The sequence below is a fragment of the Oncorhynchus mykiss genome, chromosome 5 (assembly GCF_013265735.2).
Source record: "Oncorhynchus mykiss isolate Arlee chromosome 5, USDA_OmykA_1.1, whole genome shotgun sequence".
Taxonomy (NCBI): Eukaryota; Metazoa; Chordata; class Actinopteri; order Salmoniformes; family Salmonidae; genus Oncorhynchus; species Oncorhynchus mykiss.
In genome coordinates this window covers 44,896,618-44,968,458 of record NC_048569.1, presented here as the reverse complement: position 1 = coordinate 44,968,458, position 71,841 = coordinate 44,896,618, and the positions used below count along the sequence as shown (strand labels likewise).

General features: G+C 42.4%; 3 protein-coding genes and 1 long non-coding RNA gene across 9 annotated transcripts; 1 reads left to right on the top strand and 3 right to left on the bottom strand.

Annotated features, from left to right (window-relative positions):
* Nucleotides 1-26,400: 26,400 nt before the first annotated feature.
* LOC110522866 lies at nt 26,401-28,795 on the bottom strand. 2 transcript variants are annotated; one of them, XR_002473379.2, is made up of 5 exons: nt 28,279-28,795; nt 27,615-27,654; nt 27,232-27,348; nt 26,912-27,035; nt 26,401-26,764 (listed from the first exon to the last, which is right to left on the bottom strand). It is a non-coding gene; the product is annotated as an uncharacterized LOC110522866 (long non-coding RNA). The 2 variants fall into 2 exon arrangements; XR_002473380.2 differs by having other exon boundaries at nt 27,232-27,318; nt 28,279-28,791.
* Nucleotides 28,796-35,282: 6,487 nt separating this feature from the next.
* On the top strand, nt 35,283-53,275 carry LOC110523925 (PR domain zinc finger protein 8-like). 3 transcript variants are annotated; one of them, XM_036977640.1, is made up of 4 exons: nt 35,283-35,400; nt 50,718-50,915; nt 51,086-51,311; nt 51,517-53,275. In XM_036977640.1, the coding sequence occupies exons 1-4, from the start codon at nt 35,383-35,385 to the stop codon at nt 52,698-52,700; spliced, it is 1,626 nt and encodes a 541-aa protein (XP_036833535.1). In that variant the 5' UTR covers nt 35,283-35,382; the 3' UTR covers nt 52,701-53,275. The 3 variants fall into 3 exon arrangements, with proteins under 3 accessions (XP_036833535.1, XP_036833536.1, XP_021458752.2); XM_036977641.1 differs by lacking the exon at nt 35,283-35,400 and adding an exon at nt 49,699-49,825; XM_021603077.2 differs by lacking the exon at nt 35,283-35,400 and adding an exon at nt 50,451-50,594.
* Nucleotides 40,566-49,628, bottom strand: antxr2b (ANTXR cell adhesion molecule 2b). 2 transcript variants are annotated; one of them, XM_036977644.1, is made up of 18 exons: nt 49,288-49,628; nt 49,085-49,212; nt 48,763-48,834; nt 48,137-48,208; nt 47,830-47,911; nt 47,635-47,739; nt 47,462-47,530; nt 46,866-46,946; nt 46,715-46,775; nt 46,501-46,596; nt 45,976-46,045; nt 45,124-45,202; nt 44,845-44,940; nt 44,645-44,704; nt 44,448-44,543; nt 42,991-43,167; nt 42,805-42,885; nt 40,566-41,001 (listed from the first exon to the last, which is right to left on the bottom strand). In XM_036977644.1, the coding sequence occupies exons 2-18, from the start codon at nt 49,207-49,209 to the stop codon at nt 40,963-40,965; spliced, it is 1,461 nt and encodes a 486-aa protein (XP_036833539.1). In that variant the 5' UTR covers nt 49,210-49,212; nt 49,288-49,628; the 3' UTR covers nt 40,566-40,962. The 2 variants fall into 2 exon arrangements, with proteins under 2 accessions (XP_036833539.1, XP_036833538.1); XM_036977643.1 differs by having other exon boundaries at nt 49,085-49,628.
* rasgef1bb (RasGEF domain family, member 1Bb) lies at nt 53,090-63,108 on the bottom strand. Of its 2 annotated transcripts, none has more exons than XM_036977646.1 (12): nt 62,818-63,108; nt 60,627-60,836; nt 60,045-60,167; nt 59,638-59,775; nt 58,340-58,555; nt 58,044-58,118; nt 55,453-55,545; nt 55,173-55,275; nt 54,768-55,039; nt 54,401-54,524; nt 54,008-54,080; nt 53,090-53,851 (listed from the first exon to the last, which is right to left on the bottom strand). In XM_036977646.1, exons 2-12 carry the CDS (start codon nt 60,816-60,818, stop codon nt 53,821-53,823), a joined length of 1,440 nt encoding a protein of 479 aa, XP_036833541.1. In that variant the 5' UTR covers nt 60,819-60,836; nt 62,818-63,108; the 3' UTR covers nt 53,090-53,820. The 2 variants fall into 2 exon arrangements, with proteins under 2 accessions (XP_036833541.1, XP_036833540.1); XM_036977645.1 differs by having other exon boundaries at nt 60,627-60,824.
* Nucleotides 63,109-71,841: the final 8,733 nt, after the last annotated feature.

Below are 71,841 nucleotides of genomic sequence, written 5' to 3'. Positions count from 1 at the left end.
AAGTTTGCCACAAGCCACCTGGGAGACACACCAAACATGTGGAAGAAGGTGCTCTGGTCAGATGAAACCAAAATTGAACTTTTTGGCAACAATGCAAAACGTTATGTTTGGCGTAAAAGCAACACAGCTGAACACACCATCCCCACTGTCAAACATGGTGGTGGCAGCATCATGGTTTGGGCCTGCTTTTCTTCAGCAGGGACAGGGAAGATGGTTAAAATTGATGGGAAGATGGATGGAGCCAAATACAGGACCATTCTGGAAGAAAACCTGATGGAGTCTGCAAAAGACCTGAGACTGGGACGGAGATTTGTCTTCCAACAAGACAATGATCCAAAACATAAAGCAAAATCTACAATGGAATGGTTCAAAAATAAACATATCCAGGTGTTAGAATGGCCAAGTCAAAGTCCAGACCTGAATCCAATCGAGAATCTGTGGAAAGAACTGAAAACTGCTGTTCACAAACCCTCTCCATCCAACCTCACTGAGCTCGAGCTGTTTTGCAAGGAGGAATGGGAAAAAATGTCAGTCTCTCGATGTGCAAAACTGATAGAGACATACCCCAAGCGACTTACAGCTGTAATCGCAGCAAAAGGTGGCGCTACAAAGTATTAACTTAAGGGGGCTGAATAATTTTGCACGCCCAATTTTTCAGTTTTTGATTTGTTAAAAAAGTTTTAAATATCCAATAAATGTCGTTCCACTTAATGATTGTGTCCCACTTGTTGTTGATTCTTCACAAAAAAATACAGTTTTATATCTTTATGTTTGAAGCCTGAAATGTGGCAAAAGGTCGCAAAGTTCAAGGGGGCCGAATACTTTCGCAAGGCACTGTATCTAAATTGCTCAACTTTCCCTTTAACTCCTAACTCACTGATTTGTTCTGTCAGTTTGTCGAGGAGTAATCCTACAGCTACCACATGTAAACACAAGAAAGTGGGCACCCACCAGTATTTATGGACACCCTTTTAATCAAAACGCTGCTTTGTACATCAACTCTGTTATGTGTTTTCTTCTTTTCTTGCCTTTCATGTGAGTAGGATGTTAAATCTCCTTCGTTAGTTAGAGTGATAATCGTCTACATTCTCCATGTGTACTAAGCCAGAATGTATCGCACCACACCACTATGGTCTTTCATCCATTAGGTGTAGTAAATAATACGGTGGTTTGCTTGGCCCTACCCTGAGACACCACACACACACACACACACACACACACACACACACACACCCTGAGACCCTACACACACACACCCTGAGACAATACACACACATACACACACACACACACACACGCACACACACACACACACACACACCCTGAGACGCTACACACACACACCCTGAGACAATACACACACACACGCACGCACACACACACACACACGCGCACACACACACACACACACACACACACACACACACACACACACACACACACACACACACACCCTGAGACGCTACACGCACACACCCTGAGACAATACACACACACACACACACACACACACACACACACACACACACACACACACACACACACACACACACTGAGACGCTACACACACACACCCTGAGACAATACACACATACACACACACACACACACACGTACACACACACACACACACACACACACACACACACACACACACACACACACACACACACACACACACACACACACACACACCCTGAGACGTTAGTTTGGTGTTTAATGGGCAAAACAGACGAGGGTCATTGGATAAACAACGGTTTAGAGGAGGAGAGCCCAGACAGGAGGGAAATGGCATTGATTCTGGGTCCACATGTCAGCAATTTGGGGGCATTGTGTATCTTGGCCCAAAGCAGAGGCTCATGATCGATGGAGGAGTGAAAATCTCAAATCCCTGGCACCGAATGCAGCCCTGGAAATTGCTTTCAGCTGATAGCTTCATTTCAGTTGACGTTTATCAACTGAATTACTGGTCCTCCGGAACGGTGAGGAGAGGGGAAATGTTTTTTGTTTGTTTGTGCCTCTTGTCCAAATTAACACTCACTACTAGAATTGATAGTGTTAGACTAGTGTACCCCCCTTAGATAAACCAGCGGCTGGTTGAGAGGATAAAGTAAGAGGAGAGGTAATTGCAGTCAGTTCTTGTCGTCAGAGATATTGTATTTTACAGTTCCTCCCTGGTTATCTGAGCAAGAGTAAGGAAGTCTCTCTCTCTCTCTCTCCCAGGGGCCTCGTCTTCCTACTTTACTTTGCGTGCAGATTATGCATGATTTAATTATTCATTTCTGGCGTCTTGTGAGAGTCTTGTGACTGTGGTTTAACATTGATATGCCGGTTAGATTTGGTGAGAGTAAGAGAGTACTTCGTTGGAGCCTGGCTGAGGGGTTTTGCAGGCATGAAGCAGGCTATCATACCTCCCTGCCAGTACTGCTCTGATTACACACCCAACACCCAGCCCATGTTCAGAGCGGTGGTTAGGAGGTTTCGAGAGAGAGAGAGAGAGAGTGAGATGTAGAGAGCCGTGAAGCACTTCAGTGGCCTCAGAATTGGCAACCCGTACGCCCATCGCGTCTTCGCCATGTGAAGTGTGCGAGCCACCTGACGATCTCATCAAGAATCCAATCAGCGAGGATGTAGAAAATGCACTTCTGGTGTGATGGGAAAGACTTTCAGCCAGGTAGTTTGTGCCATAGGGGCATATTCGCTGCATATGTAAATCAGACTGGAAATTAACTCCGATTTGATGTTCAGAAAGCTGTTAGGAGGGAGGGGGCAAAATTGGAGGGTGGGCAGAGAGAGACCCTTGTCTCATGAGCTAGGCAGAGATAGAAAAGAATAGGCTCTGCACAGTTGCTGATCCATTATTCATATTTGGTGGCATTGTTTGAAATACAATTAAGTCGGTTCTCCGATAAGAACGACTGCCCTTGCGGGCCTACTTTGGTAGGCTACAATCTTGATGGCCTGCTGTGCATATGGTTCAGGACTAATGGAATATCATGTGAGGTCTACCTGAAGACAGGTATGTGTGACTTTGGGGTCATATGGTCAAATACGTGTGTAGGATGAATGATAAACATTAATGCAGAGGTTTTGAGCCTATAAGATGCTGTACTGTAAGCATGGGTCTAATGTAGGCCCTTAAAAGCCATTCTACCGTCTCAAGAATAGGTCTATTATAGTGGGGAAATTGTGGTTGCATATATGAAACACCATTAGCAGGAAGTGGAGGATCTTAATCCTCAGGTAACTAATACTGGGGAGAGAAATTGCTTCCTTCCTTCCCTCTTGTCTAACATCTGACTGAATTGACCTGGCCTGCGAGCCATTTCAGCGTCACGGGCGGAACGTGCACTCGTTTTGGGGGTGGGGTCATACCCCTGGGTGGGTCAGTGCACGCCTCGCCACGGGCCCGGCTGCCCGTGCGTGCGCCTGTCTCTCGAGTAGAGCGTTGCTTTAGTCTGAAGTGGTTAAAATGTCATTCCAAATCGCCTGGACGTCGTGATTACCGGCACGGGAGGAATTATATATTTAGCTTGATGTTCGCTGCGATTTCCTCCCCCCCCGTCTTGATCTTAAGTGACTGGTACCCTCGACGGTTCCTATCTCTGAGGAGTTGAACTCGTCCCCTGGGAACACTGTAATCAAGGGCCTCGGAGCGAAGCGGCAAAGAGGAGGGAGAGGAAATGAGATGGTGGTGGGGGCGGAGGGTGGGAGGGTGTGATGGGGCCCGGGTATCATAAATGACACAGTGTTCTGTGTTCCTCTTCTAATCTGCATATGACTCAGAACCCCCTACTACAGTGTAGACTGTAATACATTCATAAGTAGATGGCTATGCCTATATTTGAAAGTATGTGAAGGTGCTCATGCAAGTCCCCCAAACGTATATAGCCTACGAAGCTTATAGCGTACCCATGTTAAGCATCACAAAGCGATTGCCTGCATCCTCGTTGTTCACAAGGGCTCAAGCGTAATGACGTCGGACTGCTGCAAGAACCTATTGTTGTGTCGAGCGTCTCTACACTCCTCATCTTCTTCTTTTTCTTATTTTATACCCCTTTTTCGTGGTATCCAATTGTTTTTAGTAGCTACTATCTTGTCTCATCGCTACAACTCCCGTACGGACTCGGGAGAGACGAAGGTTGAAGGTCATGCGTCCTCCGATACACAACACAACCAAGCCGCACTGCTTCTTAACACAGCGCGCATCCAACCCGGAAGCCAGTCGCACCATTGTGTCGGAGGAAACACTGTGCACCTGGCAGCCTTGGTTAGCGCGCACTGCGCCCGGCCCACCACAGGAGTCGCTGGTGCGCGATGAGATAAGGACATCCCTACCGGCCAAGCCCTCCCTAACCCGGACGACGCTAGGCCAATTGTGCGTCGCCCCACGGATCTCCCGGTCGCGTCCGGTTACGACAGAGCGAACCCAGAGTCTCGGATGGCACAGCTGGCACTGCAGTGCAGCGCCCTTAACCACTGTGCCACCCGGGAGGCCCTACTCCTCATCTTCTCCAACCGTGTACATGGCCTTGAGAAAGACCTGTGTCCCTTACTGTATGAACTGATCGGACTTGCAAGGCATGTCATGGCTGTAGGTGCTCTCAACGTGTCACCATGATGGGTGATGTTGTGATTTGAGATTGTACTTGCCGTTTTTCCCGGACTTGTGTTGGCATTTTTTAACACCGACTTGCAAACAGGCGACACCTGTTAATTACAACAGTAACTTGTACTGATAGGTACTTTTGAACTAGAACAGTCTACTGGGAACGATGCTCATGCCAGTGTCTTTGTTTCTAACTTTTGTTTGTGACTCTGGAGGTCACAAGCATGAACAGACACCCCAAGCATCTTGACTACAAGATAGTTTTCTGCATCCCAAAAGCTCTTTGAAAAATGCCTTGGCACACACACACACACAGTCCGAAATGTGACTCCAATCTTTAGTTCCCTTAAACTCTAACCGGTCCTAAGATATCCTCTGAGATATCCTGAACTAGACTAATACATGATAATTCCCCTCATAAAAAAAGAGGTGATCATTTGCTTTCCAAATGCCACGGATTGGACAGGAAGTCTGTTAATCTGAAACCCGATCCGGGAGGAAGGAAGGACTCAAGAACCAGCGTTCAGAGCTTTCACCGATCATATTCATCACAGCCGCCAGGCCCGGCCAGGCCCAGACTCATTAGCCTCAGCACTGCACTTAACTAAACATCTTTCCCATAAAATAAATGCTTCCAGGTTACTCTGCCTAGCCCAGGTTGCCTCCTCGCCTCAATGGCCCATCTGATCTCAATTACCTCAGTCAGTTGGTTAGCGATCCTGGTGCTATAGTGGTGGTGTCCTGATCAGACCTGGGTTCAAATAGTCTTTGAAATCTTTCAAATACTTTGTCCGTTTGCTTTAACCTGCCTGGAGTGACAGGGTTTGGGGACTGTTGGGACTTTTCTTTTGGTTCCATTGCAACAGACAAGCTCAACCCAGCACACATAAAGTATTTGGAAGTATTTCGAATAGTATTTGAACCCAGGTCTGACTGGTGGTGGTGTAGTGATACCGGACCCCTAATCTGACTCTGAACCTGCAAGGCCACATCACAGCTCCATGGCAAGGGGTAAGAGCCCAAACTGAGGTGTACCCCAACCGACACAGGTCTGCCTACGCGCTGTCCCTCTCATTTAGAATACAACCCACGTATCCCAAATGGCACCCTTATTCCCAATATAACGCAACGGTGGGCTCTGGTCAAAAGTAGTGCAGTATATAGGGAATAGGGTACCATTTGGGAGACAACCAAGAAGGTAAGAGGAGGGGAAAGCGTTATTGAGTAATTGGTTCCTGATGCTTTCCCCCTTTCCTTTGGAATATTAATGACCAGATAGTCGGCGTCCCAAATGACATCCTATCCCCTATATAGTGCACTACTTTTGACCAGGGCCCATATACTCCCCATATGCAGGGAGAATGGTACCATTTGGGACACAGACATAGTCTTTTTGGTCTCTGGGTTGATATTGCAGGAGGAAGTGGGGCCTAACGCATAGGAGGAAGTCCTATGTGATGGTTTTAACTGTCCTTTTCGGGGGGGGGGGGGGGGGGATCAGACATTTGGTGTTCCAGTTTCAGAGGAAGTAGCATTTTTCTTCTTAAGACAGGCTCAGGCTGGTCTAAAAGTATTTATGGCACAGGTTTGCGAGAGAATGGTTTGGAGCATGTCATTTATTTCTCAGTTCACATGCGAAAAGTCAAACGCAAACAGGAAAGATCCGAAGCTGCAGAACATGTGTTCTGTTCCTGTTGATGTCAACCAGAGAAGATGTGTTTGTTGGTTTATTTTTAATCAAAAGGTCCTTTGCAGATGAAGAGTCAGACAAAAATGTCTCTATTTTATTATTTATCTTTGTCACTCTCCCTCCCCCTCCCTCTCCCTCTGTCTCTCTCTCTCCCTCTGTCTCTCTCTCTCTCTCTCTCTCCCTCTGTCGCTCTCTCTCTCTCACTCTCCCTCTGTCTCTCTCTCTCACTCTCCCTCTGTCTCTCCCTCTCCCTCCATCTCTCTCTCTCATACAGGTAGAATTTTCCCAGAAGGAGAAGCTTGCCATGGAATCTGCAAGCTGGATATAGGCTTCAAACTAAATCGTTGCATCAGAGCAGAGTATTAATTCATCTGATGCCCATAGTGAACACATATTTTTTCTAATCAATCTCTTTTACATTCACCCACTTAGTTTATTAAGGCATGGTTGGTTTCCATAGTAACTCTGAGTCCACACCCTCCCGACACCAGAGTGAATGTGTTTATGCGGAGAGGGCACCACCTTGTGGCAGTACATGAACTAACAATCTGATTTCCACACAGAGATGGGGATAGAATAATGTTTTTCCACGTATCTTGTTACAAAAAGCTATTATTTTTTGTAATCATTGCTGCTGAGTCCAGGAAGAGAGATGTAACTCCTGATGTGGTTATGCTATTGTTATTTAAGTTAAGGAATTAGTCTTATCTGATTGTCTGTGACTGATTAGGCCTGTATGGACGGACTGTAGGCCCATAATGGACTGTAAAGTCCTTATGCTACATGAACATCTGACAATCAATTAATCAAACCTTATTTATATAGTAAGAGAATGCATTTCAAGTACTAAGGGAGGGGAGAAAAAAAAACGCAATATGTTTTCTATAAAAATATACATTTAATATAGACAAGTAAAACAATAAGCGAGAAATTAAAATAGTAAAATAACAGTGGACATGAGAGACTAATGCAGAAATAAATAAAATAGGCGTAAATAATAGGATACATAGAATGGGATAGAATAAATAGAGTTGGGGAGCTTAGCTCAGTGCTCCTTCAGCCGTGTTGAGAGTTCTTTCTCTCTCTCTTTAATGGAACACTAAACCACAGTGTTCGTGAATAATCAGTGATGAAACTCTCTGTTCTCTTCTGACTCACAGTCACAGCAGACCGCTCCTTCAACCTCACACTCTCAAGAGCCAAGATCCAATCTCTCTCTACAAGTGTTCAAGATTAGAATATAGACAAATGGTGACTTCAAAAAATAGCTTGATAAAAAGCTCTTCCTGAGAGGAAAATTGCATTTTGAGTGTAGAAGTGGTGAAAACTGGGTTTTGAGAGGACAACTCTATATCATTTTCTATGGTTATACGTCGGGATAAATGCGGAAGACACATTTCAGTTGAAGGCATTCAGTTGTACAACTGACTAGGTATCCCCCTTTCCCTTTCCTTTACCCACAGTCCTCCTTACCCCAGAGAATATAATGTAACTTTCTTGCCCTCCATATTGTATGATCATCTGCTGTGTTCGCTAATGACCAATCTGAAGTTAAGATACTGAGTCTGTGTTCAGATCACACGCACAATCTTCAGCCTCAATACAGTCAGGGGGACTTAGACCTACAATTGTTATTCTTTATTTAGCCAACAGAGGGAGACAGAGACTAACAGTCCCTACCTTTTCTGCACTTTATTATTCCATAATATGATGTGGGTGACAGGTTGTACATAGTTTGTTTCTATATTTAGTCTGGGTTGAACAGATAAGTAGGGGTTCATTATGTACACATGAACATGAACCAATTGTGTGATGCAGCACTATTCATACTTATTCTGTCCTCCTCCTTTTGGTCACTAAGGTCTGCACACTGTCTGTCCATTTGTAAGGTCAGTAGGGCCTCTATCTCACCATATTCCTCTCTTTCTTTCTCTCTGTCACGAGAATTTTCAATCCCAATGATAATAACTAACAATCAATAGCTTTGACCAATCCCCGAGGTTTGTAAGACCATGGGTTTAATAATAATGAGCCAAAGACTCAGCTTATGCAAAAGGTTAGGACAGTTTATTCACGAGAATGTTCTGAAGTCCATTATACAAACACAGTCTTTATAACACACACAAACAAGTTCAAATCTTAAGCTACACCTTGCTCAGACAGTCTGTGTTTTTCCACTACACAGATACATGGTTTAATCTGCAACTTCTTTTATCACTCTCTCTCTCCCTCTCCACACCTATGGGTGTGTGAGTGTGATGGACCGTGGACGGTAAGCTGTTGACCTTCGTGCTGTTTGGGGTGGTGGTGTAGATTGTGGTGGCTGTTTACCTGTGTGTCTGTGTGGTGCTGCTGCACTCCCTGCGCTGTAAGAACCAGGAGGAGAAAACTGACATGGAGAGTTCAGAGGTCACACCAAAAGAGATTGTGGACAGAGGTTAAGTTCCTGGCTCAAGGGCACATTTAAGATACTCACTTCCCATCAGATTTGCCTGTCAGACCTGGGATTTGAACCGGCGATCCTCCAGTTTTCTGGCGGTGTTTGCTTTTGCCACAAGCAACCTTATCACTGGTAAATAAAAAACTTTGTGGATTTGTTTTCTCACATTTCTTACAATAACAAGTTAATGCCTTAGTTATTACCTCTTATTATAATTTCTTGCTGCTAGAGATGCCAAAGTGCAGACAGACTCAGGGGACTGATCATGTATACTCCCAGTGAGAGTTCAACTTATAATGATGATGATAATAATAATAAAAATAATGGTAATAAATATTTCTCCTGTTACACACTTGCAAGTGTGTAATGGAAATGCTTTTCTTGCATATCCCAACTCCCCCTGAGACACCCGCAGGGAGTGATGTCAGGGCCAGATAAGATAACTGTTTCCTGGCTCAACTCAACTGTTTATGTGTAAGTGATATGTGTGTTGTTGTGGTGTCTTTTGCTTCGTCCTCCCCAACGTTTAAATCTCCAAAGACTAAAAGGAGGTTTGCGGATGTTGGCCTGAAGTTGTACATTTAAATTGAAAGTGGATTTACTTGAACAAACCTGGGCATTGACTGTTTTGTCCAGATGAAAACTTATAACCGTTTCGAGTTGTTGTCGCTTGAAATGCTGACCGTGATGGTTTTACAAACCCTTGTCTTGTGGCCATTGCATTTATGTTTTTTTTTTCACTGATTAAGCAATTCTGTTTATTCCATGTATCTATAACTTAGCACTTCGGTTAGAGACCGCAATAACCACGTCGTCCCACTCCTTCCAATAGATATGATCTCACACAGTGATGAGCTATATGGTGCTCTGTTTACAGTACACTCCGAAGAGGAATAATATTCAGTTCATAGTTAAGTCTTGAGCACACCAGCTACAGTTCCCTCACAGTGTAAATACCACGTTGGAGTTATTAATAACCCTGTATCTGGCAGATTTCCTGAGAGGGAATGTCACTACATTGGTCAGGTCAATTCAAATAGGCCCTGTTTACATGTTGATATACAGTTAAGGACTTTCCAATATGGATTCATTCATATTTCAATGTCATTTCCAGTGGTGGTATGTCTGTAGTGACTAATCATCCAGTTGTGATCAGTTGCTCTTGTTGATGCAATGTATATGGTGATGATCAGACAGTGCAACAATGTATTCACGTTTCTAATGGTTTTGGAACACTTGTATCAGGAAAGACAATCAAATCAACATGCACCAAGACAATGAAATAACATGCATGTTCTTTTTCCGGAAATAATACCCTCAGTATGACTGTACCACAGGTGTCCACTGTAAAATGAAGAGGGGTTTGGGAATGTTCCCAAGAAGTGACCGCTGTGGGTATGGTAGTGAATGAGTTTCCCCCGGTTGCTGTGGGCGTTGCCTTCTGTACTCTAGTAAAAAGGTGTGTAGCGGAAAAACGTATGACTATTGAGTGCATGACACGCTATGGTGCAAGTTGCCCTTTAGTGAGGTACGTTGTTTAGTAGAGTTCTTTTACTATCTCCTCGACTGTATCAAGTCCGTTCCACATCAGCTCTTGCCAGATGTGATACAGAATGTTATTATGATCTCAAAAAAAGACTGGTTGCGTTTCAGACCGTTATTTCAGATTGATTTAGATTCTAATTATGTTTAAATGCCTAAGCAACACACCTACTGCTATTGGAATGTGTAGCCTGACGTTGCACTGTCAATTGAAATGACTATGTAACAATGTTACTAAATGCTTTAGATAATAAACGTTAAAAGTTGTGTAGTCACAGCTCTGTGTCACTTCCTAGCGTGCATTAGCTGACTACTGTGTTGGAGCGGAGCTACCTGGGAGGCCTCAGCCGGTTAGTAGGCTCCCATGTCTCAGCGGGTTGAATAGGCTCCCATGCCTAAGCTGGATGAATAGGTTTCCATGCCTCAGTCGAGGCAACCCGGGATGTCTCAGCCGGCTCATCTGGCTCTTACTCCTCAGCCGGTTCGTCAGGTTTCTGCGCCTCAGTGGAGGTGACCGGTCTGCTCCAGATCCCCGGGATCAAAACCCACAGTCGCAAAAAGTGCTCTTCACCGTTGCGGTTTTGTCACACCAGGGGCGATGGTCGGATTCGTGTTTATCGTTGAAGGAATGAGCGTTACACCGAGGCCTGTACTCTGGAGCAGGATCGATTTGGAGGTGGAGGGTAAGTCATGGTCTGTGGCTGTGTGTCACAGCATCATCGGACTGAGCTTCCTGTCATTGCAGGCAATCTCAATCCTGTGCGTTACAGGGAAGACATCCTCCTCCCTCATGTGGTACCCTTCCTGCAGGCTCATCATGACATGACCCTACAACATGACAATGCCACCAGCCATACTGCTCGTTTTGTGTGTGATTTCCTGCAAGACAGGAATGCCAGTGTTCTGCCATGGTCAGCGATGAGCCCGGATCTCAATCCCATTGAGGACGTCTGGGACCTGTTGGATTGGAGGGTGAGGGCTAGGGTCATTTCCCCCCGAGAAATGTCCGGGGACTTGCAGGTGCCTTGTTGGAAGAGTGGGTTAACATCTCACAGCAAGAACTGGCAACTCTGGTGCAGTCCATGAGGAGGAAATGCACTGCAGTACTTAATGCAGCTGGTGGCCACACCAGATACTGACTGTTACTTTTGATTTTGACCCCCCCCCCCCCAGTCAGATGTCTGTGGAACTTGTTCAGTTTGTCTCAGTTGTTGAATCTTGTTATGTTCATACAACTATTTACTCATGTTAAGTTTGCTGAAAATAAACACAGTTGACAGTGAGAGGACGTTTCTTTATTTGCTGAGTTTAACACTGAAAATCATCTGTGAAGGAGATGCTGATTAACTCCACCCCCTTCCTGAGTGATTTGCCAACCCCACCTCCAGTGGGAGGAGCTACCTACAGGATGCTCTCTGCTAAGCAATGCTGCTCACGTCACCTCCCAGTCCCACCTGCTGATGCCCCAAGCCTGCTCATGCCTCCAAATAGCTGCGTACCCACGCTACATCAGTGCAAGCCAATGCATGCTATTGCCTGAGAAGTACTACCTCTCTCTCTCTGGAATATGAGACATGCTGTTATGAGGTGCTGTGTTTCACTCCCATGCCATCAGAATGACTCTATTTCCCTTGCTGGGTTAATGGACCATTTCCCAGGCGTGAAACTCGGGTCTGGATCAGTAAGTCCTTTTAAATAGGATCTGTGACTATACATTATACTCAGTCAGTCATCATATAACCCTGCCCATGTGAAAATCTTCTTGATCCCTCAGTGGGAAGCTATGGAGAAGCTCTGCGGTGAGGACGACTGACACGAGTCCACTCCTGTCTACTCTGCAGGGAAGATCCTTTACATGTTAGCTTCTGTCTAGTAACTCACCCTGAGAATCATCGATATGTTTGTTTCAGTGTTCATAAAGTGTTACATTGGGAAGCATTTCGATCATGTAATGTGTTTGATCAGCAGACACACCAGGATTCTTTAGCCAGAGTCACTTATTGAGCTTTTTCTGATGTATTGATTGCCAACATTACTGAGGACTGAATGCATTTCATTAGGACAAACCTGCATTGGTGGTATTACCCAAATTATTAAAGGTACAAAGAGGGAAGGTATTTTATCTGTTTGAGAGTGAAGAGTCGTATTAAAACTAACAGTTGGTTGTAATGTGGTCTTTTATCCAGTAGGTGGGGAACGAAGCGTCATATAATCGGTAGAATACTAGCAAAGGCCGTTCAAGTAGCAGTGATTCAGTTAAAGGTCCAATGCAGCCATTTTTATCTCAATATCAAATCATTTCTGGGTAACCTTAAAGTGATGGTTTTCAATTAAAACAGTCAAAAGGGGGGAAAAATGGCTTATGAGCAATTTCTCAAGCAATAATTTTACTAGGACTGCCTGGGAGTGGTCTGCGTGGGGAGGGGAAAACTAGCTGTTATTGGCAGAGGTTTGAAAAGACTGCCTGAAATTTCAGCCTGTTTTGGTGGGATGGCGTTTGGCCTGCCTGGTGACATCAACAGGCGGTAAATGAGTTAATAGACCAATAAGGAAGAGTTTCAAACAGCTCTTACACTAAAAGGGTATTATCATAATCTTCACAATTTCACAGTTTTTTTCCACAAATTTCATGTCATAGTGTGGAAGTATACACTGAGTGTACAAAACATTAGGAACACCTTCCTAATATTGAATTGCACCCCCTTTTGCCCTCAGAACAGCCTCAATTTGTCAGGGCATGGACTACAAGGTGTTGAAAGCATTGCATAGTGATGCTGGCCAATGTTAACTCCAATTCTTCCCACAGTTGTGTCAAGTTGGCTGCTTGTCCTTTGGGTGGTGTCCCATTCTTGATACACACGGGAAACTGTTGAGCGTGAAGAAAAACACAGCAGCCTTGCAATTCTCGACACTCAAACTGGTGCGCCTGGCACCTACTGCTGTCCCCCTGTAAAAATGCACTTAAATATTTAGTTTTGACCATTAACCCTCTGAATGGCACACATACACAATCCATGTCTCAAGGCTTAAACATAATTGGGTAACCTAGCATCACCTGGTCAGTCTGTGTCATGGAAAGAGATGGTTTGTACACTCAGTGTATATAAAACACAGGAAATCACATTTTTGAATGCAATGGGCATTTAACTAATTTTATGTCCAGTTTTCCTGAAAAGAGGTTTTACAAAAATGCTTGCATTGAATTTACAAGCAATAACTTTCACATCTGATTCAGAACTGTCAGTTATCATGGAGTCTCTCTCGTAATACAAAGCCCTGATCTCACCCTATAATCCCCAGAACAGTGCAGACTCCTGAGTTGCCATGCAATGGGGTGATTAACCAGTGAAAGCTGTTTAGCCCAATTCTCTGATATAACGTGTGATTGGTGTTTTACATGGCAGGAATTTTTAATCTCTGTCTGCACCTGAAAATCAAGACAATGTGTCAAGTAAGACTAAGATTGAGGTCTCCAAAAGATCCTCTGATAAATCCTCCTAATGTGGTTCTGCAATGTTTTGGGAACAGACTGTTGTGAAGAGAGATGATCTCTGTCATTATCTCAGGCAAGACTGTGTAATCTTGAGATTTGTTGTCTGTGCTGGGACGATCTAACCATTTCCTTTCAAATTCTAATTAGTGTCTCTAAGAAAAGAACAATGGCTGTAGAGTATAATCCTTCAATTTGCACTGGCAGGTCAGAGATTACTACAGATTATAGAATGAGATTACAGAAAATGTCATCCTAATATGCCAAAACTATACCTTGGTATACGACATTTGATGGCATGGAGAAGACAAGCTGGTCTCTTGTTAACTTTGAGGAGGAAGGCATTTTCTAATAGCTACTGTTATCTTCAAGTGAAAGTAAATCTGAGCGTAATCTCTCGTGGACAGACTTTGAGCATCTGACCAAATTATGCAAAATTAATCATGACTAATGAAAAAAAAAATATCTTAACATTAATTGAACAATGATATTCCTTTAGGCATTCTTTGTTCATTTAAAATAATCAAAAGAGAGACATGCCTTAATACAGATACATTGAAATTATGTCCCTTTTAGTATATACAGTGCATTTAGTATATACAAGTTTTCTGACCCCTTGACTTTTTCCACATTTTGTAACGTTAAAGGTTCAGTTGTAGTCTGGTTTGCAGTGAGTGGCTACAGTAGAGTCTGTGGCAGCTCGGTTGTTGGCTGGGCCAGTCTGAGGCAGGGCTGGTGGTGCCTGAAGTTCATTAAATACACAGAAGTCTGGTGCCACAAGCAGAGCATAAACACCACCAGGACATGCCACACCTGGTGGCTGGCAACCAGGTAGTTCAGCTGACCTGTGTAGGTCAAAGAGCATCACAAGGTCACTTGACATTTTCAGCACGTTTGAAGGTATCAGTTTGAGCAAGACAAGTTGCAGAATGACACATGTAAGTGGTTATTTGCGATGAGATTTGTAGATTTTACCGATGTAAAAGAAGAACTCAGCTCCAGCTATCTAATACATCACCATCAAGAGGCAGGAACAACTGCAGACAGAGATAACAGATGGTAAGACATTCACGTTAACAGAATACTTGACCGACGCATAATTGTACTTTTTATGAATGTGTTATTAAGTCCTTATGTACCCTTCAAATAAAGTGTTACCTAATATTGTAATTCAGGTATCTGATGACTCATCTGGACGACAGCAGAGCTGAAGCTTCCATTGAGCCAGACCCAGTGGACGGCTGGGATGACCCCGTAGCCAGCCACTGAGTCGAGGATGGCAGTACGCTGGTGTCGCCACTCCTTAGAGTGGTAGTGAGGGTGGATCTGAGCCAAGAACACAGCCAATATCAATGTTTTAACAATCACTAGGTACACCTGTCTCCAGAACTTTAGAGCAGAGGGAGGGTAGAAGATCGGCTACGGGAAAAGATATGTCAGGAGGAGAAGAGATGTCATTTCAGAGCCAGTTTGCGTAGTTACATGTTTACAGTGTCGGAGTGCATGTGTTATAAAATGTTATCTTTACTGAAACAGAACGGTATGAGTGAAATGTACAACAAATGATGGAATGTGTTGTCTAAGACAGCGGCGCAGTGGGAGGCATACAAGACCCCTGGAACGCAACAGCTAAGGTTCCAACGTAGTCCTGTGGCAGCATTTCTTCTCTGAGAGGGGGCAGGAGAACAGGTGATACCCCACAGAACACAGCATACACACCTACAGGAACGACGGGTAGCTTCATACAACAACACTACTCCTGAACACAGTTACGCCTTACAGATAAGACCTGTAAACCATAACAAGCTGTAGGAGTTAAGGACAGACTTATTAATCCAAATGTATTGCTTTGGATTGGAGAGGTCCCTCCAATTCAAAGCCATTGAGGTTGTTGAGCTAACACCACATTTTACTAGCACTTTTAAGACGGTCCTCGTTTCTGCGAATACACAGACAATCAATGTAAAGTCTCTTGAAAACAGAACAACAAAAACAAGTGGTGCAACTTGGGGGGTGTCGGATTCTGTTGCAAAATGTTTTATCTGTTGCACATGGTAAAATACATCAAATCTAAGTCTGTTGCACAACGTTTTGCAACGAAAAGGAGAGTTTCTATTGGACAAATTCCGGTAGGTCCTCCCTGTTTTGTTTCTTCCGTTTGGTTCCTAGAATAAACAGTGAACGGTTTCCTTTTTTGCAACAGACAAAATGTTTTGTCAAGGAATACCACTAATGAATACACCCTGCTACTCTATCTTTTTATATCATCCTGAAACATTATGTTGAAGAGGTAATGTAAAGTCAGAATCTTTAATAAAGAAAAATATACTGCTTTCTTGTTAGCATTAGACAGGGAAAACCCCGTTTGGTGATTTCTAGTATATCATCAAAACAAATCGCAGCACATTTTGTCTTTCAGCAGTTTTAACCTGATTAAGTATGATGCCATTAGAAATTAATGTCGAAAGTTCAATTTATATTCCTAAAACGTAATGGCCCTGTGCAGTCAAACGTGATTTTCCAGTGTTTTACATACATTTCCAAACTATGAGGTTAGAATAATACCTTGAAAATTATGATAATACCCTTTTAGGGTAAGAGCTGTTCAGTGACATCAAGCAGGCCAATATACCTATTAATAGACCTATATGAAATAGAGTTTCAAACCTATCTGCCAATAACAGCTAGTTTTCAGCACCAAAAACCCTCCGGTGAAATGCAGGGCGCAAAATTCAAAAATAATAAATTCGTAATATTAAACATTCAGGAAGGTACAAGTGTCTTACATCATTTAAAAGCCTCATTTATTGTTAATCCAGCCGCTTTGTCGGATTTCAAAAAGGCTTTACGGTGAAAGCATACGATGCGATTATCTGAGGACAGCGCCCCGCATGGAAAATATTTTCTAACCAAGTAGATGCATCACGGGCCTCCCAGGTGGCGCAGTGGTTAAGGGCGCTGTACTGCAGCGCCAGCTGTGCCATCAGAGTCCCTGGGTTCGCGCCCAGGCTCTGTCGTAACCGGCCGCGACAGGGAGGTCCGTGGAGCGACTCACAATTGGCCTAGCGTCGTCCGGGTTAGGGAGGGCTTGGTCGGTAGGGAGGTCCTTGTCTCATCGCGCACCAGCGACTCCTGTGGCGGGCCGGGCGCAGTGCGCGCTAACCAAGGTTGCCAGGTGCACGGTGTAGCACATTGGTGCGGCTGGCTTCCGGGTTGGATGCGCGCTGTGTTAAGGGTTAAGGGTTGGTGCGGCTGGTTGGGTTGTGTATCGGAGGACGCATGACATTCAACCTTCGTCTCTCCCGAGCCCGTACGGGAGTTGTAGCGATGAGACAAGATAGTAGCTACTACAACAATTGGATACCACGAAATTGGGGAGAAAAAGGGGTAAAAAAAGTAGATGCATCACGAAAGTCAGAAAGTCCGAAATAGCGCTAAAATGAATTGTTTACCTTTGAAGATCTTCATCTTTTTGCAATCCCAAAGGTCTCAGTTACACAATGAATGGTCGTTTTATTCGATAAAGTCCTTCATATCCCAAAAATGTCAGTTTATTTGGCGCGTTTGATTTAGAAATACACCTGTTCCAACTCGCCCAACATGCCTACAAAGGATCTAATAAGCTACCTGTAAACTTGGTAAAAACATTTCAAACAACTTTTCTAATCCAACCTCAGGTACCCTAATATGTAAATAATCGATCAAATTTAAGACGGAATAAACTGTTTCCAATACCGGAGAAAAACGAGGAGCGCGCTCTCATTCACGCGCACCAAAAGACTAGAGTCCTCCTGGGTGACACTTAGAAAGAATATGAATACTTCTTAATTTTTCAACAACAACAAAAAATCGAACCATTTCTAAAGACTGACATCTAGTGGAAGCCATAGGAACTGCAATCTGGGTCCTAATAATTATGCTTTCCCATAGAAAAGCATTGGAAAATCCAGTGACCTCAACAACAACAAAAAATCCTGGATGGATTGTCCTCTGGGTTTCGCTTGTCAAATCAGTTCTGTTATACTCACAGACATTATTTTAACAGTTTTAGAAACTTTAGTGTTTTCTATCCAATACTACCATGCATATGCATATCCTAGCCTTTGGGCCTGAGTAACAGGCAGTTAACTTTGGGCACCTCAGTCATCCAAACTTCTGAATACTGCCCCCTAGCCTCAAGAAGTTTTAAATAACACAGCTCAAAAACCACACTGAATCTGGGAATAAGTTGTACAGGACAACTTGGTGTGTGGCCAGCGGCTTTTATAGAGAGACCAGCCCTAACTATTTGTGCCATTAGAGAAAGAAAATGAAAGCTGCGTTGTAAGTCGTGTGACCCCCAGCACGTATAACAAAATCAACAGTAAAAAAAAAAATAAAAGCAATTGTTCTTGACTCTTGACTATAAACTTTTATACTAACAACACCAATCTGAGGTAAAAGGTTGTGTAATAAAAGGTTGTGTAATTCCCCCTCCCCCTCCCCCCATAGAGGCCCAGAGTGGACATGTCATAATACCCATAAAAAATCTAGTGGCAAAACACAGAAATGTTTCCAATCATTTTTTCCCCTTACATTTTTCAGAACCACTTCAAACAAGGTCTGTGTTTCAGGTAGGCTTTCCCTGGTGTGATGTTTTGATAAACGTGTATATCGTTCTCTCTTGGACAAGGTGGATTTTATCAAGATATTAGTCTCTCTCAGATTCGAAAATGCTAATTAGCATCAAAGTAGACATCATGCAGGACTACAAATGCCTGCAAGCTCCTGCACGTCATCTTTGCTGTCAGCTAGATACATTTTCATTTATTGTACCATATTTTATTTATCTACCTGTAATACCAGTGGTCTTATGTATCCATTTGGTCTTGGTACAGAATACTATCCTTGTAGCAGTCAGATATTTACAATGTGCCATGAATACTAGGTCGTTTTTTGCAAAGAAGCTGGCTAGCTAGCTACCTACCTAGATGATTATTAGTAACATACCAGATCCTCTTCTCATTCAGCCAGTAGAGATCTATATCTAATCCCTTATAATTTCTGCCAATTATACACTACTTGACCAAAGGTATGTGGACTCTCATTCCAAAATCATGGGCATTAATATGGAGTGGGTCCCCCCGTTGCTGCTATAACAGCCTCCACTCTTCCGGGAATGCTTTCCACTAGATGTTGGAACATTGCTGTGGGTACTTGCTTCCATTCAGCCACAAGAGCGTTAGTGAGGTCGGGCATTGATGTTGGGCTCGCAGTCAATGTTCCAATTCATCCCAAAGGTGTTCGATGTGGTTGAGGACAGGCCTCTGTGCCGGCCAGTCAACTTCTTCCACACCGATCTCAACAAACCATTTCTGTATGTACCTTGCTTTGTGCACGGGGGCATTGTCATGCTGAAACAGGAAAGGGCCTTCCCCAAACTGTTGCCACAAAGTTGGAAGCACAGAATTGTCTACAATGCCATTGTATGCTGAAGCATCATTATTTCCCTTCACTGGAACTAATGGGCCTAGCCCGGACCCCATGAAAAAGCCCCATGAAAAACAGCCCCAGACCAGTATTCCTCCGCCACCAAACTTTACAGTTGGCACTATGCATATTCTCCTGGCATCCGCCAAACCCAGATTGTGAAGTGTGATTCATCACTCCAGAGAACGTGTTTCCACTGCTCCAGAGTCCAATGGCTTTACACCACACAAGCCAATGCTTGGCATTGCGCATGGTGATCATAGGCTTGTGTGCGGCTGCTCGGCCATGGAAAACCATTTCAAGAGGCTCCCGACAAACAGTTATTGTGCTGACATTGCTTCCAGAGGCAGTTTGGAACTTGGTAGTGAGTGATGCAACCAAGGCCAGACGATTTTTATGCGCTACACGCTTCAGCACTCGGCGGTCCCGTTCTGTGAGCTTGTGTAGCCTACCACTTTGCAGCTGAGCCGTTGTTGTTCCTAGACATTTCCACTTCACAATAACAACACATGCAGTTCTAGTAGGGCAGAAATTTGACGACTGACTTGTTGGAAAGCTGGAATCCTATGACTGTGCCATGTTGAAAGCCACTGAGTTCTTCAGTAAGGCCATTCCACTGCCAATGTTTATCTATGCATATTGCATGGCTGTGTGCTCGATTTATACACCTGTCAGCAACGGGTAGGGCTGAAATAGCCAAATCTAATAATTTGAAGTGGTGTCCACATACAGTGGGGCAAAAAGGTATTTAGTCAGCCACCAATTGTGCAAGTTCTCCCACGAGAAAAAAAAAATTCCAGAACATCACATTGTAGGATTTATTTTTTTATTTTTGAATTTTACCCCTTTTTCTCCCCAATTTCGTGGTATCCAATTGTTGTAGTAGCTACTGTCTCATTGCTACAACTCCCGTACAGGCTCGGGAGAGACGAAGGCTGAATGTCATGCGTCCTCCGATACACAACCCAACCAGCCGTACTGCTTCTTAACACAGCGCTCATCCAACCCGGAAGCCAGCCGCACCAATGTGTCGGAGGCTACACCGTGCACCTGGCAACCTTGGCTAGCGCGCACTGCGCGCACAGGAGTTGCTGGTGCGCGATGAGACAAGGAGATCCCTACCGACCAATCCCTCCCTAACCCGGACAACGCTAGGCCAATTGTGCGTCGCCCCACGGACCTCCCGGTCGCGGCCGGTTACGACAGAGCCTGGGCATGAACCCAGGGACTCTGATGGCACAGCTGGCGCTGCAGTACAGCGCCCTTAACCACTGCGCCACCCGGGAGGCCCACATTGTAGGATTTTTAATGAATTTATTTGCAAATTATGGTGGAAAATAAGTATTTGGTCAATAACAAAAGTTTATCTCAATACTTTGTTATATACCCTTTGTTGGCAATGACAGAGGTCAAACGTTTTCTGTAAGTCTTCACAAGGTTTTCACACACTGTTGCTGGTATTTTGGCCCATTCCTCCATGCAGATCTCCTCTAGAGCAGTGATGTTTTGGGGCTGTTGCTGGGCAACACAGACTTTCAACTCCCTCCAAAGATGTTCTATGGGGTTGAGATCTGGAGACTGGCTAGGCCACTCCAGGACCTTGAAATGCTTCTTACGAAGCCACCCCTTCGTTGCCCGGGCGGTGTGTTTGGGATCATTGTCATGCTGAAAGACCCAGCCACGTTTCATCTTCAATGCCCTTGCTGATGGAAGGAGGTTTTCACTCAAAATCTCACGATACATGGCCCCATTCATTCTTTCCTTTACACGGATCAGTCGTCCTTGTCCCTTTGCAGAAAAACAGCCCCAAAGCATGATGTTTCCACCCCCATGCTTCACAGTAGGTATGGTTTTCTTTGGATGCAACTCAGCATTCTTTGTCCTCCAAACACGACGAGTTGAGTTTTTACCAAAAAGTTATATTTTGGTTTCATCTGACCATATGACATTCTCTCAATCTTCTTCTGGATCATCCAAATGCACTCTAGCAAACTTCAGACAGGCCTGGACATGCACTGGCTTAAGCAGGGGGACACATCTGGCACTGCAGGATTTGAGTCCCTGGCGCCGTAGTGTGTTACTGATGGTAGGCTTTGTTACTTTGGTCCCAGCTCTCTGCAGGTCATTCACTAATCAAATCAAATCAAATTTATTTATATAGCCCTTCGTACATCAGCAGATATCTCAAAGTGCTGTACAGAAACCCAGCCTAAAACCCCAAACAGCAAGCAATGCAGGTGTAGAAGCACGGTGGCTAGGAAGAACTCCCTAGAAAGGCCAAAACCTAGGAAGAAACCTAGAGAGGAACCAGGCTATGTGGGGTGGCCAGTCCCCTTCTGGCTGTGCCGGGTGGAGATTATAACAGAACATGGCCAAGATGTTAAAATGTTCATAAATGACCAGCATGGTTGAATAATAATAAGGCAGAACAGTTGAAACTGGAGCAGCAGCACAGTCAGGTGGACTGGGGACAGCAAGGAGTCATCATGTCAGGTATTCCTGGGGCATGGTCCTAGGGCTCAGGTCCTCCGAGAGAGAGAAAGAAAGAGAGAATTAGAGAGAGCATATGTGGGATGGCCAGTCCTCTTCTGGCTGTGCCGGGTGGAGATTATAACAGAACATGGCCAAGATGTTCAAAAGTTCATAAATGACCAGCATGGTCGAATAATAATAAGGCAGAACAGTTGAAACTGGAGCAGCAGCACGGCCAGGTGGACTGGGGACAGCAAGGAATCATCATGTCAGGTAGTCCTGGGGCATGGTCCTAGGGCTCAGGTCCTCCGAGAGAGAGAGGAGAGAATTAGAGAACGCACACTTAGATTCACACAGGACACCGAATAGGACAGGAGATACTCCAGATATAACAAACTGACCCTAGCCCCCCGACACAAACTACTGCAGCATAAATACTGGAGGCTGAGACAGGAGGGGTCAGGAGACACTGGGACCCCCCGTGTGGTTCTGGGATTTTTGCTCACCGTTCTTGTGATCATTTTGACTCCACGGGGTGAGATCTTGCGTGGAGCCCCAGATCGAGGGAGATTATCAGTGGTCTTGTATGTCTTCCATTTCCTAAAAATTGCTCCCACAGTTGATTTCTTCAAACCAAGCTGCTTACCTATTGCAGATTCAGTCTTCCCAGCCTGGTGCAGGTCTACAATTTTGTTTCTGGTGTCCTTTGACAGCTCTTTGGTCTTGGCCATAGTGGAGTTTGGAGTGTGACTGTTTGAGGTTGTGGACAGGTGTCTTTTATACTAATAACAAGTTCAAACAGGTGCCATTAATACAGGTAATGAGTGGAGGGCAGAGGAGCCTCTTAAAGAAGAAGTTACAGGTCTGTGAGAGCCAGAAGTCTTGCTTGGTTGTAGGTGACCAAATACTTATTTTCCACCATAATTTGCAAATAAATTCATTAAAAATCCTACAATGTGATTTTCTGGATTTTTTTTCTCATTTTGTCTGTCATAGTTGAAGTGTACCTATTATGAAAATTACAGGCCTCTCTCATCTTTTTAAGTGGGAGAACTTGCACAATTGGTGGCTGACTAAATACTTTTTTGCCCCACTGTACTTTGTATATATAGTGTATGAACGCGGTGAGATCTATTTAAATTCATGGTGTCAGTATACGCCGCTGTATTAAAGCAATTCAGAACTAACTTATTGACATGTTCTGTTGCAGATTTCAAGACAGATTGCAGAAAAATGTATCCATAATCATGAACGTATAAGCAGATTTATTTGACAAGAATGCACCTAGTCACCCATCAATCACGTAAAACACCTGTAACTCCAACAATTACATTGTTTTAAATAAATCAAAATAGTAAACAACGCATAAATATGTATTTTATACATAACATAAACATCTTTGAAGTAAAGATTAATTTATTTATTCATCAGTGTCACAAACCTTTGACATCGAAGAGCTCCATATTAACTATTATACAACGGGTGGGTCAAATCCTGAATGCTGATTGGTTAAAGCCGCATTCCAGCCGGTTGCTATTCCACAAATTGCCATCCGCTAAATCTATGACATTAAAATGCCTATTTATTCTGTTCCATCTGACTGCGCAATTTACTGTCTCATCAGCCCAGCCAAGCAATTTCTAACCTTGATCTCCACTATAAAAAGCATTTAGACATTATCTCACATTTTTCTTTTAGACTAATATTTAGTTTTCAACAGCAGATATTTGTATAAACCTTGCAGTCTGTCTCTCCGACATTTGCAACATTGTTTCAATATTCAAATTTAATCACCAGCTGTCGGGTAGTAATGAATATCCCAAGAGTCGGGACGAGACAGACAGCAGGCAGCGTTTCTCAGCCTGTCGAAACCATGAATCAGCTGGTATAATTTGTATTGATATATATATATATATACACACACACACACACACACACACAAAGACATTTCAATTAAAACGTTTGCAGTCTTTTCCAGCTTCAGTTTGAAGTGATTGTGTTAGCTGTGTTGTTGGCTAGCTTCCTTGAACAACAGTGTCCTGACGAGAGGGCACATTTTCTATGCCAGGCGAAATCGTACCTCATTAGCTCATTGTCATGGATGTATCCAAATAAATGTGACTAGAAAACGTCTTGGGTAACAACCCTAGATTTATGTCGGGACTATGTCTTGTGGAAGGATGAAATGGTATGAATAAAGTCATCAAAATAACGTTAATGAAAATATATGTCAATTATTATTTTAATATGTTGATAACGTCGTATAAAAGTGATAATGCCCTAGAAGCTGTGTTTGGAAGATATGTTGGCACGATTTGCCCAAACAACACCCATGTTAATATATCCACCTAACACCGGCTTCTCTGGCATTATCACTGAGAGCCACAGATTCTTCTGCTTTTCCCTTTTAGGAATTAGACCAGCACCAATAACACAGAATGTAAAACAACAGTGATTTTTAGTGTGTGAGTTACAAATGGAGAAACAACTGGATGTGTAAGGTAGGTTTAATATAAAATACTAAACTCAGCAAAAAAAGAAATGTCCTCTCACTGTCAACTGTGTTTATTTTCAGCAAACTTAACATGTGTAAATATTTATATGAACATAAGATTCAACAACTGAGACATAAACTGAACAAGTTCCACAGACATGTGACTAACAGAAATGGAATGTGTCCCTGAACAAAAGGGGGGTCAAAAGTAACAGTATCTGGTGTGGACACCAGCTGCATTAAGTACTGCAGTGCATCTCCTCCTCATGGATTTGCTAGTTCTTGCTGTGAGATGTTAACCCACTCTTCCACCGAGGCACCTGCAAGTTCCCTGACATTTCTGGGGGGGGAAATGGCCCTAGCCCTCACCCTCTGATCTAACAGGTCCCAGACGTGTTCAATGGGATTGAGATTCGGGCTCGTCGCTGGCCATGGCAGAACACTGACATTCCTGTCTTGCAGGAAATCACGCACAGAACGAGCAGTATGGCTGGTGGCATTGTCATGCTGGAGGGTCATGTCAGGATGAGCCTGCAGGAAGGGTACCACATGAGGGAGGAGGATGTCTTCCCTGTAATGCACAGCGTTACGATTGCCTGCAATGACATCAAGCTTAGTCCGATGATACCGCCCCAGACCATGACGGACCCACCACCTCCAAAGCGTTCCCGCTGCAGTGTACAGGCCTCGTGTAACGCTCATTCCTTCGACGATAAACACAAATCCGACCATCACCCCTGGTGAGACAAAACCACGACTCGTCAGTGAATAGCACTTTTTGCCAGTCCTGTCTGGTCCAGCGACGTTGCGTTTGTGCCTATAGGCAACGTTGTTGTCGGTGAGGTCTGGTGAGGATATCCTTACAAGAGGTCTACAAGCCCTCAGTCCAGCCTCTCTCAGCCTATTTTTTTCTTTTTTTGAATTTTTACCCCTTTTTCTCCCAATTTCATGGTATCCAATTGTTGTAGTAGCTACTTTCTTGTCTCATTGCTACAACTCCCGTACGGGCTCGGGAGAGACGAAGGCTGAATGTCATGCGTCCTCCGATACACAACCCAACCAGCCGTACTGCTTCTTAACACAGCGCTCATCCAACCCGGAAGCCAGCCGCACCAATGTGTCGGAGGCTACACAGTGCACCTGGCAACCTTGGCTAGCGCGCACTGCGCCCGGCCCGCCACAGGAGTCGCTGGTGCGCGATGAGACAAGGAGATCACTACCGACCAATCCCTCTCTAACCCGGACGACGCTAGGCCAATTGTGCGTCGCCCCACGGACCTCCCGGTCGCGGCCGGTTACGACAGAGCCTGGGCGCGAACCCAGGGACTCTGATGGCACAGAAATGGAATGTGTCCCTGAACAAAAGGGGGGTCCCTTAACCACTGCGCCACCCGGGAGGCCCTCTCTCAGCCTATTGCGGACAGTCTGAGCACTGATGGAGGGATTGTGCATTCCTGGTGTAACTGGGGCAGTTGTTGTTGCCATCCTGTACCTGGTGTAATCCTGTGCAGTTGTTGTTACACGTGTTCTGTCACTGTGGGGACGATAAGCTGTCCGTCCTGTCTGCCTGTAGTGCTGTTTTATGCGTCTCACAGTACGGACATTGCAATATATTGCCCTGGCCACGTCTGCAGTCCTCATGCCTTCTTGCAGCATGCCTAAGGCACGTTCACGCAGATAAATAGGGACCCTGGGCATCTTTCTTTTGGTGTTTTTCAAAGTCAGTAGAAAGTCCTCTTTAGTGTCCTACGTTTTCATACCTGTGACCTTATTTGCCTACCGTCTGTAAGCTGTTAGTGTCTTAATGACCGTTCCACAAGTGCATGTTCATTAATTGTTAATGGTTCATTGAACAAGCATGGGAAACCGTGTTTAAACCCTTTACAATGAAGATCTGTGAAGTTATTTAGATTTTTCAAATTATCTTTGAAAGACAGGGTCCTGAAAAGGGGACGTTTCTTTTTTTTCTGAGTTTATGTAAGCAGAATGAGAATCACACTTAAGATTGAAAACAAGGAAGCCATGCCTAAACGCAGCTATATCAACACCCTTCTTGTCAATTTAACAGGTCCATGTTGCTGCTGTCAATTATGAGCAGCATATGTACCACTGCATTCAGTCTGAACCTTAAAATAACCAGGACAGTGTTACACATGTGGGGCGGGGAAAGGTAACAAAAACAGTACACCACAACAGTTTTAAACGTTCTTGAATCTCGATGTTATCAAAATCAGGAGGACAAGTGAAGGAAGCAGCATAGGGAAAACGGGTGAAGGTAGGGTGGATTTATAGAGATAAAAAAGATTCAAAGAGATTCAAAAAAGGTCGAAGTTGAGGGAGTAAGGGGCATTAAAGGCATAGTGTGGAATAAGCGGTAACTGAAGGGATGGTTGGCCATGGAATAAACATAACATGGCGTGCTGGTGTGCTTCTGAACGCCTTTCAGGTCGTTGTCACAAATATCCGGCTCATGTCCAGTCATACTCGGGTTCTCAGTGTGTGTCCTTCGACGTCATTCCGTCTCAGTAAGCAGCATTTAAATCATGGTAATTGTGTTTCTGTGAATCACAACATTAACTATGATGAGCGATCACAGCATTTCCACCAATTGAGACATACAACTTTAAGCATTGAGGACAGCATTTTGCTGACAACATGGTGGTTTACACTACGTCTACTGTGTGTAAGTGATGGAAGAATCTTACCTCAGCTGTAGGTCCATTTGAGTGTGTGTGGTCACTTAGGTCTGCACATCAACCAGTACTGGGACCATTGGAGTCTTGGGATGCTTGCTCTCAAAGTGCTGCTTGAATGTCTTCAGGTCTGCATCTATAAAGGTCAAGTACAAAATGGTGGAAGTTAAACAATCTGTGGCTTAGATTGAAGTTGATACAAATGATAAACTAAGCAATAAGATGCAACAAACTACTATACATATGAAAGACTGTACCACACAGGCCAGTACAATAGCCTGCACATGGAGAGGAACCTAAAGGCACATACAGTACCAACCAATACTGCTCACCTGACAGACAGGACAGGTGTGGGCCAGTGCTGCCTTGTCTGCAGTCTTCTGGTCCACAGCTGTTTCCTTCTTCTTAACAGCCAACGCCTTGGCATCAGTCAACAAGTTCAAGTTCAACTTGAGAGGAGCATATTGTACCCATAGTACAGAAATGACTTAAAAACAGTGGACATCTCCAGATCTGAATGACAAGAGCGTGTATAAGCTTTTGTTCCAGCCCAGCACAAAAAATCATAGCCTATCGCAGTGATTTGTTACGTTGAGTCAGTTGTTAGAGCTGGCCTGGGACAAAACCCGTCACACTCCTGTTCTTCAGGTGACTTCCAGCAATGACTTAAACAGACCAAAGCAGGAGAATAGTGTCCCAGGTTAAAACAGCTTACCTAGTTGAGAGGTGATAAGACTCAGGCACAACCATTGGTTCTGGAATAGAGAAGGCGCAAATAAGGTTAGCAATTTGGCATCAATAACGTGACAGTAATTCTCTCTCAAAAACATGTGAATACTAATTAATTTAAAACCCACCATAGCAGGCAGGACTAAATACGGTTCCATAATCTTGCCTACTAGCTATACTAATGACCTGCTGTTCAGAGGGTAACAGCAAACTTTTCAAATCAGTCCATCTCTGAAACCTCTCAAAAATCCAGACCAAAATAATACTGCTAGCTAGGGTAGCTAAGTCAAGTAGTTACTTGAAGTAAGCTACCTCACCCACAGACACAAATAAACATAATCAAGAACACCTAGCTTCACCATCTAACTTAACTAGCTAACTAGCAAGCTAGACTGTTGGTTTATAAAAGCCGAAGGCTAAACTCGTTTTTATGAATTTCTTATGCATTTAAATGTCTAGACAAATAGACGTTTAATGTAGCCAGACTAATGTTGTTAACTAGCTAACCATGAGTTAGCTTGCAAGATTACAGGTATTGTGTAAATGTTAAACTTGCCCAAGACAGATCACAGAATTGTCCATTTAAACAAAATGTTGCCAATTTATTCACTACTTTGCTAATATTAGATAGCTAATCCAGAGATTCTTACCTTTGCCTCGACTCGTTAGTCTCGTCCAAATCATCATGGCCCTGGTGAGTGACGGGAAGCTTGAGACATGCATTTGTACTTAAGTATGATATATGATAACACAACGTTTAGAAATGCATTTCCATTGAGGTCCTCTTGTTAACAAAATACATCATTCATCAATGAACAACACATTAAAGATACAAAACGAATGGAGCTGAGGCAGTTTGGAAAAGTCAGTATGGCTTGAGCGGAGGGTGCGGCCAGGGAGAAAGTCAGTCTGTCAGACAAGCCAGGAGCTCTTAAGGGCCCATCGCTTTGTCCAACGTTCGCAGTTACTCCATAGTAGCCTCTACTCCGTAGGTAGCTGATCCTCCATTGCAGACAGTGAAGCAGGCACCTGGTTGATGCTGCAGTAAAATGCCAGAAAGTCAGTGGTCAGGAACAGTCCTTCTACCACTCTGACATTTCAGACAACGCAGTCTTCACCTTCCAGGTGAAACATAAAAACCGGAGCTGCTGCAGCATTATTTAAATGCAAACATTAGTCATTCAGGTAGCTAGCTAGCCAAGGCACACAAAAAAATGATTTGATGTTGAAGTCCTGTAACTTTTACATTGAAGATCACAATATTTATGTGAACAAAACAGAGACTTGATAAAAGCCACCTTGTCAGAGAGAAATGTACATGGTTATCAAACATCACGCCAGGGTAAGCCTACACTGAAACAAAGCCCTTATTTTACGTTTTTCAAAAATCCCCTATGGGAAAAATAAATGGTGGAAAAATTATTGGAACTATTTCCCTGTTTGACTCCACTAAGGGGCTCTATGGACAACTTTAGCCTCCATCTGCCCAGAGTGGAATTTTAGGTGGTGCTGTAGATTTACAGGAACTTTACAGGATCTTGCAAATAAAAAAAAAGGTATCAAGCCCAATACATTCTTGTAGCCATCTTTTAGTATTTTCCACCTAGAAATTATTAGATAAACAATGTGATTTATATTATGGCATTTAGCAACATGAAAGAGATTATAGGCCTGCAGTTTTGGGAATAATAACCCATTGTAGTTTTAGTTAAACGTGAAACCCTTCATTAGTACAAGCTTTCCACATACAGATTTAAAAAATATATTTATTTACAACAGCAAATTTGAAAAAGAAGAGCTTGACTCAGACATGACACTTCATCTTTGATAAGAAGATACACAAAAAGAAAACAGTTATGCAATTTTGATCTTAAACATGAGTTACAATCTGACTTTGTACAGTATGCATATGTAACTTTGATAAAGGAGGTAAGAGATCTGAGGTATTGTGATTTATCACCATTTTTATTTACTTTCTTGTAGGTATGATATTCTCCCATAGGCATCTACTGTTCTACATTGGCCTAGATTCAATCCGGACTGAGGAATATCCGTGTTATAGCGAGATTGACATTTATAAATGTAATTTCCGATTGAGCAGACATATGCAGCGTTTACCGTGAATGTGGTCTCCAAGAATATGGGAATGTTGCCTTTACATCGTGATAGCGGACAAAATGTGATTGGATTGAGTCTGGCCCTTTATTTTAGGTGTGATATTGTCCCATAGGGTTTTCTCCAAAAGAACATCCGATTCAGGTTAGGTCCAAGACTTGCATATGGTAAATCTTTTTTCCAACAGACTGTCGTGGGAAAGAGATGTTTTCTGTCATTATCTCAGGCAAAGCTGTCTAATCTGGAGATTTACTGTCTGTGTTGGGAGTATCTGACAGCTCAAACCCATTCTTACCAACTTCTAATTAGTGGCTGTATGAAGAGAACAATGGCTGTAGATTATAATCCCTCGATTTACGCTGGCAGGTCAGATTATAGAAAGGGATTAGAGAAAATATCATCCTCCCATGCCAAAACTAGGTTATATTCTGGAAGGCATTTAATGGCATGGAGAAAACAAGAGGCTATGGTCAACTGTACTGTAGCTACAAGTTAAAGTAAATCATCATGTCAAGGCAAATGATTTCATCATATTCTCTTGACAAATTCAGTGCCGTTTTATGTTGAAGGAGGATTATTTTTTGTTCATGAGCATGGCCTTATTTCCATTACAGCATGTTGGATGACTGTCATTCCTATTCCATTCACCCAGTTCAATGTAACATCGATAGGTTTAGGCTACTACATGATACTCAAATTTTTCCCTGTACCCATCTTGAGGTTGCAACAACTTAGCCTATGAATGAAAGTTTACAACGTAGGTGCACACAGGTCAAGATGCATTTTTTTAGATGACAGACAGTGACACATGGACAGACAGAGACACATTCAATAACGCCTTGCACACTTATGCCTGCATCTAGCTTATCTAGAGTGTAATCATAAATCCAACAGTTGAAAACGAGAGTGTCGGGGCCTCCCGGGTGGCGCAGTGGTTAAGGGCGCTGTACTGCAGCGCCAGCTGTGCCACCAGAGACTCTGGGTTCGCGCAATTGCCCTAGGGTCGTCCGGGTTAGGGAGGGCTGGCACCAGCGACTCCTGTGGCGGGCCGGGCGCAGTGCACAGTGTTTCCTCCGACACATTGGTGCAGCTGGCTTCCGGGTTGGATGCGCGCTGTGTTAAGAAGCAGTGCGGCTTGGTTGGGTTGTGTATCGGAGGACGCATGACTTTCAACCTTCGTCTCTCCCGAGCCCGTACGGGAGTTGTAGCGATGAGACAAGATAATAGCTACTAAACAATTGGATACCACGAAATTGGGGAGAAGGGGTAAAATTCAAAAATGTAATAAAAAAAAATGAAAACGAGAGTTTCTATTGGACAAATTCAGGTATTTTCTATTAATGAACAACGCATCAGCTGTATGTGACCAGGCGAGAAAACCTTTCCAAGCCAAACCATGTCATAACTGCTACACACAGCCTAAGTAACATCCTAGTCAACATAGCTAACAGAACTAACACGTTAGTAAACCCACTACAATCATGCAGTAAGGTTAGTGTATAGTCAGTAAGCAGTTACACCGGCGGGCCCCGGTGGCAATAAATTAATTAAACCAAAAGCTTACCTTGACTTGGAAGAGTTCCAGTGTTATGTTGGATAGTCATAGCCAGCTAGCTAACATAGCAAAACCTGTCTGATCAGGATGAACAATATTTGGTAAAAAACTTTTTTTATTCTATGTGCTATGCATTTCACCAGGATTTTCACATCACAACATTGAAGTGTAAGAGGCCTCCAGTTTTTTTAAATGGACTGGATCTTTATACTTCACACCTGGGTCCTGTTAAGTAGTAATGAAATTAGACCTTGTTGACTACCTGAAAGTCTACCATTTTTATAGGAGTAATTAAAACATGCTAATAATGGATCTTTGAGTACATCAAAAAGGTCTGATATACCTCTACTGGTATACTGTCAAGCCCTGGTGTTTTTCCAGACTGAAAAGATTTAGCCTCAAAAGGTTCCTCTTCTGTAAGTTGGCCTTAAAACAGGTATTTTTGTAAATGTGTTAATTTTACATTATTATTATTATTAATAGGAAATAAATCCTTACATTTAACATCATTCAGTGGAAATGGAGGAGACTGAAAAGAAAACATGCTAAAAATATTTTGCTTCCTCTTTCAAAAAATTATTTTGTGAATCATGGATGACTTCATCATTTGTAACGAGTTCCTGTAAATTATTTGTGGTTACATTTCTATGTTGAAGATTCAAGAAAATAAAAAGCCCCTCCAATTTGCTTCATTTTTGTAATACATTACACTTGATCGTTCTTGAATAAGTACCTCCATTTCTTTTTGTTTTTCCTCTAACCTATTCTGTGCCTCTATAGTACAGTCTCCACTACCATCTACCTGCGCTATTACTTCCTCTATTTATGTAATAACGGGGCTGAGAGTCGGGAGGCAGGTGCAGGTGAAACTTTAATATAACAACAAAACCAGAAACGAGACAATTCCATGTGGCTATTCACCGGTACACAAGAATAATACCAACTGGTGAGAAATAAGAGACTGATATATAAAGGGGGAAAAATGATCAAGGTAATGAAGTCCAGTTGTGAATCATAATGATTAACAGGTGTGCGTAATGATGAATCCCAGGACCGGTGGTTAGTATTATGGTGACGTCGTACCCCGGAGGGGAGAAGCAGGAGAAGATGTGACAATTTCCTTTATTAGTCTAATCTTTTTTGATCCAAACTGCTTTTGTTTTAATGATTAGCTACAACATCCAGGCTACATAGAGTTTATTCTCTTGACTTCACATAACTTTTTTTTAAAGTCTGTTCCAACGTGTACAGGTGAATTCCCCTTGGCACCAGCACTGGCCAGTGCTGGTAACCAATGTTCCCTCTAAGTTTACTCCTGAGACTGCCGCGGGATTGCCGTGCAATCAGCCCACAGAGAGAAGTACGAGATTGAACTTCACTCAACTTCCGGTTGATCCCGATCCACTGGTCGATCTCCGGCAGGCCCAGAGAGCAAATCAAGTGCACGATTAGGCCTACTGCTGGCCAAGGGGATGGCTCAGATGACCCTGTCTGCAGTTACGTAGCAGGCATAAACAAAAGCTACAACAAAGTTGATACTGTGAGATTTCAAACCGTTTAAAATCATGACTAGAGAGAGAGAGAGAGTCTGTCAACGAATATAGCAGAGTTGCTGTTTTTTTATGAGTAAGTACATGTTTAATGGAGTTCCATTAATTAAGTTCTTACTCAGCACTGTCAATATTTTGTATTCAACACCTTTTTTTAAGCCATAAAATGTGCATTCTTCCTATTTCCACCCAGTGCTACAACAAGCGCAGCAGCAATAATGAATAAGTCGGAAAGTGAATCTATAGGCTTTCGTTGTTTTTATTAGCTGCCTGGTTCTTTTTTTAAATCGAGGAATATTTCACTTTCTCTGTTCATAGGAGTAACAACATGAATTTGTGCATGAGGCAGAAATAATGCAGTGTGACTCGAGTTTTGCCATCAACCGGAACACGGTGTCCCTTTTTGGTTAGTGTCAGTGGAGGAAAGGGAGAGCGGAGGAATGTTGAGAGGCGGAGTCTGTCTGCTTCGCATTCCCTCTGCTGAGACTGACCATCAGATGCAGGCAGCATCAGTCCAGTAAAATAAAAAGCAATTATTTAAATGTATGCTCACTCAGCTGTGCTTCACAATTAATACAACAACGATATTTTACCAGTGTGATAATATAGCCTACCTATAGCCTAAATTTTGAAATATATATTTTTAAATTGTCTGAACAACAATGCATTAGCATTGCAATGGTCTATTACCATTGCATTGTCTATTATGCAATAGACCATTGCATTGTCTATTGCATAATAGACAATGCAATGGTATATTATGCAAATAGACCATTGCCATATATGGATATGTGCCATTTATTTTGAACTGGACTGCGTTTACAGCATGAGAAGCCGTGAATAGATGTGCTTGTTCTGAGATCAAAGTGAGAGCTGCATGTAGCCACGTGCAGATTTTGTTCATATCCTTTGCTAGTTATTAGCCCAGTTATAGATCATTTGTAGTCAGCAATAGGGGAGTGATTGCTTCCTACAAGAGAAAAAAACGTATAATTTCTAGACATCTTTCAAAAGTAAGTCAAGTAAAGAGCTTTTTTGTCTTAAAGTGACAGTGTTGTATTTTGAGACAGGCTTGAATAAGCTAAGTACCCAATAGGCAGAGGGTAGCATAATTTGTCTGATTATCTGTAATAATAGTATGGGAATAATAATGCATTTCATTTTGTAAAGTGGTTTCTTGCATCAAACACAACATTTTCAGTCACCTCTTTGTCTAAAGGACAAGTGGATAAACAGATTAATGTCAAGCCATGCATGTTTTTGTCTAAAGTTTCATGGAATGTAGGCCTACATTGAACACCACACATTGGCTGTTACTGTAGGCTGAATGATAGAGCTATTTCCATGTTAAAAATGTTATGGGATGAATTTTCTCCATTGCTTTCGAAGCCACTCTGGTAGGCCTACATTTTGATCAAATAGCCACATTAGCCTATATGGTCACAATTAAAACTGAAACTTAAAATGGGTACAACCTCAGTGTTCACAAATGTTCACAACATTCAAGTTTGCACTCAGCAGACCTGAAACTTGCTCAGTGACTAATAAAATTAGAGGGAACATTGCTGGTAACTCCCCAGTTCAATGTAATGGGTACTCTTGTGTAACTTTAGGAGTTTATGAGGCATTTTGGAACATCAGACTTTTGGAACAGTTTTAAGGCTGAAAAGATGAAAGGGGCACACAACAGAGTAAAGGTATTTGTATTTATTATGGATCCCCATTAGCTGCTGCCGAGTAGCAGCAGCTACTCTTCCTGGGGTCCAGGTGTTGCATAGCAATAAGGTTTCACTACTATCTAACCAGTGTTGGGGAAGTTACTCTGAAAATATAGTTTACCAAGCTACCAGTAACTTCACACTGGGTCTTTCTACCTCAAAAAGCACAAGAAAGAAGATTGGCATCCACCATCTCTGATTGTTTGGAAATCGTTTCTGTAGTTGGTAACAGATACAATTAGCATTCCTGAAACATTATTTTGTTGAAATATAATTTGATCTAATTTGATCATTTGAAATTAAAGGTAATTGATTGTACACAAATTGTCCATTTTAATCTATAGGATTTAGATAACATTCAATGAATATAGTACCCAACATCCGATTTGGACCAAACTTCTTCCTACTGATGAGTACGACATGAGGAATCATAGCCCTCGGTCAGGACTCTCAGTTCCATTAAATTACACATAACAGTCATTGGATGAAGGTGTCTTCTATATGGGGGAGTTTTGTTAGGAGCCCCGTCTGAACATTAACACGCATCACTTGCGCTACGGTTTTGGAAGCATAAGGACCTTATCTTTCATATCAGCGAGAAATAATTTTCATAAAACAAAAAGGTTAAATTGATACACACCTTTATAGGGTTCGGGTTCCCACACGGCCATATCTCCATGTTACAGCAGGTGTTTACGGGAAACAGATGGACCGCCTGTGCTTGATAGCTATCTAGCATGCTCCAAACACGTGTGTAGCAGAAGAAGGTCGCTGGAAACGTGTTGTCACTGACAAATACTGTCCGCTGCAACTGTGATGAATCTGGTTAAAACAGTGAGTTGTGTACAGTAAGTTTGCGTATTTATTTTTATTTGATATGAAAGTAAAGGGCTTTATGTCTCTAGAACCGTATCGCAATGGAGAATCGATTCACGTTTAGGTAGATGGAGTATTTGGCTGTTTAGGCTGCCAGCCTACCTCTGAATAACATATAAGTTTCTTGGACCTTAAGGAGTAAGGTAGGCTCCTTAAGAGTACATCTTGGGGTAGAGAAATATCAAAAACATTGTAAAAAGCCATCCACGGACCCACCACACACCATGCCAATCCCACCCCAACAACCAGTATATTTTCTGTATGTTTGACAAGTAGTATGAAGCTGTGGCTTTGAGTATTGCATCTCCATACTATGTAATGTATTCCCTGTGAATCTGGTGTTTTTTTCCCCACCCTGTTCAGAGAAATTAGTCAAAGAAGTCATTTGCATTATCTACCATAATGTAGTTTGAAAGTACCATGTTCTGACCACTAGATGTCACTGTTCATGCTGTTCAACATGTTTTCACTTTGTCATTATGGGGTATTGTGTGTAGATGGGTGGGAGAGAAAATATATTATTTAATACATTTTGAAATCAGGCTGTAACACAACAAAATGTGTAATGAGTCAAGTGGTATACATACTTCCTCAAGGCACTGTAAGCTACACTAAAGCTAACCTTAAGAAAAATATGGTTTACTTAACTGAATTTAATTTGAAAAGTAGTTCACTACATCCAAACTACTTAGTGGAAAATTATCATATCTAAATCTGAAATGTCAGACTACAAATTCCAGAACAGATGACTGAGTCAGATATGAACAGAATGTGTAATTTAGTCTGTTAAAAAACTACTGAGAATTAGGCACACAAAAAGTGTTTCAAATTTGGTTGAAATACCACCAAGCTACTGCAAAATGTAATTTAATTACTAGTTGAACAACATGTTGTTCACTACTTCCCAACACTGAATCTAATGCTAGAATATAGGTTTTATTCTAGGTCATCAAGCTATTCCAGATAGCAATAATAGTGTGACACACACAAAATGTATTGTCACATTTGTGTTTATGTATTGTTTCTTTGTATTGGGAAAGAATGCTTTTACTGAAATGTCAGTCCTCCAAGGTTTTGCCATTGCGAGGCACTTATACTACAGTTGGCCAATAGGGGGCAGTGAGACATGTTTGCTTCGCACTGGGATTATATGCAATTCTGCACCTGTATGTTATAATTGAGAGAACCTTGGAAAGGGAAGTAACGTTCTTCTGTGTTACATGTCAGTGAAGTGCAAAAATACACTGAATACCACAATATTGTTTTGTGACTTGCCTGTTGAAGTGAATGTAATGGTTTTGAACAATATAGTAATTGTATAACTTGGTACTAGACAGAAAACGCATGTATAGTGTAAAAGGAAATGATGGCGGTGCATCCCTTTGTTCTAGAAAACAACGAACTCCTGAAAATTTTTTAAAAAGTCACTCCTGATAATATATTAAGGGTTTAGATCATTTAATGTTGTAACTGATGTTTAAGAACTTTGTAATTGTTGTACTTTAAATGTTAGAAAATCGGTTAGCATTTGGCTAGCTGCGGTTAGCGTTTGGCTAGCTGCGGTTAGCCGTTTACTAGCTCCGGTCAGTTGGTTGCAAGCTTCGGTTAGCGCTATGCTAGCTTGTTCAAACATTTTCCAATAATTAGCATTCATGTCAGTTGAAATAGTCTTGTCTTTCTATTAGCCCTTACACTGGGTGGATGTATTTTTTTTTAGCATGGGTATTAAGTAAACTTCTATTGAGTTATACCAATCTTTAAAGGCTTTCATGTTTTGGAGTCTCTTATGGGGCTCTAGTGGGGAACAGTCAACTAACGTAAACTCGTACATCGCCTTGGTCCATACAATTGCCCTTATTTTAGCGCCCCAAAAACGCAATACTTCCAGATCAACTGTAATGTCAATAGCATTGTAAAGCACAATTTATCCCCGTTCCAACCAAATCAATTACATGACCTAAACGCTGCCCGTTTCTGCATAATTCAAGCAGGCAATGAGCCCCGTCGGGTCTTTAAAAAAATGGCGGGTGGGGAAGCGAAACTAATGCGTGATAGTGAGAAGGAGAGATGTCGTGTGGGAAAATAGCTTTTTTTCACTCGATCTGTCCAACTTATCACCTTATCGCCTCTAAAATGTAAATAAAACACTATAAAGAGTTTATATAATGTGTCATTACATACCTATTTGAAGGTTTGTGCCGAATTTGAATCGGTTTTAGGGCGGTGCTAAAGTGATTTTAGAAGTAAACAGCGGCTTTGAGAATGATGATCGCATGCAATGATGACGAAAAAAATTACTAGGTGTCCCCCCTTACCCCCCTCAGTCCATTTCTTGTTTTTTTAAAGGATAATAGAAGTGCTACACCTGGTGGAGAGAGATTGTAAGACAGAAATAGTTGCTTTATGCGTGCTGTATGTTATGACATGACACGTCAAGATGTAACGGAGGGTCAGTTTTTTCAACTTTTCTCCAATACTATAGAGCCATAACCATGTCGATCAACGCTTGAATAGAAACTTAGTTCACACCCCCGATTTTGACGTCAACACAGTCGCTACAATCCCATTAGTTTTCTTTGTAGGTTCGTTTGAATGTTGCGGTTGCGCACATTTGTATGGAATGGGGTGAGTTTACGTTACATAATTATAACCTAAACAGGTGAATTAAAGTTGAGAGTAAATGTGTTTTGGGTATAAATGTAAAGAATTTGAGGATTTAGAATGTCATATTTTTTATGTGTAAATTGATGTATGTTTGATATGTGAATGAACTAATATGTCAGGGATTTATGAGACATTATTAAATACACTTTGAAGAAAACGATAAATACAGTTTTCACTTGAGAGACTGTTGAATAAAATACTTCAGAACCTTTGAAAGAGAAGCCATGTTCTCCTGTTTCATAATTTATCCTGTATTACATTAACTATTTTCTGCTGCACCAGTCCCAAAACTGGGAACTGTAACAATAGCAAAGACTAACAAGAGGATCTGAAACTATGACTAATACAATTAGCAAGTCAACATGCTTTGTGTAATAGCTAGTTTATTGGATAAAATCAGATCTAAGTGATTGATCAAAACATACGCATTCCCCTCATAACACGAAATCGAACTTGAAATTTAGCCCGGGCATGCTAGCTGCCGATAGCTTTCATGCTAGAATGCAGAATTAATCATGCAGAGATAAAAATGTCCTTTTGTTGCATGCTATCGATGGCTACGAGGTGTCATCGACAGTACATAGTCCTTACTTTAATTTACTACTAAATTAATGACACTACTACACTATGCTCAGCTGGCTAGGCCAGCAGCTCATGCTAGCTAGTCCATTAACAAAACAAAAAAAATGCTCTGCCTCTTCTTTAAATGTTTTATTGGCAGACTACATCCAAAAAGGTGTATTGCCGCCACCTACTGGGTAGGGTAAAACTGAGATACTTTAACAAAAAAAAGATATGTTAATAATTAAAATGAAACAAAAGTCAATGTACTCCTTCACTTGGTCAAATGTACTCAGATCCCTACACAGGCTCTGGGGCCTGAGAGGGAGAAGCATCTTCAGACAGTATTCTACAAAGTTTCTGCCGTGAAATCCAGGAGATCCCAGAACCTTTTAGCCGCTTTCACAATTTCCAATTTCTTAGATGTTTTGTTTGTTTGTCCTGTACAATTAATCACTTGCACAATAAACAAAACAAAATCAACCTTCGCAATTAGTATTTCAGGATCTCTCAACTGACTGACATCCACAAACTGTTGGACATCATCCACTGCCATAGCTTCATCATCTGCTCGCTGCTTTGACAATTTTCACGGCTTCTGCGTAGGACACCTCAACAGCCCTGGTCGTTCCTACTTTGACCTCCTCCACCCTAACAGGGCACTACAGGAACAATTGCAACACTGTGCATCCTCACTGATTCAACAATGATATTCCGTTTTCAAAAACATGGCCAAACGTTTTACATTTATGACATTGAAGTGGCTTTTGTACATAATCTCACACCACATATCTCATATAACCCAGCTTTATACAGGTCAGGAGAACTTCATTAAACATCAATAACACAAAAAGTCTTTCCTCCTTCTTTTCCATTCACAGTGCGGGTTAAGCGACATAAATCAACTATTCTTGACATGTTCATCTTAAACTACGAAGCCTCCATATCCATATGATACATATGATACCGGTACCCTTCTCCGAAAACCATAACATTCCACTTCCCAGCCAAAAAAACATCCTTTCTCATGAATCGCACTCTAACAAGGAACATCTAACATTCCGAGGCTTATCTTGATTTACAACTGTAGCCCTTTTACAATAGCCCAATTCTCATGTTCCAGTATTCCACTATCTTCGCTCGGGCCAACAGAATCAAGCATTACTTCTGCCATTGCTCTCCCACCTCCCTGGCAGATTTCCGTGCACTATCAAAAACGCTGTTCTGAAATTACCACCGAGCTATAGGAAATTACAATTAGCCCTGTGACACGTGCCCAAAGAACCCCTCTCTGCACTTCAGAAACTGCCTGAATAAACTAGGAGTTCATGAACAGCAGTTAAAAGACTGCTGGGTCCAAAGATCTGATGAAAAACTTTTTTTGTGGCCCATATGAAAATGTTAATTATGGAAATGACCCAGATAGGCAAATGAATCATAGCATAAAACTGTAATGATGGCAAAAATGTCGATACAAAGTAGCTGATGAAAATATCGATTCAGCCTATAAGAAAATGTAGGAGTACTGTTTAATTGTTTAATATTAAAATGTGCAAATGTAGCTACATCATGTAAAATCAATTATTTTGGTTTTGGCATAGGATTTTGTCCATAGTTGTCTTGAGATCATTTTATGATATTCAAATAAACAATGTATCAAATTATAATTGTCTTATTTAGTCTTTCCCCCTAGAAATCTCTAGAAAATACAATTCTGATATGACATTCTCTCTTGAAAAAAAATATTTTTTAATGTATAATAACCATTAGGTCAAGGGATTAGATAAACAATGTAATATAATCACATTGTTTAGCATAAATTACATTAGCCTGTAGTTTTGGAATAATATTAACCCATAGTAATTTTAGTTGAAAGTGAAACCCTCAAACTTTCCATAGAATTTTGAAAAAGTATTTATTTACAACACCACATTTGGAACAACAGAGCTTAAATAAAAAAAAGACAAGCAAAATACACTTCATTCTTGATAAGAAAAGACACAAGGTGGCACTCAATAACACAGTTATCCTCTTACCACATGTTCTTTGATCTATGGTTACACATCAATTATATTAAATGAAACCGTGACATGAGGATTGTATGGCAAGTAAGCAAGTTAACATTATTGAATGCTGCAGGACACGTTTGTTTTATCCAAAAGACAAACCTGGATAAATAAATCTGACATAAAAACAAACAATAAATCCAAAGAGAGGCACATTGATGATGTTTAGGCACGTGGTCCATAGCCCTGTTCTCTCCATAGCCTCATAGTCCAAAGATTACTGTTTGACCTAATGACTGGGAACTCGGGTGAAATTCATACAGCGCCCCTGAACAAAACAAAAAAGGCAGTTCCTGTATTATTTACTTATTCCATTTAAACCTTTTACTTTAAGAGGTAAGTTATTGAGAACCCATTCTCTTGTACAAACAGCGACCAGTTAGACTTAAATGTATCTACCTTATTCTAGATTTCTGAAAATATACAGGATAGACCTTCCCTAACATATACTGCATTTCATTACAATTGTAACACCTCCCCACCCCCACCTCCATATCAGCCTAATTCTCATGAACAATGGTACATGGTATTAAATTGTTCATGCCTCACAGCTTGCCTCTTCCGTAGACGGTGCAGACTGCTCAGACCTGCTCTCCACTGGTATGAAGATTAGAACAAGCAACCATGTCAAACCAGCTCTCCTCAATATTATACTGGTAGTGTATGTACCCATTAGTCTCCACCATATATGGATTTATGTATCTCAGATAAATGAGGTACATCAGATACAAAATGAGCTCAAAAATGGAGTCCCTATATACGTGACATAGCATGGAAATTGTTTTGACAACACTGCATAGAGTTGACATTTACAATAATTGATCATAATTGAACTCAATTGAGGCAGCCGGCTTTGACTGTAATGGGTAAGGAGGAGATGGCGAATGGGCCGGCGAGTTGTCACGACATCATTATTAGCCAATCAAACTAATCAAGCGTAAGAGCATTACTGGCTGAACAGACAGCCACTCCCATTCTGTCAAGAAGGGAGCCACCATCATGAGCCCAGTCAGATAAGAGCAGGTACCAGCCCCCCTAAAACCATCCACCAGAAATCACAGCTAATATATCATCAAATACGTTTTAGGGAGTGTTTGCTTAAAACAGCAGACAATTGTGTACCTATGCCTTGATTCATAGGCTATATTGACAATTTATCCAAGAAATAGAACATTTATCAAATTCAGTACAGCAATTTACAACAGTAAATTCACATTAACACCAATTACAGAGGGTACCCACCCCCACCTTTCTCAGTAAAAAGATAATGGCCTGCGTCCCCCACCTCTGTTAATGAGAGGGCAATGTACGCCCAGTCCAGCGTCTTAATGAACGTGTAGTGCAGTACACCAACACAGTGTGACAGAGTACACAAACACAGTGTGACAGACAGGGAGGTTAAGAGGACAGAGGTCATACGCTGTCCCTCGTTTGTTCCATCCCTCCGTCCCCCCCATCCTCGTTTACATCCAGCCCTGCTCTGCTCGTTATCTTGTAGTGAGCTGTGACATGCCAGAGGCCTCACAGAGAATAATGGTGCTAATAGGCATTAGGGGGTCAGAGTCTCACAAACATAGACATCCATCCCTACTCTCTTCATCACTCATCTATACGATCTCTCCATCCCCCATCCCATATGGGTATGGGGGGGGGACAGTTAATGGCTAAAGTACCATCACTCATCTATAAGATCCCTCCATCCCCCATCCCATATGGGTATGGGGGGGACAGTTAATGGCTAAAGCTGTCACCTCCTCTCAGTGGACAGAGTGGTAACTGACCTGTCATGTCCTGCCGCTCCCTTACTGCCCCTCATCCCCTCTCCGCTGATGAGCCTGTCTGCTCGGACCACTAATGAGCTAGACAAAGTTACTAACGTGTGAACTGGGCAACATTGACTAAGCAGAAGAGAGATAGTTAAGTATGTCTCTTTCTCCCTTTCTTTCTTTGTTCATGAGTTTGTTGCAATCGGGGTTAGGGTCAATTCCATTTTCAGTCAATTTAGGAAAACAATTCAGAAAGTAAACGGGAAGTAAACTGATTGAGTACATTTTACAAGGGGGTGCCTTACCCTGTCCTGTGCTGTTGGTCTCAGGACAGCAACTCGATCATACTGTCGCCTGAGTAACGCCACCAGCGCATCAAAACGCCCCTAACAACAAAACAAGTGATGATAAGAGTCAACCTGTTGGTTTAATATACAAAACCAGTTACTGACAGCCATTGTCAATGTGGCTCTGAAAGCATGGTGACTTACCTTGATGGGTGTGTACCATTTGGACTGTTCTGGGGTGTGATAAGTAGGGGGTGGTCTCTGAGGCATTGGTTTTCTAATGATAGGTTCTTCCACCTCCTCCACCATTGTGACCACCGCATTCTTGGCTTTCTCGAGCCGTGCACCTTCCTCTGTGGAACCTTTCTCACCCCAACGAACCTAAGACACAGTTTACAGCAGGTTATTTCACATTTTATACAGTTTATATTCGTTTAGCACAAAATAACCATTCAGAACTTTAGAGTAACTAACACCACTCAAAATAAAGTGACGCAGCTTGCTGTCAAGATATAGTACAGCCCAAATAGAAAAATTAATTATAGTTCAATGGGGAAATACTCATTCAGACATACATTGTATCACAATTCCAGTGGGTCAGAAGTTTACGTACACTAAGTTGACTGACTTTAAACAGCTTGGAAAAGTCCAGAAAATAATTTCATGGCTTTAGAAGCTTCTGATAGGCTAATTTAAATAATTTGAGTCAATTGGAGGTGTACCTGTGGCTGTATTTCAAGGCCTACCTTCAAACTCTGTGGCTCTTTGCTTGACATCATGGGAAAATCAAAAGAAATCAGCCAAGACCTTAGGAAAATAAATTTAGACCTCCACAAGTCTGGTTCATCCTTGGGAGCAATTTCCAAACACCTGAAGGTACCACGTTCATCTGTACAAACAATAGTACGCAAGTATAATCGTTGTTTGGAGGAAAAGGGGGGATGTTTGCAAGCCAAAGAACACCACCCCAACCGTGAAGCACGGGGATGGCAGCATCATGTTGTGGGGGTGCTTTGCTGCAGGAGGTACTGGTGCACTTCACAAAATAGATGGCATCATGAGGGCGGAAAATTATGTGAATATATTGAAGCAACATCTCAAGACATCAGTCAGGAAGTTAAAGCTTGGTCGCAAATGGGTCTTCCAAATAGACAATTACCCCAAGCATACTTCCAAAGTTGTGGCAAAATGGCTTAAGGACAACAAAGTCAAGGTATTGGAGTGGCCATCACAAAGCCCTGGCCTCAATCCTATAAAAAAATTGTGGGCAGAACTGAAAAAGCGTGTGAGCAAGGAGGCCAACAAAAATGACTAAGTTACAACAGCTCTGTCAGGAGGAATGGGCCAAAATTCACCCACATTTTTGTGGGAAGCTTGTTGAAGGCTACCCAAAACGTTTGACCCAAGTTAAACAATTTAAAGGCAATGCTACCAAATACTAATTGAGTGTATGTAAACTTCTGACCCACTGAGAATGTGATGAAAGAAATAAAAGTTGAAATAAATCATTCTCTCTACTATTATTCTGACATTTCACATTCTTAAAATAAAGTGGTGATCCTAACTGACCTAAGACTAGGATTAAATGTCAGGAATTGTGGAAAAACTGAGTTTAAATGTATGTTGTTATGGTGTATGTAAACTTCCAACTTCAACTGTACCTCCATGCGTTTCATTCCTCCGATACCTCTTCCCCCATAGTAAGATGCATCCACCATGGGCCACTTCCTCTTGGGTAGAGGGTCCACCTCTGGTTCCTGTAGTGGAGGAGGGAGTTCAGGGCATTAAAGTTACTCTACAATGGTGTGACGAACACTTGGCACTTCTAAGAACAGTTCCATAGAATCTAAGCACTCACAGGTACTGGAGGAGGCGGGAGGGGAGGAGGGGGGCGACGGGGAGGGGGGTCCTTGATCACCTGTAGCATGTACAGTAGAAAACAGTCAGCAGTTATACAACAATGAATTACTATGTACTGACATCTCAATCTACAACTGTATTATCATACTCTCTCCCTGCCTTACTACCGGAAAATACAGTCGGTCCTGGAGGACTCACAATAGTGCAGCAGAGTGGCCAGAACCACCACAGCAGAGCCAGAGCCAGCAGCAGGAGTAGAACTAAGATCAGGACCAGCACCACTGTCCCATCAGACTGTAACAGGAGACAATGTAAAACAAAGCAGCCCACGAAACAGACTTTATCAGATGATGTGCGACTTCATATCTAACGCTATATCACAGACTTCCTCAGACTAGACTTTGGTGGACTCTATGTAAGTAGAATGAGGTTTGTTTTGTTCTGAGTGTTGGTGTGACCTGTGACACCGATACTCACACAAGTTGTAGCGTAGATAGTGAACGGGCTTGAGATGTAGGACTGTCCGTTGTTCAAGCTGATCAGCACATCTATCGATCTATCGTGAGGGAAAAGAAAATCCAGCACAATTCTATATTATTGCTTCACGCATGAATGTGTGTGTGTGTGTGTGTGTGTGTGTGCGCGTGTGTGTGTGCGTGTGTGTGCGCGTGTGTGTGTGTGTGTGTGTGTGTGTGTGTGTGCGTGCGTGTGTGTGTGAGAGACAGAAAGAGGGAGGGCGAGAGAGAGAGATACTAACAAAGTAGGTCAAACTTCATTTAAGTATCGGTCTGGCAGACCAACTGTCGAAATGCCAAGGCACTGTGCCACAGCAAATAGGCATGCTGGTGGACAGGGTAAAAACTAACACCGGGTCACAAAGTCTAACATATCATATCTTCCTCGAAGCTGTTTTAATGATATTGTGCCAAACCATTTTGGTGTGTCTCACCACTACACATCGGTTCAGCTTATTCGGTCACATTTGATGAAGAAACCAGGCAGTCCCGTAATGGATTAGGGATGAACAGCTGCCATTCTCCAGTCACCACCAGGCTTTCATTATATTTTTATATCATTTGATGTTGTTTCCTTTGCTTTTTATAAAGCGATGAACACCTGTTACCCGTCGAACCCACTACCCACCCTGAATGGAAGTGTGTGTAGTCGCTGACTGTGGAGAGTCTGGGTTGCTGTGTGGTTCAGCTCTCACGGCAACCAACCAACAGCATGACATTCCTTTGATCTGACCAACTGCGCGCGCTCAGTAGCTCACTGGCCATTTATGGATAGAGGAAGTTCGAAGAGGAGAGAACGGAGTGCAGCACTTACTGTCCGACTTCATGCAGCACTGGTGCTGGACACAACAAATAGCCATCCTGCACCACATTGGGCCTCTCATCTGGGGGGGAGGGGAGAGAGAGAGCGCACTGGGTGAGCTCAATGCCCTCTCAGTGAAGAGACTTTGTGTGTTGTGTTCTATATTAAGCAATAAGACAGATACCAGCTCCATGTACTCAGCTAGCTGCCTAATGTTCACTGACCCTACTAAATAAGACACTGTTCTGTTCTCTCTGAAACACAACATTCACTCCACGCCCTCAGTACTTCATTAGCGTGGTTACTTCATGGGGACGTTTAGTAGACTAGCATCCTGAGCAACAGGATTGAAGTGCACTGTTGGGTGTACAGCTACAAAACAACGGTGGCATCTGGTAAACAGGAATGAATGTAGTATGAACACGCGCTTGGGGGGAGGGGGGGGGGGTTATTGTCAATCTGCAGTCTTACAGTACGTAGGTGTGTCAATGTTGGAATGCAGAATGTGATGCATTATGGAGCTTGGGGTATACTAACTGTATGTCTTCTGGTTGACAGTGAGAACGCAGATCACTCCATCCTGGCTCCTGCCACGGGTAAAGTCATATCCTCTCAGGACGATGTTGAAAGATTCTACAATTTTATAGAGGGGCACAATGTCAGGATGATTTTCAGGCACAAACAAATAACAGTGTTACCCAATAATAGTATTGGTATCGGTATATCAACAAACTCCAGCTTTGTAACGTACCATTTACGCAAACACTAGTGGGCTCTATCCTGAATATTTCTGTGCAGGACTGCTTCAAAATCTGTGAAAAATAGAAATAATGATAACGTTAATGACAAGGTATGTGTCTTAACGTTTATTTTTAGGTATTGTTGTATGTAATTATTCTGACCGAATTCACAATGCTTTTGAGTGCACGAAATCCAGCCAGCACTGGGAATACTTGGTCTTTGCTGTCTGCAATGTCAACAAGCTGTGGGTACAAGAGGAAAGCATATGATATCACACAACATCGGAAAGATTGTCTTCCCACATCTACGTACAACATAGCACTCGCTCTCCCACATTGTCTGAACACTACTCTCTCCCTCTGTTTTCTGTACATCTACAAGACAGCCATTTTCTCCCTCTGTTGATGTTTCTCCGGTCTGGTTTCAAAGGCTGATCTAATGTAATGAAACCATAAGAGGAAGCAGGCTGGCACGATCCAATTAGATGATTAGAGTACAACTAAACTTCCTGTCCAGACTGCTAACGCTCTCTAAGACAGGCAGACGATCAAGTCATAAAACGGGTACGCTCATTTTTCTTCCAATTTTATGGTACCCATTAGTAGCTCCAGTATGGATTCACTTTGGCAGTGTTCAGAGATTTCAATGTAAACAAAATAGTGTATTGCAGTGTGTGTATTTCATGTGTGCTTTATGCAGCCTTCAATTGATAGAAAGGCGAGAGCACTGCATGAAACAGATCCCTAAAAACACTCACCTGGCTCTCATCAAAGTCTTTCACACCAACACAGTACACTCGAGCACCAAACTCCCTGGCGGTGTTTGCCTTCAACAAAGAGAGAGGAAAATAGCTGTGTACCAGTCAGAGGTCAAAGCACTTCCAGCAAGTACTATTTTGTTCCTCATCACTGTTTAGTATAATGGTATTACCTCCTTTACGGTCAGTTCATAAGGATAGACTTCCAGTTTCCCATCAGTCAGAGCTATGATAATACTGGATGACCGTGTGACCTGGGCCTTCATCTGCTCTGAGGCCTACATAGGGGAAGCCATGTTTTAATGTACAACAAAAACAGTCCAACAACAAACAAAAATATAGAATAGATTCAAATAGAAAATGCTTACCGACTTCATGCCTTCGTGCATGTATGTTTCACCAGCCGGTCTGATTTTGCTTAACTTTTTCAAGCCTTCATCTATTTCATATCTACAAAGAGATTCTATCTGAGAAATGATGTTAATTGCCTGATGTGTGTGTATGTGTGTGTGTGTGTGTGAGGGAGAGAGAGCAAGAGAAAGAGAGAAATAGAGAGAGGAGGGAGAAAGAGAGGAGAGAGAGGATAGAAAGTAAGAGCGAGAGAGAGAGAGGAGAGGGAAAGAGAGAGAGAGATGCTTAGTACTGTGACAAGTGAGAGTGTGTGTGTGTCTGTACCTGTCTCCAGTTAGTGGTAGAATCACCTCTGCTCTAGATGAGAAAACTATGTAGGAAACCCTCATCCTAGGACTAAAACAAACCGAAAAACACCAAGGAATGGGATCAAACACCAAAAAGTTACTGGTCATTTTGGATTTAAAAGACTTCACTTACAGTATGCCAACTTATCCCTCCCTACACCCTTTGGAGCTAACCCTTTTCTCTCCTAAATTACAATTATGCACAGTTGTTACCACAACCAGCTGTTTCAGACAACTGTTCTGGAGTTAAATTTAGTACCCCACTATTAAGTTTTAAAATAATCCCACAAACTGTATCCAAGTGTTCGGTGGAGCTACATTTGATCAAATGCCTATTGGCTACTGCTTGAAAAGAATTTGCCCCACTTTCACATGAGTGTGTTAACTGTGTTAACTACTGACTTGATTCCTCACTGTGTAAATATCCTATGTCCTTGGTAAATCATTATTTGACTAAAAGGGGCCCATTCTTCTGTTTCATGATTCAGATTGTAAAGTTAGCCATAGTTTTGATGGACAGTGATGTACAGTGTTCAAGACAAGTTGCTCATTTCACCTTGTACACAGAGCTTGGAACCTGAGAGTATGACTTTATTCACTTACCTCACAAAGCGGTTGGTGAGCTGCTCCACAAACTCATAGATCTCTCCCCAGTTATCATGCACACTCCCAGACCTGTAAAGCAGTCAGAAACACTCCCTGAACCAGAACCAAACAACCCCTTACAAGGACTAGACAGACTGAAATAGAACTCGGGTCATTTAAATAGTATTTACAGGAGTATTTTACATACAAAGCGTGATAAGAAAACGCTTGACTAGTGCAATTTGACACCTGATAGATTCTATAGAATCGTTTTGATTCAAGTTACGTTACCATATCAATTACATCTTGCATGTAGTCTGTAGGCTATAACGTTACTTACCTGTCTAAAACGAAATAAATATCAAAAGCTCCATGGCAAGATGCCTCTTCGGTATTACAAAATAATGTGTTTAGGCCTATAAGAAAGGTAAGCAGGAGTGCAGTCCACTGTCCGTTGATGATCATTGCCTTGATAAAAAAAAAAAATCCTCATTGAGTTTGCACATCGTACTGTACCACTGACTAGAGTATAGACTACCTTACATGCGCTTTCTTCGTCTGGATGAAACAGTACTCGAGACTGATTCCTGATTTTCCAACGATAAAATCGAAAATAAACTAACATCACATTTACGCGGCATGTTACTTTGTAAATACTATGTATCGTCCTTGCCACTTGTGGGTAACCTATTTAATTTTCTGAATTGAGAGAATAAAATGATTTGGGGCGTGTCTCCTAGAGAATTACCGCTGATACTGTGACAGTACCGTTTCATCTGAAGTGAGCATGCGCAAGAGAGTCGAACTAACGCACAAGCGCGCCTTTGAACCCTATTGTACCCTAGTCTCACAGAGTTTCCCAAACTCTTCCTGGACCCTTCCCTCCTGCGCGCACGTTTTGGTTTTAGCTCTAGCGTTACACAATTGATTCAAATAACCAACTAATCGACAAGCTTTGATTATTGAATCAGCTGTGCAGTGCTAGGGCAAAACCAAAATGTGCACATAGGGGGGGACGCGAGGACCGAGTCTGGAAATCCCTGTAACTACACCACCAGCACAGTGGGCGGGGAGACAGCAGGTGACACAATATTTTGTTTAATATGAATATTTATACTATTTCAGTTCGACAACCAAACTTTATTGGGGTTTGACATACAATGAATTATAGCCAAAACCATAGAAAAACGTGGATTTTACTTTTAATTAAGCAGACTGAAATAAAAAATATTGTTTTGTTTGAAAACTTAAATTCGACAGATTCTGGTGTCCTTGTCATTGTGGACGTGACAAAAAATGTGGAATTTGCTCAATAGGCTACTGTGTGGAGTGAATTGCATCACTGTAAACCCATCAATGAGCCAAGGTTTATCTGTCGCCCGAGGAGGATACAGAAAAGTGCATCACTCCATTTACTCGACACACACTCACGTTTATCGTGTGGCCGCGGGGCATGCTTGCACACCAGAACATGACCCGCCGTCACCTAAATCCACTATTTACCAAATGTCATGAATTCAATATCCAATTGAAATTGGCTTCTACTGTACATGCACTGTCTGGCCCCTGATACCCATGACCTCTTTAGACTGTTCATCCATGCACCGACACTTTCTGATTGTCCGAGATCATTAATGTCACCCATCTAACAAGAGGATAAAGGAGGGGCGGAGAATTGTCAAATCTCGTTGTGCAGATTAGATTAGACTATAAAACCAGCTCCTCCAGTCGACCAGTCCCATGGCATGTATTGGTGGGCATCTACAAGGCACAATACACTGTATAACACAAGCAGGGATAGTGCAAATAAGATAAGCGCAGATCTTACCACCAGTCAGCTGTTTGCAATGGTAAGTAATTGTTTTGGATTTAGAGCGTTTTTACACACGTTTTTGGGGGTCATTATTCAAACAAATGATTTATTCTTAATTGTCAGCCTAATGATATGAATTCTGATGTTATCTGGTTCTCAGGAGATCCTGGAGGCGAGGGCGGCGCAAATTGCGCAACGATGGATAACTGACATTTTTACGCGCGTCCACACCACCTGCGACGTTCCCGAACACGCAGTTTTTGGACCATGTGAGCTGAATCACACCTCTGTTTATGACAGCATCGCCTTCATCGCTCTCAAGTCTATGGACAGAAGATCGGCACCATACATTTTAAGGGTGAGAACATGCACTTAAATCCATGCGCTCTAAACGAATGTGTTCTAAACGTTTGGCTGGGGGCAGTTTCTCATGCCCGAATAAATGTCTAAAATGCATCGAAACTTTCAGTTGGCAAAATGCTGTGCTTGACATGTTTTTGTAAGACCGGTTTCTATTTGGCTACCCAGGTGGACACCTCAGCGCACAAAATGCCCACTGACGGCCCGATGTGGCTGCGGCTCGTCCAGTCAGCCCGGAGCAGCGAGGAACAGAACCTAGAGGCCTATGTGAAGAACGGACAATTGTTCTTTAGAGCCCTCAGGACGATCCAGATGGATGAGGAGCTTTTGGTGTGGTATGGGAAAGACCTTGCCAAGCTTCTTCTACTGAACCCACTGCAGATGCAAAGCAAAGGTATACATACTCTATGAATGTGTATTACAATATATTATTCATAGCCATTTTTATGATTTAACTATTGACACCAATTGAATATTAAACATTTAAAACTAGATTTCCTCAATATGTTTGTATAATTCAAAGAGTATTGGCAAAGGTTTATGTCATGCAATATTGGCAGAATAATGTGATATTAATCCATATTCATCTTTATAACCAGGTGCTGGTCCATACACATGTACAAACTGCAACCAGGGCTTTGAGTCTGAGTTCCCCTTCCTGGCACATTGGAGATTCCTTTGCACACAGAGACAACCAAACAGCCACACCACCAAACCTGGTCTAGACAACACCAACCATGTGAAACCTGACTCCCTTCCCGTTCCTGCCTTCAAACTGAGCCATCCAGAGACAAGTCCACAGGATGGAAAACCTGCAACAGACTTCCACAATCTAGCCAGGGATATGGAGAATAACAGTAATAAGACAGGCTTGTCTGGTACCAGGTGGGCAGGGAGCGCCCTCAAAAGGAAACACACGGAGGAGAGTTGGAATGGCCCACAGCCTCTAGTCATAAAGCAGGAACCACTGTACTGTACTTTGAACTTAAACCAACAACCGAGCCCGGTCACCTGTCACCTGCCCACCAATATAATAAGGAGCACCTTTACTAAAGACAGAACCGCTCAACTAAAACCACAACTGAAGACCTCAGGGCCAGAAGACATTAGATCCAACCCACAGAACCAGAGCATTCAGCCCAGAAGTGGCCCAGCAGTGGAGCAGAGTGACTCAAAGAAGAAGACTCTGAAAGACACTCTGTCTCGATCTCCATCCCGCTCTGAGGAAACCTCCACTGACTCTCCTCCTGTCACCTCTGCCTTCAACCAAGTCTCTGTCTCGGAGAACAGGAGAAGTGCCTTCTCCCAGCCCCCACGCTCTGTTCCACTTCCCCAGACTACCCCCCTGCCTGAGAGGGCTAAAATCTCCATTACCACCCCCTCTACTGCCCTCCACAGACCTGTGCTGGTCCAGGGTGTTTTGAAACAGAGGCACCCTCTCTATAGCCCAGCAGCTCTCTGGCCCTGGACCCCAGGGAGATCCCTGCAGGTTCCGATCCCCCCCTCCCCGGTGCTCCTGTCCCCTTCCGTCTCACGACTCTCGCCCCTCTGCCTGCCGGCTCAGAACTGGTGTGCCAAATGCAACATTTCCTTCCGCCTGACTTCAGACCTGGTGCAGCATATGAGGTCTCACCACAAGAGGGCGCTTGATGCCACAGGATCTGCGTGTGGGGTGAAACAACAGCATCACAGGGAGAGGGAAGAGAGGCTCAAGTGTTCCATCTGCAGCGAGGTCTTCAGACAACGTCATCACCTTGCACGTCACTTGACCTCTCATACATGAGTTCAGATCATTAGTAAGGTATAATATTCATATTGATAAAGATACTAATGGGGAACTAATTCAACACATGAAATAACTATTATGTAATTATTATAATGTACATTAACAATGCAATGACATTTTATTTGAAACATGAATGAGGCTGCTTACATGTACAGCATCATTTTTCCCCCTTAGAAATAGTTTAGATTTTCCTCTCAATTCAGTCAAATGTGACATTTTTAGTATGCTATTTATTTTCTTATTCTTTTACAATAAATTATTATTATTATTATTTTTTTTTACAATATTACAATATTTTCGGTGTGGATGTGACTTGATTGTAAGCTTAGTTGTGAACACTAGATGGCACTAGAGAAAAATTTAGAGGGACAGAACAAACAAAAAAACACGTTTAAATGTTCTTTATTTTCTTTTAAAATAAAAAATATACCTCTTATTTCACATAAGAACTTAACGTAGAGTACCCTGATAAGTAGCACATTGGGATGGGCAAACAATAAACACATATACACGATAAAAAAAGAAATAGTAAAAAAAGAATAGAATACATTAACATAAAACATTTATAAAAAGTAATAGCTGTAAGGTAAACCAATGCATGACAAAATGTTTAAAAAAAAATAGAGTTAACTATGCACCGCTTGGTATTCAGTCATATTTATATTCCTTTCACCAAAGATGAGATGAGTTTTGAGGTTTTGTTTTTTGTATCTTTAAAGATTCATCACATACATGTAAGTAATTCATTCCTAACATATGCAAAACACACTATTTATTAAGAACAATAACAGAAAAGAAATAGCTTACATTCTAAGAAGACGGAGCAAGCCAACCAGCAACAAGCTCATTTACACTATAGAAAGACTGCTTCAGAAGAGCATAGAAAATGATCGGTAACCATTACGACCCATTGGTATAAAATAAGAACTGTAAATACTGTGTGGGTAGACACGTTACAAATGAATCATCTTCAGTTCTTCAGCCATAGAGGGAGGCATCCTTTCTCTGAGTGCTTTGAACAGTTCTTCCTCCGCTCTTTCGAGTGCCCGTCGACCATGAGCCTCTTTAGCTGGGTTATAATAATCACCCAGACCAGTGTCCCACTCATGACCGTCACTCACCGATGCTCTCTATGCAAAAGGGATGACCTGCAACATAGGACACATAATACAATGTTTTGAAATACAAACAGTGCACCATGTATGTGCGCAAAATCCACACCAGGAACCGACTTGCCTAGTTAAATAAAAGTTCAGAATCCAAGTGTAAAGTTAGGTAAAAAAAAATAAAGTCAAGTTACACACCTGAGAGACCTGCGACTGTCCTTCTCCATGTGGTTCTCAGGACCTTCGCTCTCATAGGAGGCCAAGTGCAGCTCTGCAGAAGAGACAAAAAAAACATGACTATCCCCGAAGCCAATGCTATAAGATACAGTACTGATTATAGTAGGTTTTGCACTTTCATAGGAGAGTGGACTTTCATCATCCATTCATAATCTGTATCCTTTACTTAGACAGTACAGAATTTGAAAGGGAGGAGATAGAGCAGGAACTGTGGACAACAAACCCTGGTATCTGTGGTGAGTACACACGTGCAAACAGCCAGGGTCACGTGTGGGTACCATTAGACCACAGGCGCTGCACATTTCGTACTGTTCTAAATAATTGACACGTAATGTATCTGTGGACAGCACTCACCATCCTCGGTGAAGACTGGCGTGGTGACTAGGTACTGGAGAATCTTCCTGTCTCTCTCGAAGGGACACGTCACCTGGCGCCACACCAGGAACTCACTGACCTGCTTCGCCAAATCCCACAGTTTCTATAGAGAAACAGGAAATGAAAATTCATTGAAATTAAAAATAAATCGACAACCATGTGTTTTTCACCTGCTACTTAAACACTAAAGGCCAATTTCTTCGGCCCAGGTTGTTCTAGTCTGAAAAGCTATTTCAATGGAGATTCACCACTGAACATGCTTCTTGGCCGAGGGAAACCAGTTCATACAGTAATAGTCTTGTCATGATTAGCAATAATGCGTGTACTGTACATTACTCAGACTCACTTCAAAGTTGACATGACCGTTGGATAGCCGGCTGGCACATCCTTCATTGAGGAAGTAGATGTCCTTGATGAGAAGGCTGAAGAATGGAATGACTATCTTCTCCTGGTTGCTGTGTGCCGTGATGGATCTCTGGGTGGCTCCTCGCAGGGCAGTACGGTAGTTGCTGAAGTTACTGGAGGGGTCCATTTGGTGCTCCAGTATGTCAAACTTGTCTGTGTTGACTTTGCTCCAGGTCTTCTTCAGCCGAGACACAGGACTCATGTTCATCCCGGCTGTGGAGAGAGGAGAGCAGGGGTTAGGGATCAATTTCATTTCAAACGAACTGAAATTCCAATTCTAAGCATTCTATTGTAGAATTGAAAAAGAAGAGAAAAGAACATTCTAGAGCCCTGTATTGTAACTTACTGATGATTGCCATGAGTGAGTTGAAGTTGCCGATGTTGAAGCATTCTCTGGCCACGTCTATGAAGAACTCCAAGGCCCGAGCTCTGTGCTTCTTCTTTACTGGCTGGAAGGAAGAAAAACACAAAACCATTGGAACTGTGTGAGAAGGAAAGGATAACAGAAACAAGGGAGAGAGGGAAATAAGGTCGACGGAGAGAGAATTACAGTAGACGGGGAGAGAGAGAGAGAGGCAGAGAGAGAAAGCGGGAGACAGAAAGTGAGAAAGAAGGAGAGCACTCACCATACAGATTTCAGTGGCCACCAGGTAGCTGAGTCTGTTGAACCAAGCTACATAGGCCTCCAGGTTAGTGGTCTTGCGTTTTCTAAAGAAACTCTGAGGGGAAAGACAGGTCAAGGTTACTTTAATAAAACATTTTTAAAAATGATTGTCTAGTATGATATCCATGATGGATATGTTGGTGGAGCATTTCAATTAGTTCTGTTTCTTTTCTTGTAAACTATATCTGGGCTAGAGTTGTTTCTCCCAGTCTGTTCATGACTAGTTGTTGTGATGTACTCTGTTGATAATTCTTAATGGACTTACACAATGAAGTCAGCCACAACCCATTCAGTAGCCTCACCATAATTACTGACAGATGGTATCTTATGTAACCAGTGGAAGGTAGTGGACAATGTTATGTGGAAGGTAGTGGACAATGTTATATGGCATGTAGTGGACAATGTTATGTGGAAGGGAGTGGACAATGTTATGTGGAAGGTAGTGGACACTGTTATATGGCATGTAGTGGACAATGTTATGTGGAAGGTAGTGGACAATGTTATACGGCATGTAGTGGACAATGTTATGTGGAAGGTAGTGGACAATATTATGTGGACGGTAGTGGACACTGTTATATGGCATGTAGTGGACAATGTTATGTGGAAGGTAGTGGACACTGTTATATGGCATGTAGTGGACAATGTTATGTGGAAGGTAGTGGACACTGTTATATGGCATGTAGTGGACAATGTTATGTGGACGGTAGTGGACAATGTTATGTGGACGGTAGTGGACAATGTTATGTGGAAGGTAGAGGACAATGTTATGTGGAAGGTAGTGGACAATGTTATGTGGAAGGTAGTGGACAATGTTATGTGGAAGGTAGTGGACAATGTTATGTGGAAGGTAGAGGACAATGTTATGTGGAAGGTAGAGGACAATGTTATGTGGAAGGTAGTGGACAATGTTATGTGGAAGGTAGAGGACAATGTTATGTGGAAGGTAGTGGACAATGTTATGTGGAAGGTAGAGGACAAAGTTATATGGAAGGTAGAGGACAATGTTATGTGGAAGGTAGAGGACAATGTTATGTGGAAGGTAGTGGACAATGTTATGTGGACGGTAGTAGACAATGTTATGTGGAAGGTAGTGGACAATGTTATGTGGAAGGTAGTGGACAATGTTATGTGGAAGGTAGTGGACAATGTTATGTGGAAGGTAGTGGACAATGTTATGTGGAAGGTAGAGGACAATGTTATGTGGAAGGTAGAGGACAATGTTATGTGGAAGGTAGTGGACAATGTTATGTGGAAGGGAGTGGACAATGTTATGTGGACGGTAGTGGACAATGTTATGTGGAAGGTAGTGGACAATGTTATGTGGAAGGTAGTGGACAATGTTATGTGGAAGGTAGAGGACAATGTTATGTGGAAGGTAGTGGACAATGTTATGTGGACGGTAGTAGACAATGTTATGTGGAAGGTAGTGGACAATGTTATGTGGAAGGTAGTGGACAATGTTATGTGGAAGGTAGTGGACAATGTTATGTGGCATGTAGTGGACAATGTTATGTGGAAGGTAGTGGACAATGTTATGTGGACGGTAGTAGACAATGTTATGTGGAAGGTAGTGGACAATGTTATGTGGAAGGTAGTGGACAATGTTATGTGGAAGGTAGTGGACAATGTTATGTGGAAGGTAGAGGACAATGTTATGTGGAAGGTAGAGGACAATGTTATGTGGAAGGTAGTGGACAATGTTATGTGGAAGGTAGTGGACAATGTTATGTGGAAGGTAGAGGACAATGTTATGTGGAAGGTAGAGGACAATGTTATGTGGAAGGTAGTGGACAATGTTATGTGGAAGGTAGTGGACAATGTTATGTGGAAGGTAGAGGACAATGTTATGTGGCATGTAGTGGACAATGTTATGTGGAAGGTAGAGGACAATGTTATGTGGAAGGTAGAGGACAATGTTATGTGGCATGTAGTGGACAATGTTATGTGGAAGGTAGAGGACAATGTTATGTGGAAGGTAGAGGACAATGTTATGTGGCATGTAGTGGACAATGTTATGTGGAAGGTAGAGGACAATGTTATGTGGAAGGTAGAGGACAATGTTATGTGGCATGTAGTGGACAATGTTATGTGGAAGGTAGAGGACAATGTTATGTGGCATGTAGTGGACAATGTTATGTGGAAGGTAGAGGACAATGTTATGTGGAAGGGAGTGGACAATGTTATGTGGACGGTAGTGGACAATGTTATGTGGAAGGTAGAGGACAATGTTATGTGGAAGGTAGTGGACAATGTTATGTGGACGGTAGTAGACAATGTTATGTGGAAGGTAGAGGACAATGTTATGTGGAAGGTAGTGGACAATGTTATGTGGAAGGTAGAGGACAATGTTATGTGGAAGGTAGTGGACAATGTTATGTGGAAGGTAGTGGACAATGTTATGTGGAAGGTAGAGGACAATGTTATGTGGAAGGTAGTGGACAATGTTATGTGGAAGGTAGAGGACAATGTTATGTGGAAGGTAGTGGACAATGTTATGTGGAAGGTAGTGGACAATGTTATGTGGAAGGTAGTGGACAATGTTATGTGGCCTACCTTATGGTTGTCCAGGGGATCTTTCACACCAAAGGCTTGGATGAACTCTTCTGGTCCGATAAAACTCAATCTGTCCTAGAATTGGAAACGTAAGAATTGTAATAAGCAAATATTTCGAAAGCACTACTGTATTTCTAACAGTACGGTACTTTAATTGATCGATCACGGGTACTTTTAAATCAACACTAAATTCTAATGAATTTAGTGTTGAACCGGCCATTCAGTCTGAACTTCTCTGAACACCACATATTATGAATACAGTATACAGTACGGTCTACAGTATGTGCTCTCCTCACCAGTTCAATGTGCGTGAGCTGCTGGGCGAGAATAAAAGCATCGTCACTGATGCTCAGTACGTCACTCCTTTGTCCGTTGTGCTGTTTGGTCTTCAGAGCAGCGGGTCTCTCGGCTGCGGAGGCATTGAGTGTGGCGATAGCCTCCTCATACTGACCCAGGGCCGCCAACCTTCGGATTAACCGCTGAGTCATCTGCTGCATGGCCCTCCACGAGTACTGATGTAAAACAACATCGAGCGAGAGATCAATCTATGCATTGTATACAAGTGAATAGTTTATTTCCAAAATGCTATATCCACACATTTTTCACAGGTTTTTTTTCACCATCAGAAATGATTGCTTATGGGTACCTTAATGTGTGTGTAAAATATAACTATTTATAGATTTTAGATGTGTATGAAAATGTTTTTTATCCATTGTTTAGCTGGAACGGGATGTTCATGTCCTGTATATTTGACTGTGATCTGTGGTTGTCTCACATAGCTATCTTAAGATGAAGGCACTAACTGTAAGTCTCTGCATAACAGCATCTGCTAAATGACTCAAATGGCAAATGTTTCACCTACAAAATCTCATACTACTCATTTTAAATATTGATGTCACAAATGTATTATTTGAAAATGTAGTTATTTGATACATTTGATGTAGTTATTTGATACTTGTTACTTATTTCTCTGCGAGTCAGGGGGATATATAGCATTTAGCAAAAAACATGATTATTTGTCTATCTGAAATGAAACCATCAAGCGATAGATTTTAAACAAATACATTTATGTCATTGAACCCATGCCATGATTGGATAGTGAAAAAACACACCAATCACTTTCATAATTTCTTTTAAACAAACCCACATTTCTGAAAATGGATATATAGCGTTTTGGAAACAATCTTTAAGTACTGATATTAGAAAACATCAAGAGAGAGAGAGAAACCCATATCAAGGTATATTTGTGTCTGTGCTGATATAACGAGGAGGGCGCTGAGTTCATTATAGAAGTCTGCAACTTGTGAACTTGTTGTGGGTGTGTATTCTCACCATCCACGCCGATGTAAAACATATGAGCCATCTAACAGGCAACACATATTATGACGTAACGACAAGTGAACATAATAACACACCTAATGAAAAGACTAACAGCACAAGGCAACATGAACTCAGCGCCCTGTAGCTCAATATGTGATAAATAAAGGTGTCTGATGTCAAACGCAACCATAGCTGGTCAAATGAAATGTCTGGTGCCATGTCGACTGTCATCTCTAATGAGTCAGTTAGTCAGAGGTTATATAAGGGTACTGACCTCATCTCCTCTGGCCAGATGATGGCTCATCTCTTTCAGGCAGCGCATCATCCTCTCATCTCTGAAGTCATAGGGAAATGTCTCCGTCCACTCTGTCAGCAGCTGCACGATCTTTGGAGCGACGTCTCGTATTCTGATCTACAGACAGCAAGGAGAAAGACATGCCAGTGTTAGACAGACTGTAAAGAGGGGGTGTCCACTCCTGGTTGTTTAGAACTAGTGTGTGTGTGTGTGTGTGTGTGGGGGGGGGGGGGGGGGTGCATCTCTGTGTGTGTGTGTGTGGGGGGGGGGGGGGTGCATCTCTGTTTGTGTGTGTGTGGGTGGGTGCATCTCTGTGTGTGTGTGTGTGTGTGGGTGGGTGCGTCTCTGTTTGTGTGTGTGTGTGTGTGTGTGTGTGTGTTAGCTACCTTATCAAGCAGCAGGTCTCCAGATCTATGCTGCTCCACACACAGGTGACACACCCGAGACATGAGCTCATACGGGTTGAGGAAGAGGCGGGAACTCAGCAGGAAGGTGAAGACGTACGACCTCTGATGGAGAACAAGAAAAAAGATTGTTAACATCAACTCACGTTGTCGTCAACCCAACACCAACCCAGCACAATATGGCACATTTCCGCTGTTCAATGGTCATTTCAGTTAATGATATATACATTCTGAGTGAGTCTACCCATTTGTTCTTCAAGAATATAACGCATGGACAAAGTACACAACCCGAAATATAACCGTAGCCTATTTGGCATAACAGCTTGTATTACTCCCTTGTTTATGTTTTTGTTGTTGTCATTAGAGTCCCCCTGAGAGAGCATTTTGGACCAGAGATAACAACACACGTCAGAGTAGTAGTCCACTGTACAGTATACACATTTGTTCTTGAAGAATATAACAGTTAAGCCTTATGAGCTTAATTGTCTTCCCCTTTCATAACCCCCAAAAATGTTTGTATGATTCCATTGTTTATGTTTTTGTTGGACTAGAGATAAGACTCACGTCAGGGTAGTAGTCTACTGTGGGAACTAAGTGTTGTATTAGGGCCTCCAGGGAGCCTGAAACAAGACTGTTGTCATGGTAGCACATGTCCCCGTAGCTCGCTTCCATGGGCTGGTGGTATTTGTGGAGATTGTCGTTGTTGTTGTAAGGGCTGGGGCTGAACTTGCCAGCGTATGGTGTCGTGGGAGGCATATTGACCTGTTAAAGAGACTTAAAATGTAAAAACAATGTCAAACCTTTGTTCTTCCCTTAAACTCATAACTGGACACTTTATTTTTCATGGTTTCAACTGAATGTTATTTCCCCCAAGAAAGAGAGAGAGTGTGTGTGTGTGTGTGTGCGCATGTGTTTTAAAAAATATTTTTTTAAAAATGGAATTTATGTAATAACTACTGGAAGTGTGTGATAACTTACCCTAATGGTGTTAACCCACTACTGCTGACTCTAACTCTACTACATTCTGGTATAAGCCTGACTATGCCACTGTCTCATGTCCTTACTACTGCTGATTCTACTACATTCTGGTATAAGCCTGACTATGCCACTGTCTCATGTCCCTACTACTGCTGATTCTACTACATTCTGGTATAAGCCTGACTATGCCACTGTCTCATGTCCTTACTACTGCTGATTCTACTACATTCTGGTATAAGCCTGACTATGCCACTGTCTCATGTCCTTACTACTGCTGATTCTACTACATTCTGGTATAAGCCTGACTATGCCACTGTCTCATGTCCTTACTATTGCAGATTCTACTACATTCTGGTATAAGCCTGTTTATGCCACTGTCTCATTTACCCGCCATCCTGGCACATCCCCTTCCTCTCCCTGCTGGCTTCCTTAAAACTGTTAAGAGATTAAAGGTACTTTATTCTCTAGTCTGGACAGACAGAGAGGCCACATTAATGATGGTGACCTGCTATAACAGGAGCTGATGATCTACCCGGCGATAGACGTTTTCAAGCAATCCCCCCCCCCCCCCCCCCCCCCCCCCCCCCCCCCACCAAGTAAAGCTCGGGCCTACTAAAGCCTTCTACATTTGAATGAAACTGACATTCTCTGACTGACCAACAGGCTGACACTACACCACAGCCTGACGGGGGGGATGAAAATGGATCATAAGGGTTAAGTGGAAACAGATAAGAACTATCTATCTATCTAACTATCTATCTGATAGAGAAGCAACTATACCAGAGTTATGAAATAAAACAGCTATACTATGCTGTATCCATCTTGGAAATATAAGAGTGGATGCTGTTTATAAGACGGAAGGAATAATAAACCTCATGTCCCACCCTGTTTTGCCTGTTCCATAGCCTAGAAAAAAAAGAACTGAACATCTGATAGAGAAGCAAATACGGTCATAAAATAAGATGGGTGTTGTTTCTAAGAAATCTCATTCCCACACATATCCCCACCCTGTTTGTCTGTTCCCCAGTCTACTGTAACCATCTATCTGTAGCCCAGACAGGGTAAACACAGCCCAACCCACACCCCCTGGCACAGTTTATTACTCTTGACTCATGCACTCTTATTATGAGAATAGAACTCTGCTGGGTTGAACCACACTCAGTCATAACACTGGTGAGTAATGAAGGCTAATGCATGCCAGACAAGTAGTTATATAGACCATGCTGCAGACTAGAGCAAAAACAATAACACAGTTAAAGTCTATTTAAAGTTTCACATCACATTAAATTATATCCGATATGAGTGTCTGGGATTGCTAAAGGTGATTATGGAAATATTTTGTTGTTGGTAAAAGTTTAGATCTGTCATCATTAAGTAAAGGTTAAGATCTGTCATCATGAAATTGTTTTTGCCTTCACTCAAAGCGCAACCCTCAAAGCCCTGTCATTTATAGGTCAAATGCATTACATAACACTTTTGTTTTGAACGTTTCACATTCCCAGAATGTTTCCTTGTTACAAATAATCAGGCTCACAGTGAACATACAGATCTTAACATACAGTTCGCTACAGTAGGGAAATAATCCTGCAGCAACAGGAAATGTGAATTATTATGTGGATTATAATTCATCAACATTTTGACAATTTTCGTTAGGGCACTTTAAAGTGGAAATTACAAACTTTAGAAGCCGTTATAAACCATGAATACACTACAAATTCACAGAAACAAAAAAGAGTGATCAAATTAAGATCCTACATCTGTATTGTGATCAACTTACCCCAACTGGGAAAAAAAAATCGAATTGTAACAGTATAAACACTATTTGTATCTAATAAAAAGATTCCACGTTTTTGGAAAATAAAAGCAGATGAAAGACAATAATCCTTCAAAAATTATCCTTGGAAATAAGTGCAAAATGCACACAAATAATAACGATCAGTGTTTTCGGAACATGAAATTCCTATTCGTAAAGTCCATCCATTGTGTCTGCACGATCCTTTGAATGAGAAGTCATTAGAAACCGCGACCACGACCACGACCATCCGTATTCAAATGACTTGCAAGAAAGCCGCGAAACACAGCCTATAAGAGGCTTAGAGGCGGATACTTCTTCATGGAAGTATGCCAATCACAGGGAAGGACCTGAAAAATCAAAATGTTAGAGCAATCTCATTGGTCAGTTTTCCATCCATCGATTGTCTTTGAATGACATTGGATCACACTGTTCCATGATAATATTTTGTGAAGAGGGAGAAGGAAAATCTAATTTGCTGGAGAAAGTGTGGAAAGGCATATGGCCAGGATGCTTGCTCTCCAACGGCGGTGGTACAACAGACTGTGTGAAACGTATGTCTAAATTAGGAGAAAACATTGCAAACTTTGCAGCTTTTATTATTTCAAAATACATTAAAGTCAGAATTTAAAAAACTGTAGTCATACGCAATTAAAATACATGTTGGGACCAAGCGACAATCTCACAATTCCGACAAGTGTAACTGATTATTAGTAACAATTTATAATAAAAGTATAAACTCTATATAAACTATTAATTAACCATTTCTAAACTACTTTTAGACCCTATTCATTTTACTAAAGTATCAGTAATACAAAATTAAAAAAGGTAGAGCAATTGGACATAAATCAATTAAAATGCCAAATGAGCAATATGTACCATGGCCAATGAAAGTTCATGAATGGAACTTCAGAAACAAACATGCATTCATGTTTCCTGATAACTACAGGTGTTTTAGTACCAGTGATACACTTCTGTGAACAGTGGGTGTTCTCTTATGTAACAGTCATATTACATAAACAGTATTTGATGATATACAGAGAATAGAGAGTGGGCCCCCCAGGTTGTGGGTGGTATTCATTTACAGCAGTACATACCCCTCTCAATCATAGTCTTACTCACATCATTGTCCATGCAGGAATATCCAACGCCTGCGACGCCTATAGGCTACATTCTCTCATTATACTGCACCCACACCCACGCCAGCCACCTGACAGCGCTGCTCGCTGGGGATGGCTTCCAGCTAGGCTTGAGCTTGGCGAGGGCCCTGGTGGAGTCTTTTAGATTGGATTCCTCCCACGGTGCTAGGGCACAGGGGCCCACTGCTTCCCTCACAGAGTGGCAGCGCAAGCGGACTGACACACAAACACAAACACACACACACACACGCATGTACACAGGCACACACTGCCCAACACACACACACACACTGACAGCATAAGCTAGCGGACCGACTCCTGCCTGCCATAAACACTTAGCTTGAACTTCCACCCACACACCCCTCTCTAACCACTCAGCTGAAACCCAGGCAGGACTCATGGCGCTCCAGAATGGACCTTTATACTATTCCTGATGACGCTTGATGTTGAGTTATGTGATAATGAAGAGGACGAGAGAGGGAGATGTTGTTCACTGTGTTGAGTTAGTTTAAAATAAAACCAGAGTGGTTGTTGACTTTGTTTAGCACAGAAGACGGTGGTGTTTTGTTGTTTTATAAGTCTAATCTCATTAGATTTTACACTCATATCAGTAGCACCATCTAATGCATTACAATTTACCTCTGTAAACTTAACGCCATGGCACGATGGTACCAATATAACACCAACTCTCATCGCGTTGTTCATTTTTACGACATTGTGTTATTAACCTTATGGCCTGATAACATGTGTACAACATTCTTATTGGGTGGAATTGTGAGGGGGGGAAAAATCATGAGCTCACCAAACATATGGGTAGGGTGGCGTTGGTGTGTTATTGTCTAAGTGAGATTACAGACGGACCGCTGTGTGAGATCAGAGGAGAGACTGGCTGAGGGAGAGGAGGGTAAAGAGGGGAGAGAGGGTGGGGACAGGGCAATATGGGGAGGGGTGACTATCTGACTCACAGACCTTCCAGTAAGTCCTATAGTCTCCCGTTATGAGTCAGCAGCTGCCATGATGGCTCCCCTTTGACCCGACTGGGTCCAACATCGGGACTTTCTCTGTTAGACAACTTAGACTTAACGACCCCGCAAAGTATTCTGTCTGCAGCCACTGTCGGAGGGCAACACTATGGATTACAGTCCCATACACACACGCACGCACACAGCACTATGGAAGGTCACAGAGCTCTTTGTGTCTCAGAGTGATGCCGGACAGTTACTAGCTGGATCGTAGCCAGGAGTTAGACACTCTTTTGGTGGAGTCTGGAGTTGTTTATATGCCCCCTACACCGCGCCCCTTCCTCCACCCTCTGTTTTCCTCCTCGGTCTGTTTTCAATGAGGACTTCTGGTAAAATGGAAAAGTGCCAGTGGAGGTCACCGTTTACTGATCAGGAAACCGGGGGAAATCATGCACCCCCACTTCCATGTTCCATGTCCTTTGCAGAATATTATGATACATAAACAAGAGGATAGCTGTGTTTCATTGGAAATGTGTGTGAGCCTAACCCGCAAGCCATGTCTCTGTTTGGAGATGGCCCAATGGGAACATCTGGGCTTGATGAGGTATGCAATTCAAAGGCCATTTGAAGGTGATTTACTGTACTGTGATTTACTACAATTTACTGAAAACTATGCATATGTTGCAGATGTGTTTCTCCTAGTTTTAGTGATCTTGGCACCCAGAACCAAAACTTGCGTGCACGTTGTGCAGCTCCTTAAGAGACCATCGTTTAAGTGGAAAATGCCTTGTATTTTATATCCATCCCCAACAAACTATCATTGTGTTCTTTTATTAAACCAGGGCCAGTCTGTAGGCGTTGTACAATGGGGTTTTGTTGAAGTATGTTTACTCCAGTGGCAAGGCGTGTTTGTACACCATGCTATTGTTTCACAACATGTGCTGTTTTCTTTTCTCTGTGTGCTGGGTAGAAAGTAATTGGGCTAAAAGTGTTTTTCAGGCAGGGCCAGGGCCTTGCTGCAGGTGCATGGTTAGACCCGGAGGAGGGGGAGGCATTTGAACGGGACACAAACAGGAAACGGTGTGTTCTCTGCAGGCTTGTTGTGGGACACTCTGGACTCACTGCCTGTGTCTGAAATTGGACCTAAAATGGTACCATTTCAGATATACCCATGGCCCTCACTATAGTTAATCCTCAGTCTGAGAAGTTCAGTGAGCCAGTCTGCCAAGTTAAACATTCTGTTTACTGAAGTGTGTGTGTGTGTGTGCGCGCGCGCACACGTGTGTGATGATTTGGATTCATTCTATTATTATAGTGTCATGCATCTTCAAGGATGCACAGCACACATGGGCTTATTATAAGGGCACAAGGCGAGACCCAAATGCAGACACAGGAGGCAGATGGTTGAGCTCCGATATTTATTATACCAAAAGGGGTAGGCAAAAAGGCAGGTCAGGGACAGGCGAGAGTTCATAAACCAGGCCAGAGTCCAAGCAGTACCAGGAGATAGGCAGGCTCGAGGTCAGAACAGGCAGAGTGGTTAGGCAGGCGGATTCGGCGTCAGGGCAGGCAAAGGTCAAAACCAGGAGGGCTAGGAAAAAACAGAGACTGGGAAAAATAGGAGCTAGGAGAAAACGCTGGTTGACTTGGCAAAACAAAACGCACTGGCACAGGGAGACAGGAAACACAGGGATAAATACGCCAGGGACTAATGGGGATAACAGGAGACACCTGGAGGTGGGTGGAGACAATCACAAAGACAGGTGAAACAGATCATGGAGTGACACTTATAATAATAACGTTCTATTATATGTATTTTCTGTAGCAAAACAAACCAGTGGATGGATGTATGCACACATTCACTTCCATAAATACAATCATGCAAAACTAAAAAAAAAAACATTGAAAAACAAAACAAGAACCTGCAATTTCAGCTATATAGCTTATCTTGTCAAACTTCAAGTTCTGGAAATAAAGGAACACTAATTTTCTGAAAAGCCATTCAAGTTTCTCTTTGTCGATTATCCAGAATAATTCTGGTGTCTGGTGTTGCATTTGATCAAACAAAGCTACTCATCATGTAAAGAACCGTAAAATAAAAACAGCAATTAATTCTCGACCTCCCCCAAATCAAAGACTGGACATAGCCGCTCCTCTTCATCTCTTCATCCCGTTCTCAACTGGGCACACAAGGACTTCTGATTTCTGGTTAGGTGAGAGGTGACATACAGTTGAAGTCGGAAGTTTACATACACCTTAGCCAAATACATTTAAACTCAATTTCACAATTTCTGACATTTAATCCTAGTAAATATTCTCTGTCTTAGGTCAGTTAGGATCACCACTTTATTTTAAGAATGTGAAAGGTCAGTATAATAGCAGAGAGAATGATTTATTTCAACTTTGATTTCTTTCATCACATTCCCAGTGGGTCAGAAGTTTACATACACTCAATTAGTATTTGGTAGCATTGCCTTTAAATTGTTTAACGTGGGTCAAACGTTTCGGGTAGCCTTCCACAAGCTTCCCACAATAAGTTGGTGGAATTTTGGCCCATTCCTACTAACAGAGCTGGTGTAACTGAGTCAGGTTTGTAGGCCTCCTTGCTCGCACACTCTTTTTCAGTTCTGCCCACAAACTTTGTATGGGATTGAGGTCAGGGCTTTGTGATGGCCACTCCAATACTTTGACTGTTGTCCTTAAGCCATTTTGGAGGTATGCTTGGTTGTCATTGTCTATTTGGAAGACCCATTTGCGACCAAGCTTTAACTTCCTGACTGATGTTGCTTCAATATATCCACATAATTTTCCTCCCTCATGATGCCATCTATTTTGAGAAGTGCACCAGTCCCTCCTGCAGCAAAGCACCCCCATAACATGATGCTGCCACCCCCGTGCTTCACGGTTGGGATGGTGTTCTTCAGCTTGCAAACCTCCCCCTTTTTCCTCCAAACATAATGATGGTCATTATGACCAGAGGAAATTTCTCCAATTTCTCCTGTGTGGTCCCATGGTGTTTATACTTCGTACTATTGTTTGTACAGATGAACGTGGTACGTTTAGAAATTGCTCCCAAGGATGAACCAGACTTGTGGAGGTCTACATTTTTTTTCTGAGGTCTTGGCTGATTTCTTTTGATTTTCCCATGATGTGAAGCAAAGAGGCACTGAGTTTGAAGGTAGGGTTTGAAATACAGCCACAGGTACACCTCCAATTGACTCAAATGATGTCAATTAGCCTATCAGAAGCTTCAAAAGCCATGACATCATTTTCTGGAATTTTCCAAGCTGTTTAAAGGCACAGTCAACTTAGTGTATGCCATCTTCTGACCCACTGGAATTGTGATACAGTGAATTATAAGTGAAATAATCTGTCTGTAAACAATTGTTGGAAAAATGCACAAAGTAGATGTCCTAACGGACTTGCCAAAACTATAGTTTGTTAACAAGAAATTTGTGGAGTGGTTGAAAAACGAGTTTTAATGACTCCAACAGAAGTATATGTAAACTTCCGACTTCAACTGTATATGGTTCTGGATCATAACTGTTTTTGATCAGGTTACATATACAGTGGGAGAACCAGTATTTGATACCCTGCTGATTTTGCAGGTTTTCCTACATACAAAGCATGTAGAGGTCTGTAATTTTCATCATAGGCACACTTCAACTGTGAGTGACGGAATCTAAAACAAAAATCCAGAAAATCACATTGTATGATTTTTAAGTAATTCATTTCCATTTTATTGCATGACATAAGTATTTGATACATCAGAAAAGCAGAACTTAATATTTGGTACAGAAACCTTTGTTTGCAATTACAGAGATCATACGTTCCTGTAGTTCTTGACCAGGTATGCACACACTGCAGCAGGGATTTTGGCCCACTCCTACATACAGACCTTCTCCAGATCCTTCAGGTTTCGGGGCTGTCGCTGGGCAATACGGACTTTTCTATTGGGTTCAGGTCTGGAGACTGGCTAGGCTACTCCAGGACCTTGAGGTGCTTCTTACGGAGCCACTCCTTAGTTGCCCTGGCTGTGTGTTTCGGGTATTTGTCATGCTGGAAGACCCAGCAACGACCCATCTTCAATGCTCTGAGGGAAGGAGGTTGTTGGCCAAGATCTCGCGATACATGGCCCCATCCATCCTCCCCTCAATATGGTGCAGTCGTCCAGTCTCCTTTGCAGAAAAACATCCCCAAAGAATGATGTTTCCACCTCCATGCTTAACGTGATCTTGGGGTTGTACTCATCCTTCTTCTTCCTCCAAACACGGCGAGTGGAGTTTAGACCAAAAAGCTCTATTTTAATCTCATCAGACCACATGACCTTCTCCCATTCCTCCTCTGGATCACCCAGATGGTCATTGGCAAACGTCAGACAGGCCTGGACATGCGCTGGCTTGAGCAGGGGGACCTTGCGTGCGCTGCAGGATTTTAATCCATGAAGGCGTAATGTGTTACTAATGGTTTTCTTTGAGACTGTGGTCCCAGCTCCTTTCAGGTCATTGACCAGGTCCTGCCGTGTAGTTCTGGGCTGATCCCTTACCTTCCTCATGATCATTGATGCCCCACGAGGTGAGATCTTGCATGGAGCCCCAGACCAAGGGTGATTGACCGTCATCTTGAACTTCTTCCATTTTCTACTAATTGCGCCAACAGTTGCTGCCTTCTCACCAAGCTGCTTGCCTATTGTCCTGTAGCCCATCCCAGCCTTGTGCAGGTCTACAATTTAACCCTGATGTCCTTACACAGCTCTCTGGTCTTGGCCATTGTGGAGAGGTTGGAGTCTGTTTGATTGAGTGTGTGGACAGGTGTCTTTTATACAGGTAACGAGTTCAAACAGGTGCAGTTAATACAGGTGATGAGTGGAGAACAGGAGGGCTTCTTAAAGAAAAACATGTCTGTGAGTGCCGGAATTCTTACTAGTTGGTAGGTGATTAAATACTTATGTCATGCAATAAAATGCAAATTACTTACTTAAAAATCAAACAATGTGATTTTCTGGATTTTTGTTTTAGATTCCGTCTCTCACAGTTGAAGTGTACCTATGATAAAAATGACAGACCTCTACATGCTTTGTAAGTAGGAAAACCTGCAAAATCTGCAGTGTATCAAATACTTGTTCTCCCCACTGTATATACAGTGCCTTGCGAAAGTATTCGGCCCCCTTGAACTTTGCGACCTTTTGCCACATTTCAGGCTTCAAACATAAAGACATACAACTGTATTTTTTTGTGAAGAATCAACAACAAGTGGAACACAATCATGAAGTGGAACGACATTTATTGGATATTTCAAACTTTTTTAACAAATCAAAGACTGAAAAATTGGGCGTGCAAAATTATTCAGCCCCTTTACTTTCAGTGCAGCAAACTCTCTCCAGAAGTTCAGTGAGGATCTCTGAATGATCCAATGTTGACCTAAATGACTAATGATGATAAATACAATCCTGTGTGTAATCAAGTCTCCGTATAAATGCACCTGCACTGTGATAGTCTCAGAGGTCCGTTAAAAGCGCAGAGAGCATCACGAAGAACAAGGAACACACCAGGCAGGTCCGAGATACTGTTGTGAAGAAGTTTAAAGCCGGATTTGGATACAAAAATATTTCCCAAGCTTTAAACATCCCAAGGAGCACTGTGCAAGCGATAATATTGAAATGGAAGGAGTATCAGACCACTGCAAATCTACCAAGACCTGGCCGTCCCTCTAAACTTTCAGCTCATACAAGGAGAAGACTGATCAGAGATGCAGCCAAGAGGCCCATGATCACTCTGGATGAACTGCAGAGATCTACAGCTGAGGTAGGAGACTCTGTCCATAGGACAACAATCAGTCGTATATTGCACAAATCTGGCCTTTATGGAAGAGTGGCAAGAAGAAAGCCATTTCTTAAAGATATCCATAAAAAGTGTTGTTTAAAGTTTGCCACAAGCCACCTGGGAGACACACCAAACATGTGGAAGAAGGTGCTCTGGTCAGATGAAACCAAAATTGAACTTTTTGGCAATAATGCAAAACGTTATGTTTGGCGTAAAAGCAACACAGCTCATCACCCTGAACACACCATCCCCACTGTCAAACATGGTGGTGGCAGCATCATGGTTTGGGCCTGCTTTTCTTCAGCAGGGACAGGGAAGATGGTTAAAATTGATGGGAAGATGGATGGAGCCAAATACAGGACCATTCTGGAAGAAAACCTGATGGAGTCTGCAAAAGACCTGAGACTGGGACGGAGATTTGTCTTCCAACAAGACAATGATCCAAAACATAAAGCAAAATCTACAATGGAATGGTTCAAAAATAAACATATCCAGGTGTTAGAATGGCCAAGTCAAAGTCCAGACCTGAATCCAATCGAGAATCTGTGGAAAGAACTGAAAACTGCTGTTCACAAATGCTCTCCATCCAACCTCACTGAGCTCGAGCTGTTTTGCAAGGAGGAATGGGAAAAAAGTTCAGTCTCTCGATGTGCAAAACTGATAGAGACATACCCCAAGCGACTTACAGCTGTAATCGCAGCAAAAGGTGGCGCTACAAAGTATTAACTTAAGGGGGCTGAATAATTTTGCACGCCCAATTTTTCAGTTTTTGATTTTGATTTGTTTTGATTTGTTTTTGATTTGTTAAAAAAGTTTGAAATATCCAATAAATGTCGTTCCACTTCATGATTGTGTCCCACTTGTTTTTGATTCTTCACAAACAAATACAGTTTTATATCTTTATGTTTGAAGCCTGAAATGTGGCAAAAGGTCGCAAAGTTCAAGGGGGCCGAATACTTTCGCAAGGCACTGTATGTGTGTGTGGGTCTCATGTATTAGTCTGGTGACTTGTCCTGATTTGGACATTAATGGGGTGGGAACAGAGCGTACAGCTGAACGGGAAAGAGAAGGGGGGATGGGGAGGAG

Bases quoted from the DNA above. Each gene is read 5' to 3' on its own strand.
- antxr2b (XM_036977643.1), bottom strand. From the start codon at position 49,209: ATGATCATCAACGGACAGTGGACTGCACTCCTGCTTACCTTTCTTATA. The intron at 46,776-46,865 runs GTCAGAATAATT...TATTTTTCACAG, and splicing joins TCAAAAGCATTGTGAATTCG to ATTTTGAAGCAGTCCTGCAC. The intron at 41,002-42,804 runs GTAAGGCACCCC...TGTTTTGTTCAG, and splicing joins GACCAACAGCACAGGACAGG to GGGCGCTGTATGAATTTCAC.
- LOC110523925 (XM_021603077.2), top strand. From the start codon at position 50,490: ATGTATTGGTGGGCATCTACAAGGCACAATACACTGTATAACACAAGC. The intron at 50,595-50,717 runs GTAAGTAATTGT...TCTGGTTCTCAG, and splicing joins CCAGTCAGCTGTTTGCAATG to GAGATCCTGGAGGCGAGGGC. The intron at 50,916-51,085 runs GTGAGAACATGC...TTGGCTACCCAG, and splicing joins CGGCACCATACATTTTAAGG to GTGGACACCTCAGCGCACAA.
- rasgef1bb (XM_036977646.1), bottom strand. From the start codon at position 60,818: ATGCCTCCCACGACACCATACGCTGGCAAGTTCAGCCCCAGCCCTTAC. The intron at 55,040-55,172 runs GTAAGTTACAAT...CTCTCTCCACAG, and splicing joins CTCACTCATGGCAATCATCA to CCGGGATGAACATGAGTCCT. The intron at 54,081-54,400 runs GTGAGTGCTGTC...TCTCTTCTGCAG, and splicing joins GCCAGTCTTCACCGAGGATG to AGCTGCACTTGGCCTCCTAT.